General features: G+C 49.9%; 3 protein-coding genes and 2 long non-coding RNA genes across 10 annotated transcripts in view; 4 read left to right on the forward strand and 1 right to left on the reverse strand.

Annotated features, from left to right (window-relative positions):
• Positions 1-749: 749 nt before the first annotated feature.
• Positions 750-12,787, forward strand: LOC123465221. Its single transcript, XR_006640355.1, has 2 exons — positions 750-1,509; positions 10,888-12,787. It is a non-coding gene; the product is annotated as an uncharacterized LOC123465221 (long non-coding RNA).
• Positions 12,788-13,247: 460 nt separating this feature from the next.
• On the forward strand, positions 13,248-19,195 carry LOC123465227. Its single transcript, XM_045163795.1, has 6 exons — positions 13,248-14,541; positions 15,479-15,592; positions 16,199-16,264; positions 17,412-17,429; positions 17,811-18,012; positions 18,260-19,195. The coding sequence occupies exons 3-6, from the start codon at positions 16,199-16,201 to the stop codon at positions 18,574-18,576; spliced, it is 603 nt and encodes a 200-aa protein (XP_045019730.1). The 5' UTR covers positions 13,248-14,541; positions 15,479-15,592; the 3' UTR covers positions 18,577-19,195.
• A 1,095-nt stretch (positions 19,196-20,290) lies between these two features.
• Positions 20,291-57,245, forward strand: AP3B2 (adaptor related protein complex 3 subunit beta 2). Its single transcript, XM_006073484.4, has 26 exons — positions 20,291-20,424; positions 29,716-29,791; positions 29,931-30,005; positions 30,288-30,383; positions 37,298-37,458; positions 37,704-37,770; positions 37,870-38,052; positions 38,179-38,462; positions 38,769-38,823; positions 39,164-39,235; positions 39,511-39,573; positions 39,961-40,093; positions 40,367-40,476; positions 41,604-41,780; positions 48,504-48,690; positions 49,933-50,051; positions 50,647-50,755; positions 51,124-51,247; positions 51,587-51,770; positions 51,914-51,974; positions 52,296-52,402; positions 52,592-52,820; positions 53,259-53,343; positions 53,548-53,645; positions 56,595-56,733; positions 56,836-57,245. The coding sequence occupies exons 1-26, from the start codon at positions 20,312-20,314 to the stop codon at positions 56,984-56,986; spliced, it is 3,258 nt and encodes a 1,085-aa protein (XP_006073546.1). The 5' UTR covers positions 20,291-20,311; the 3' UTR covers positions 56,987-57,245.
• An 8,172-nt stretch (positions 57,246-65,417) lies between these two features.
• Positions 65,418-67,050, reverse strand: LOC123330878. Its single transcript, XR_006547127.1, has 2 exons — positions 66,870-67,050; positions 65,418-65,865 (listed from the first exon to the last, which is right to left on the reverse strand). It is a non-coding gene; the product is annotated as an uncharacterized LOC123330878 (long non-coding RNA).
• A 434-nt stretch (positions 67,051-67,484) lies between these two features.
• Positions 67,485-69,566, forward strand: part of CPEB1 (cytoplasmic polyadenylation element binding protein 1) — a 119,923-nt gene continuing 117,841 nt past the window's right edge. For 4 of the 6 annotated variants that reach the window (XM_044933323.2, XM_006073474.4, XM_006073477.4 and 1 more), the window contains exons 1-2: positions 67,495-67,630; positions 67,876-68,085. In XM_044933323.2, the coding sequence (XP_044789258.1) occupies positions 67,948-68,085 (138 nt within the window). In that variant the 5' untranslated portion in view covers positions 67,495-67,630; positions 67,876-67,947. Of the gene's footprint in view, positions 67,631-67,875; positions 68,086-69,566 lie in introns of all 6 variants that reach the window. The other 2 variants (XM_044933321.1, XM_044933320.1) reach the window with 2 other exon arrangements.

Here is a 69,566-nt window from a genome sequence, read left to right on the forward strand (position 1 = left end):
AGAGAGAAAAAAACCTGCTTTAGATATACATATTTAAAGTCTGCTTTCAGGCTCAAATATATGTTTAGTTTTTTTTTTAGGTTTTTTTTTAATCTAGTATCTTGGACTTCCCACATGGCTCAGTGGTAAATAATCTGCCTGCCAATGCAGGAAACTTGGGTTCAATCCTTGGGTTGGAAAGATCCACTGGAGAAGGAAATGGCAAGCCATTCGGGTAGTCTTGCCCAGGAAATACCATGGATAGAGGAGCCTGGCGGGCTACAGTTCATGGGGCTGCAAAAGAGTCAGACACGACTGCACACTGAAAACAAGCAATCTTTTGGTATGTTTGAAATGGGAGGTTTCATTTCCACAAGAGTTCATTGTGCCATCTTCTCCCATAGTTGACCTCTCCACACTGCCACTCATGCCATCTGTATTTCTATGTCTAAAGTATATCCTTCAAAGTTCATTGAACTTCAGTGTGTGTCTTTTATCTCCATTTCCTGCATAACCTTGTTAAGATTTCATATACTGACTGATGACACTGAGGTCTAAATGTGCAGCCAGCCCCTTACACCATGTTTATAACTTCAAAGTTTACTTCACACAAACAGTTTAGCATATAGCTGGAAGTTTATTCTAATGAGTCACCAGGGGATTTGTGTGGAGTCATGGATTTGACTTTCCATTGGTAAAGATTATATTCCTTCTTTATATATTTCAGGTATCCTGGGAAAGGACTTTGTAGTGATGAAATAAAATCCATGTTTTATGGCCAGATGAGAGTAATTTAAATATAAAACGTTTCTTTGCCCACTTTGGCATTCTCCCTTCCCTTTAGTATTTGTTGTGCATCTACATTAACCAGACCTCCTAAGGAGAGAGTATTCCTTCTTAATCTTTAAGGGGTCACTGGCCCATAACCCACTGCTTGCTTTATTGTACATTTGGACTGTGTAAACTGTAAATGATACATCACGTGATGTATAACCCTTTGTCTCAAAAACTTACATAATTGTACTTTCTTATATAATTGAGTTTTCTGAAAAAATGTCTCTTCAGGCTGGCTGGAATAAAATTTTCCATTTCTTTCTGGGTTTGACTACTGATTTTTTTTTTTTTTCCATCGACAGTAGGTTCCTAAAACCCAGGTCCACTATCTCTTTGCTTTCCCTTTTTCCCTGCCAGAGACCACGCGGGCCTCTTCACACTCTACCTTTAGGCTGCCCAACTAGTTCTCAGTTATCAGGAGTGGATGGAGTCAGAGGCCCTACGAGGGCTTTTGCAGTGGAGGGGGAAAAGAGGTCTCTTCCTTGAAATGAGGAAGCCCTAGGGTGAGCACAAAAAGGCTTGAGTACAGGAAACAAAATTATCTCCATCCACGTTAGCTCTGGTCAGCCCTTTCAACAACAGCCAATTGGAAGACAGAGTTTCCAGGACTGGAAGCTCAAGAGCCAATCAGATCGCAGCCAGGCGGCCCTTGTCCTCTTAGGGGCTTACCTCAATTTCCTGCTGAAGAAGCTCCAGGTTAGTTCCAACGATGCTTATCTTGCTCCCTGGGCTTTTCTTTCTTCACATGCCTGTCTCCTTCTCTTTAAGCTGTAAGTTTTGAGCACCTCTGATACACCGCCCTTTCTTCCTCCGCTGAAACTCATAGAATTTCAGAGTCGTGAAAGAAACCTTAGCATCAAGGTCAAAGGTCTTGTTTTACAGATGGTCAGAAAAACAGTGTTATCTCTACTGCCTTACCTGCGTGAGCTTTGTAGAAACTCCCATCATTCGTTATCTGTAAATTTTCATCAGTTTTTGGGTCTCAGTGTAAGCTTCATGTGAGAGCAAGGGCGACATCTTGATGGGAAGAGATGATAACAGGTTTCCTGTATGACGAATAGAGGAGAAAACGCCGGGATGCTCCGTGTGTAATGGGTTTTCAATCATTTCAGGACATCTTTGTAAGGGCATCAGGGAGACAAGAGAAAGGAGACCCATTTTAACAACAGGTGCTGCCAGTACTCTGGAAGAGCATTCTTGGGTGAATCATTAAATGGTGTCCTCTGTGCCAGTGATGTTAAGTTAGGGATGTAGGATTTTGGGCAAGTGCCTGCACCTCCCGCACCTCACCTGGGCAATAATAATGGTGCAACAAACATAGGAGTATATATATCTTTTCTAATTAGCGTTTTCTTTTTCTTCAGGTAAACACCTGAAGGTGGAATTGCTAGATCATATGGTAGTTCTATTTTTAGGAACTTCCATACTGTTCTCCATAGTGCCTGCACCAGTTTATATTCCCACCAAGAGTGCATGAGGCTTCCCTTTTCTCCACATCCTCCCCAGCACTTGTATCTTGTCTTTTGGATAGCAGGCATGAAGTGGAATCTCTTTGTGGTCTTGATTTGCATTTCCCTGATGATTAGTAATGTCAAGCATCTTTTCATGTATCTGTTGGCCATCTGAATGTCGTCTTTGGAAGAATGTCTATTCAGGTCCTCTGCCCATTTTTTAAAGGTGTTATTTTTCTTTTGATGTGAGCTATATGAGTTCTTTGTAATTAACCCCCTACGAGATATACTATTTGCAAATATCTTCTCCCATTCCATTGATTTAGCACTAGCTTTAACTTTCAGGAGTTTTTGTTCTTTGTTACTCTTTCATAGCATCTGTTATTATTTTAAGTGTGCAGTTTTCTCACTCTGTGTGTGTATGTGCGTGTGTGTGCACATATGGATGCATGTTCTCTCCTGTTCCCTGAAGTAACTGTTTTACTTTATGTTGAAAGCTTCTTCAACTGTCTGGGGGAATCTTGACTGTGTATATTTAAGAATGAGGTGGATGTGAGCTCTCTGTACTGGGTAAGACTTGTCACTGGGCCAAGATGATGGGACAGGAATGGTGATATTCTGAATGGAAGGATGCAGGATATTTTCTATGGAGCCAGAGAATTTATTTAATGAATAACATTTCAGTGTTTAATGTGTATAAACATCTTGGGAAGTTCTACATGTTGTTCCTCCTGTCACACCCTCACTCTTGAAGTAGGTACTTGACTGTAAGGCATGCTGGTAGGAGGGAGAGACCACTATTTTCATATGTGGATTCTTGACCCTGTATCACCCTTCTGGACTCAGTGGTTCCTGATACTTCCTAGTCCTGCATCCTTCCAGTGTTCTGTAGGGTGAATTGACTTCTTCCTTGGCTATGTCTCTCACCCTCTACAGTTCCTTCTGCTTTTCCTTACCAAGTATCTCCTGCATCAACTTTCTATGTCCCATAATTTTTAATTTCTCACTGATGGTTCTTATCCCATTCTTCTGTTTAGATCTGTATGGCTGTTTTTATTTCTTAAGTGTTATTTTAACAAGATCTTAAGAGAGTGAGATGATAAATCAATGTTTTCAGTCTCCCAAATATAACCAGACAATTCTATATCACTGCTTTATAATTCTTACCATTAAAAACAACTAAAAGGCCATCATGAATTAACTGGTTTATTCATGCAAGAAATACTAGGATTCATTAAAAATGATGTGACTGCATTTTGGCATCAATAACTAGGCAAGATGAGTATGGGAAAAAGGCAAATTACAAAGCACTGAGTTATAGAAATATAGATAACATACATGTGACTAAGGGGAGAGGGGAGCCCAGTTATAACAATGGTTAAATCTGAGAGGTAATAGCCAAAGTTATTTGTTTTTTTTAATTTCTTTAGACATCTCTGTATCTTCTGAACTTTAGAACAGTTCAGTTCAGTTCAGTTGCTCAGTCATGTCCGACTCTTTGGGACCCCATGGACTGCAGCACACCAGGCCTCCCTATCCATCACCAACTCCCAGAGCTTGCTCAAACTCATGTCCATCGAGTCGGTGATGCCATCCAACCATCTCATCCTCTGTTGTCCCCTTCTCCTCATGCCTTCAATCTTTCCCAGCATCAAGGTCTTTTCTAGTGAGTCAGTTCTTTGAATCAGGTGGCCAGAGTATTGGAGCTTCAGCTTCAGCATCTGTCCTTCCAATGAATATTCAGGACTGATTTCCTTTAGGATTGACTGGTTTGATCTCCTTGCAGTGCAAGGGACTCTCAAGAGTCTTCTCCAGCACCACAGTTTAAAAGCATCTATTCTTTGGCGCTCAGCCTTCTTTATGGGCCAACTCTCACATCCATACCTGACCACTGGAAAAACCATAGCATGTTTTTAATAACCAGAATATATGTAAGTCTAGTTTTGAAATAATGACTATCTGGGTACATACAGTCCTGTGTACATCTTGACTTCCTTAAGCTAGGTACCCATATTTAAGTTATTTGTTCAGGAGAACACATTCCTTGAAGTTTTTAATCCATCTTTTCAAATTTCCTTTGCAGAGAGGATGCAAGTACATATTTGCAGCAGTATTTGACAATAAACTTTCCCAGACCCATACCAGAGCCAAGGAATGATGGGTCCTTGGTACAAACTGGTATTTGTACACTTTCCAGAATTTTCCTTTGCTTTTAGCTCTTTTTATGTCAACTTTTTTTTTTTTTTTGGTCTGTCTGATCTATTTTCTTTTTAAAAATAATTTTGTTTATTTATTTATTTTTGGCTGTGCTGGGTCTTCATCATGCGCAGGATTTTTCTCTAGTTGCCGCGAGCAGGGGCTACTCTTTAGTTGCGGCGTGCGGGGTTCCCATTGCCTTGGTTTCTCATGTTGCGGAGCGTGGGTTCTAGGCGTGGGGGCTTGATAGTTGCGGTTCCCGGGCTCTAGCACAGGCTCAGTAGTTGTGCCGCACGGGCTTGGTTGCTCCACAACATGTGGAATCTTCCCAGACCAGGGATCAAGCCCATGTCTCTTGTATTGGCAGGCGAATTCTTTGCCACTGAGCCACCATGGAAGCCCTGGTCTACTTTCTTATGAGTAGTTATCAAAAGGACCACTTTAATATTTGGAGCCCTTCTCTACTGAGTCTGTAAAAATGTGACAACTAAAAGAAATTCCTGAACTCAGTTCATTAGATTTCAAAATGTTTTCCCCCTGGTTGAGGCAGTATAGAGAGGGAACTAGGAATTTGGGACGTGAAGTCAGATTGCCTGAGCTCTAATTATAGCTCTACAACAACTTAACCATCTGTTAAGGTGATCAATAAACTAAACTCATTCCCTCGTCTGTATAATAAGGAGTGTGAAAGTATCCATACAAGCATGTGACACAGTGCTGGTACATAACAGACTCTTGTTGTGTTCTTTAGTTTTGCTAAGTCGTGTCTGACTCTGCAACTCCATGGACTGTAGCCTGCCAGGCTCCTCTGTCAATGGGATTCTCCAGGCAAGAATACTGGAGTGGGTTGCCATTTCCTTCTCCAGGGGATCTTCTCAACCCAGGGATCGAACCAGTGTCTCCTGCATTGGCAGGCAGATTCTTTACCACTGAACCACAAGGGAAGCTCTTAAGTTATGTTTAGTTTTGTTTTCATTGTGACTGTTACAATGCCATGGCCTGAATTGTATTCGCCAAATTTATATATGAAGCCATAATCCCCCAATGTGATAGTATTTGGAGGTGGGACCATTGGGAAATAATAAAGTTTAAATGAGATCTTGAAAGTGGGACCCTTGTGGTGGGATTAGTGCCCTTATAAGAAGAGAAACCAAAGATTTCTCCCCCTACCCTGTTAGTGTGAGGAAATAGCAATGACAAGAAGACAGTCATCTAAAAGCCAGGACAAGAGCCCTCAGCAGGCCTCCACGGTGCTGATACCCTGATCTCAGACTTCTCACCATAAGTACTGAAAGAAAAACTCTCAAGCCAGAATTCTTTACCAATTCTATACCTTCTTTCAAAAAAAAAAAAAAAAGTGAAATACAGACGTTTTTAGACCTATTAAAGCTAAAAGAATTCATCAGCAGCAGACCCTCCCTGCAAGAAATATTAAAGGAAGCCATTCAGGCAGAGGGAAAATAGCACCAGATGGAAACCTTCATCTACTCAAAGAAATGAAGCACCTCGGCAATGATAACTACATGGATGGGTATATGTTTTCTCAAGCAGAACGACCTGTTCTTAGGAAGAGCTAGTCTGTCCTTATGACACCACAGAACTGAAACAGACTTAAGATACTGTTTTTCCAATTTCTTCCTGGGATTAGACATGGATTGTTTCCTCCTGTAGTACAACTTCCTGACTGAGAGAAGACGTTTGGAAAGTCATCTCTGTGACTTTAGCCAACAGCTTGTTGGTGATTATCCATTCCTTCACTAACTTGGAGTGTACAAAGCAGTAGGAGGCAAATTGTTTTCTTAATTTGCCTTCAGTGTTTCACCTCATTTGTTTCTGTGGTTATGAAATGAACAAATTCTCTCTTCACTCTGAGATACAAAATTTAGAACACTAGTTCACCAAAAGTTTTAAAAATAAAGGTGAACTTGTGATTTGTGGATTATATAAGTATCAGGATTAAAAGCAAAATTTTCTGCTTAAACTACCACTTAGAAGCAAATAAATTGTATACATGTACTATGAGTTCCTTTATTGATCCCATGATTGTCTTTTTCGAGATTTTCACAGGGTTCTCCATTTCAGCCTCACATATAGCTTTACTGCTTACTTTCCAAACTTCAGTGTGATCACTTCTCATCTATATGTGTCTTCATTGTATGTTTGAAACATTGAATGTTTCATTTAGGATTACGTGCAGATAAAAACTCATTATCTTTTGAGGAGATCACATTATGACAATGATCCATGATAAAACAGTATTTTAGAGGAAAGATGGTTCTCTTTTGTTACAGCCTGTTTATTGGTTGGGCAACCAACCATTTAGCATTCCACTGGAGGCAGGAGCCAGCCGTGGGGCAGGGAGAGTGACATAATCCAGAGCAAGGGATAGATAGGTGCTCTCTGCTTTTCCTAGGCTGTGGGAGGGGTCAATTGGTGAAACACCACCGTCTTATCCAGATGCTATGAGAGAAGCCCCACCTGGCCACTGGGAAAGTTAGGAATGATTATGAAAGACAAAAACCACATTGGTGGTGATCTTCCTGATTTGAAGATCTCTAAATGTATTCTCACGGGATGACCTTGAATAAAGATGAGAGAAGGAGCTTTGTGTGTACTAAAACAGAAGTGAAACCTCATAAAGATGTATGTTCTGTTCTCTCAGTAGCCTGTCAGCCAAGCAAACCAGTTCCTCTTTTACTCGTGGGGTGAACTGTCAGAACATCGGGGGTCTGGTCTTGATTGTGCCTTTTGAACCTTGAAAAAGACCCCTTAAAATCGTTCTCTCTAAAATGCTTACCTGTCCTTGCATTGACAGCATCAAGTCATTAATGATACAGCATTTTGAAAGAGTATAAAGTGAACATGAGTAAAGAAGTAGAGTGGAAGAAACCTTAAATTTCAACTTGTTTCATTTAGGAAGGGAGATTTAATTAGGACAACCCAGTTAAGAGGATTCAATCTGTCTTTTATGTCCCCATCTTTTTATTCTGACTGCCACTGCCTCAGTTCACAGTCATCTCTTAATTATTCTTTTGTTCTCACCCAGCCACCCCAAAAACCTACTTCTCCATTATCCTTCAAACTGGCCACTAGTTATTTTCTAAAACTTATCTCCACTCAGATTCTCTCCACGATATTTAAGGTCTCTTGCAATGTACTTTTCAGGGTTGTTTTAAACGTTAACTTTGTAATGTCTCACACATAGAATTCAGTGTATCTGGTGTAGTGAAATAATAACAACAACAACAGTAGCTGTAGGCTAAAAATTCATTTAAATTCATCTCCTAGACTGAGGACCATCAGTTTCAGTATCTAAAAGAGAATACCTGCAGAAAAATCATTCTCATAAATCCAGAGAAATCACGCTCTTGAAGGCAGCCTAGTGGATGGGGCAGAAGTCAAGACACATGTTTGTTTCCCTCCTCTGTCTCCATGAAGTATGGATACAGTCCCAGACTGCAACATCCAAGAGAGGTGGGACCCCATGTTTTATTTGTTTTGCCTTCTACTTTTTCTTCGCCTACTGTGTTAGTGAGTGGTTCCCTGATGTCTCAGCAGATAAAGAATCCCCCTGCAATGCATGAGCCACAAGTAGCATCCCTGGGTTGGGAGGATCCCCTGGAGGAGGGCATGGCAACCCACTCCAGGATTCTTGCCTGGAGAATCCCATGGACAGAGGAGCCTGGCAGACTATGGTCCATGGGGTTGCAGAAGAGTCAGACATGACTGAGCACACACACACACACACACACACACACACACACACTGTACTAGTGAAGGAAAAGCAGACCATCTCACCTCAAAATATGCCACTTTGGTATAGTGATGATGTTGAATTAAAGGCGAGAGGAAATAGCAGGTATAAGAACACTCTGACTCTCCTTTTCTTTCTGAAAGCTGGAGCTAAAAGTCCCACATGAGAAGTACTTTCCCTGTACCAGGAGGAAGGAAGACATTCTCACCACCAGAGGTGGGGAATCTGGGGCGGAGAAATCTATACAGGCAAACTTTGTTAAACCAACCCTTATCTTCTTAGTTACTTCTTGAATAGGAAGAATTCACTTTTTCCCTGTGTGAGTCTCCTTAACTCTCACACTAGTACCACATTCACAAAACTTCTGACATCAGATTGTGTGGAGTTTTGCCCACACCAAGCAATTTTGTGAAACCAGCTGCATGTCCTACAATTTGACTCAGTTTTGACACTGTCTAACTGGAGACAGCATCAGATCCCACAGATTAAGGGCTCAGCCCCACAAGACTGCCCCCCATGTCAGCGGTCAACCTCAAGTACTAGGTCCCCAGGTTTCCTACAATTTCTGTCTGACTTGCCTATAAATTGGAGCTTCCCATGTCCTCCCCTGACTCCACCTTGGATTCAATTAATTTTTATAATGGTTCATAAAACTCAGGAAAACAGTTTACTTACTGTTGTGAAAAATTAATAAACAGAAACCTCAACTAAGTAGAGTTGGGAAACCAGAAGGGGGAGCTCTCATGTCCTGTAACGGTTGTTCAGTTGCTAAGTTGTGTCCGACTCTTTGCAACCCCATGGACGGCAGCACACCCGACTGGTCCTGTAATGGTATCTAAGCCTAATAGAAAGAAATCAGGCTCTTCCTTCCTGGAAAGCACTCAGCCAATGAAAAACCCTGGACTCTGCTTGCTCTAGCCCTCTGAACTTCCTTTTCTTCACAATAAAAGCATTCTCCTTCCCTTGCCTGATGGGGACGTGCATGTGGCTCTACCAGGGTTGCAGACCTTGGATTGCCGTTCTCTGCTGATCCCAGATAAACTCATCTTTGCCTGAGAAATACCTGGCAGTCTGTTTGTTTCAAGTCATCACCATGTATCACTTTGTTAGGAAAGGATATGATGAAGGATACAGGTGAACATCCAAATGAAAGAGATGCAGGGCAAGGTATATGGGAAAGGGCTGGGAGCTTCCTTGCTCTTTCTGGGCACCATTATCTCAATACCTCCATGTGTTCACCAACCTATAAGTTCTGTGAACTCGATACTTTTGGAATTTTTAGGGAGGCTGCATCATGGGTCAGTAAGTATGATGTATCATTAACTCCATTGCTAGTCCCCCTCCCCTCCCTGAAGAATAGGAGGTGAGGCTGAAAATTTCAAGCTTTTCCTTTAGGGCCCTCCCCCATCTATCCAGCATGGGATGGCTAAACCTCATGCGAAAAGCCACAGAACTTCTTGGCTTAAGACATCAGTGGATAAATTTCAGAATGGAGCAGCTGGAAATTGAGGGTGGAGTATCCCAGAAAGAAGGTATCTACAGAGAGGGGAATCCCCTAAATCTGCATATAAAGTCCCTACAAGTCCTTGGATAACTCTTTACTGCAACCCACTAGGTGAGATTCCAAGGAGCCCAGTGGAAAGCAACAGCTGAAGGGGAGATATTTCAGCTTCTGTCAACTGCAAGGGAGATGAAATATGTAGTTTGATTTCAACAAACTTAAAGGGGCTTGGTGAATCCCTTTGGACTGCCCACTGAAATCGCATAGGGGCTATTCCTTACTAGACTATGGGCTGGGACTAAGGAATACACCCTAATAAAAATGGTGAAACTTAGACTCACCATAATAGAGGGTTGAACCAGAACTCCACAAGCTTGAAATCAAGTCCAAGCTATTAATTTGACAGCTTGCTAATATAAAAATCAGTATTCTTCAGGGGAAGATAAAAGAGTACAGAATCTGTACAATGTATCATCTCCAGTGTCCATTATACACATTTTTTAAATCCCAGACATGCAAAAAAAAAAAAAAACCCAAGGAAAACATAACTCAACATCATTAGAAAAACTAGACAATGACAGTGTATGCCCACACCACCCAAATGTGGGGGGCGGAAAAACCTTTAAGCATTTATTTTAAATATCCACAAAAAACTTTAAGCAAAAGATAGTAATAATGAACAGATAGATAATCTTAGAGAAAGGAAAATTATATTTAAAATAAAATTCTAAAACTGAAAATAAAACAATTAAATGAGTGAGCTTATTAACAGCAAGTCAAGATTGTCAGAAGAGTCAGTGAAATTAAAGAAATACAAAGAGACATCTCAGTCAAAAGATTGAGAATAAAGATTGAAAAAAAATGACATATCAAACAGCATTAAGGTGATGATATTAATTGGAGTTAAAAATGAGAGGAGAGGGAAAACAAGGCAGAAAAATGTCAAGAACTAATGGCAAAAAATCCCTGAATTTGGTAAAGACAAATATGTATGTATTCAAAAATCTCAAGGCAACACAATGAGTTATATATAAAGACAACCATTCCTAGATACAGTCGCAGTCACACTCCTAGAAATGAGTATGAAATCTGAATAGCAAAGATAAACAGTACATGCCATGCTTTAGTTATCTTTAATAACTTAATGATAGTTGTCTTTGACTTCTCACCAGAAACTATCAAGGTCAGATGACAGTGGCAGTGAATCTTCAAACTGCTGAAAGCAAAGATTCTACAGATTCTACATCCAACAGTGTGGACGACGGTGAAACACAGAATCTACATCCAACAGCGTGGACGACAGTGAAACACAGAATCTACATCCAACAGCGTGGACGACGGTGAAACACAGATTCTACATCCAACAGCGTGGACGACGGTGAAACACAGAATCTACATCCAACAGCGTGGACGACGGTGAAACACAGAATCTACATCCAACAGCGTGGACGACGGTGAAACACAGAATCTACATCCAACAGCGTGGACGACGGTGAAACACAGATTCTACATCCAACAGCGTGGACGACGGTGAAACACAGAATCCACATCCAACAGCGTGGACGACGGTGAAACACAGAATCCACATCCAACAGCGTGGACGACGGTGAAACACAGAATCCACATCCAACAGCGTGGACGACGGTGAAACACAGATTCTACATCCAACAGCGTGGACGACGGTGAAACACAGAATCCACATCCAACAGCGTGGACGACGGTGAAACACAGATTCCACATCCAACAGCGTGGACGACGGTGAAACACAGATTCCACATCCAACAGCGTGGACGACGGTGAAACACAGATTCCACATCCAACAGCGTGGACGACGGTGAAACACAGAATCCACATCCAACAGCGTGGACGACGGTGAAACACAGATTCCACATCCAACAGCGTGGACGACGGTGAAACACAGAATCCACATCCAACAGCGTGGACGACGGTGAAACACAGATTCCACATCCAACAGCGTGGACGACGGTGAAACACAGATTCCACATCCAACAGCGTGGACGACGGTGAAACACAGAATCTACATCCAACAGCGTGGACGACGGTGAAACACAGATTCTACATCCAACAGCGTGGACGACGGTGAAACACAGATTCTACATCCAACAGCGTGGACGACGGTGAAATACAGATTCTACATCCAACAGTGTGGACGATGGTGAAACACAGATTCTACATCCAACAGTGTGGACGACGGTGAAACACAGAATCTACATCCAATAGTGTGGACGACGGTGAAATACAGATTCTACATCCAATAGTGTGGACAACGGTGAAATACAGTTACTCTCAGATAAAAGAATGCATCTAATCCAATAGTGTGAACGACGGTGAAACACAGAATCTACATCCAATAGTGTGGACAACGGTGAAATACAGTTACTCTCAGATAAAAGAATGCATCTAATCCAAGAGTGTGAACGACGGTGAAATACAGAATCTACATCCAATAGTGTGGACAACGGTGAAATACAGTTACTCTCAGATAAAAGAATGCATCTAATCCAATAGTGTGAACGACGGTGAAATACAGAATCTACATCCAATAGTGTGAACGACGGTGAAATACAGTTACTCTCAGATAAAAGAATGCATCTAAGAGAGTTCATCACCAGAAGATGTGCACCACAAGAAATGCTGAAGGAAATTCTTCAGGCCAAAGGGAAATGATACCAGGGAAAATCTTAGACTTTCAAGAATGAATGAAGAGGATCAGAAATGGTGAATATCTGGGTAAATATGAAAGACTTTTCTTCCTGCTTTCTTTAAAATACAGGACAGTTTAAAGCAAAAGTTTTGGCATTAGCTTGTGGAGTTTATAATGTGTGTAGATATGATGCATATAACAAATAGAGGATTGTAGTAAATGGACCTTTTTGGTTACAAGGTTTCTACATTTTATATAAAATCATACAATATCATCACTAAGTAGACTGTGGAAATTTAAATAGTTACACTGTAATACTGGAGAAACTACTAAAATATTAATATATAGAGAGAGGTACAGCTGTCAATACATAAAATTAAATTCTTTAAAAAAAAAGTTGAATATTCCCAAAGAAGTCAGGAAAGGGAGAAGAAAGGAACAAATATCAGAAGGGAAAAAAAACAAATACTATATCAAAATCCAACCATATCAATTATTACATTAAATATCTATGGACTAAATGGTTTGATTTTAAAGGCAGAGATTGCCAAAATAAATAAAAAAGCAAGACTTAACTATGTTCTGTCTAGGAGAGATGCACCTTAAAAAAGATACAGATCAAAAGTGAATGATAAAAGATAAAACTGCAAATAGTGAGCATAACATCATAGAAAGTGCAAGTGGTTCAGTGGTGTCTGACTCTCTGCTGTATAGTCCATGGAATTCTCCAGGCCAGAATACTGGAGTGGTAGCCTTTTCCTTCTCCAAGGGATCTTCCCAACCCAGGGATCAAACCCAGGTCTCCTGCATTGCAGGCAGATTCTTTACCAGCTGAGCCACCAGGGAAGTCTGAGAATACTGGAGTGAGTAGCCTATCCCTTCTCCAGCGGATCTTCCCCACCCAGGAATTGAACTGGGGTCTCCTGCATTGCTGGCGGATTCTTTACCAACTGAGCTACTAGGGAAGCCCCATCAGATAAAATAGACCTCAGAGCAAAATTTATTAGCAGAGAAAGGAGCGACATGCATAACTGATCATGTGTGTTAGTTCTTCAGTCGTGTCTGACTCTTTGAGACCCCATAGACTGTAGCCTGCCAGGCTCCTCTGTCCATGGGATTCTCCAGGTAAGAATACTGGAGTAGGTTGCCATTTCCACCTTCAGGGGATCTTCCTGACTCAGGGATCAAACCTGGGTCTCCCACATTGCAGGCAGACTCTTTAGAGTCTGAGCCACGAGAGAAGCCCATGAATAACCATGAGGGGTCAATTCATCAGAAAGACATAAGGATAATCAAATATCAAATATCTAATAATAGAATTTTAACATCCACTAGGCAAAATTTGACAGAATTGAAGGGAGAAATGGACAGTTCACAATCATAGTTGAAAGTTTTATTCAGTTCAGTTCAGTTCAGTTGCTCAGTCATGTCCAACTCTTTGCGACCCCGTGAATCGCAGCACGCCAGGCCTCCCTGTCCATCACCAACTTCCGGAGTTCACCCAAACTCATGTGCATCGAGTCGGTGATGCCATCCAGCCATCTCATCCTCTGTTTTATTATCCCTCTATTAATTAATTGAAAATCTACACAAGAAGTCAGTAAAGACACAGACTAACTGAGCAACATTGTCAATCACCTTGACCTAACTAATATTTACAGAATACTATACCCTAAATGTACAATGAACATTTTCAAGTGCACATAGTATATTCACCAATATAGACCATATGTTAGTCAATAAAACCAAATATCAACAAATTAAAAGGAACTGAAATCTGTATGGAGTTTGTTCTCGGGCATTTGGGTACCCTGGAGGCCAGTAAGGGAAGAAGGGTAGGTCCAGAGAGCAGGTACAAATGGCAGTGCCAGCGGAAGCGGGTGCGGGTGGGGGCTGAACAGGAGCGGGGAAGAAAGGTGGGTGGGGGCACCAGTTACCCACTCCAGGCTCCAGCCTTTCAGTTTCTGGCTGCTGCCTGTTCCCAGAGCTGCCAGGAGTGGGGAGGGCTGCCATTAGATTGGCGCAGATGGTGATGCTCAGAACGGGGCCCCAGGGCTTCCTGCTTGGCTCCTTTATCTGTCTCAGGGGCGGACAACTAGCCTTCCCTGCTCTGGCCACAAAAGGAGAGCACCTAGCAAGGAACAGAGGTGACTGCTGCAAGGTGAGCTGCTCGAGCTGGGGGCTAGGATTCCGGTGGGATCACTGGGCCAAGAGGGAGGGGATGACCAAAGGCTTTTAAGGGAAGGAAGGGGCAGCCCCAGGGTGTGCTGGGGGCTTAAGGAAGGGCCTGCTCTGCCCCATTGGGGAGCCTCTGGCTGGAGATGACTGGCTGAGAGCAGTGACCCCAGAAACTTGTTTCCCACAGAGGGACCTTTGTCCAGGGCTAGACCAAAGTGGGACAGGAGGGTCTAGAAATTCAGGCCAGACCACAGACACACTTCCAAGGGCTACCACAAGCCCTGTGCCCAGTGGTAGCACCCCACCAAGTTGAGGTCCTTCAGGGATCTCTGGGGGGAGGGCAGGGCCCAGGGCCCCAAGCTACCTGTCAGCCCCACACCCAGTTGCAGGGCCACTCTCACAACTGGTCCTCTGAAATTCTCCATCAGGGTGAGGGGAGAAAGAGCCCAGGTCCCCAGCGAGAAGCCCCAGTGTGGTGGGCAGCATTGCCAGGTCAGGTGCCCAGAGAGCGGGACAGTCTCTCCCCGGAGCGCTTGCTCTTTACTCCTTTTCTTACAAAGAAAATGGCAGCTTGGCTCAATGAAAGCCGAGGGGGAGGTCAGGAAGAACAGAGGGGGTCAGTAATTCCTGGTGGAGGGGTCTGGGGAAGGGGGTGCTTGTGTGCCAGCAGCGTGAGAGAGGCAGTCCTGTACAGGGGTTAAGGTCTTGGGCAATGGAACCAGACCCACCTGGGCTTGAATCCTCATTCCTCCACTTAACTAGTTTGGAACCTTGGCAACCTCTCCAAGCCTGTTTCCCTTTCTGTTAAATTAGAAAGATAACAACAGTACCCATTTCATGACATTACTGTTAGGGCTAAATGGGGTTTTAGCACAGAAACTTCATCACAAAGTTTCTGACAATAAACGTTATCATTACAGATGAAGCCCCATGCGTGGACCTAGATCCCCTACCTGAAGGGGCAGCTCCTCATCTGGAACCTGACTCAAGTCCAGGGGCCCAGCTGGTGGTGGCCAAAGTGCCTCCTCACCCAGGTTACCACTTGGGAACTTTTCAGAGGAGGAGGCAGGGGTAGGGCCCTGCTCCCCAGAGCCTTTCCAACTGGGCGACTTCCTGACGCTCTGGGGCAGGGGTCACAGGGAGGCAGCCAGACTCTGAGGGCCCATTGTTTTTCTCCACTGAGCTGAGAAAGACGCTTTCTCCCCACCCCTCCTCCCTTGATGCCCAACTCTGCATGCTCAGACGAAGACTGAAGATAAACAAACCCTGCCCAACTCGCCTTGTCTTGCTCACAAAGAGCTCTCAGTGCCTCACAATAGTCCTGTGATGCCCAGTCTTCCAGGCTTATTATCCCTAGTTCACAGATGAGGAAGTTGAGGCCCAGAGGGAGGAAGTGGCTTATCTGATGCCCCATACAGAGAAGGGGCACTGCCCAGACTCAGTCTCCCAGTCCTGTATCCAGTACTGCAGCAGACTCACGGGCACAGCAAATGCACAGCCATGCATCAACACACACACAGCCCCTCATGCAAAGGGCACAACCTGAGTGGGGAGAGGTGAGAGGCGCGGTGGTTTGGACCCTGACTCCTCAGGAACCAGGGGGTGACAGCTGTTTTTTGTTTTTTTTTCCCCCTCCCTAGATGAGCTTCATATCCCAGGTGACTGGAGCAGAGGTCCTCAGCTTGTCTGTCTTACCTTTTCTCCAGGTCAGATTTCTGCTGCCCTAGCAGGGGCCAGGACAGTCCACTCTTGCCCACAGCTATGATCTCTGCTTGGCCTGATGGGTATGGGGAGAGTGGGAAGCAAGAGAGGCTGCTGGTGGATTGCAGGAGAGTGTGACCAAAGAGTTGTTCACATGACTGGGTCCTCCCTGTGGTCTCCTGAGGTCAAGAAAGCTGGGAGAGAGGACCCCAAGGTCACCAGTCGTCCCAAGTTTTCCTGGGTTCCTGGGATGCCGGGTTTTCAATTTTAGAGCCTGGAAAGTCCCACACAAACTGCGATGAGTTGGTCCCCTGAGTCTTTCACAGCTCCCAGTTCAGGAAAATGAGATTCGCTCTGTAATACATAGAGGAGACGGAGACTATGGAGTGGGGCCAGGGGCGAAGGGGAAGGTCAGGGATGGGGGAGGCCGGCCCCACTTTCACCTCCTTTTCCAAGCTCTCTCTGAGACCAAAGCCTAGGCTCAATTTCAGCAGGCTATCCTCCCGAGTCCCCAAAGCCCTTTGTTCCTGGTAAAGATAGGAGAAACCTGCTCTAAATGTACTGCTCCCTTCCATATAGAGAAAAAGAAGGTACCAGGTGACTGATGTTTAGGTCGAAGGGCACAAGAAGGGGACCTACGTTAAGCTGTGTGCACTCCAGCAACATATATCGTGTGAACCTGGTTTTTTTTAATTGGAATATAATTGCTTTACAATGTGTTAGTTTCTGCTGTACAATGAAGTGAATCAGCTACAAATATACATATATCCCTCCCTCTTGAGCTTCACTGCCCCCCACCCCCTCCCCATCCCACCCTTATGAGTCATCACAGAGCACCGAGCTGATCTTCCTGTTTTATAGCAGGTTCCCACTAGCTTTCTGTTTTACACCTGATAGTGTAGCCAGGATGTGGAAACCACCTAAATGTCCAACAGATGAATGTGAACCTGTGTTTTGTCTTTTTTTTTTCCTTTTAATCCTGAAAATGCAGATACTGTGCCCATCTTGTGGGACTATATTAAGCATCAAATGAGCAGCTGCTTAGTAGATGTTGGTGGCTGAGGCTGTGGAGGGGTCTTTCTCTCCCAGACTTGGGAGGAGATGCCTGTCTTGGGTCCAGACTCACCCAGGTTTCTGTTTCTGTTTCTTTAGGACTTCAGCTCATCTCAGGTAGGCATGCTCCCTGTGTTGCCTTCAGGGAATGGAAATATAGATGAGTGGGAAAGGGGATCCTGATGAGGGGGTGGGAGTTGGTGGGGGGAATGGCAAGGCTGGAATTTGAGATGAGACGAAACAGTTCAGGAGGTCTCAATGGCTGGAAACTGAAGGATGGTTCAGGGCAGAACTTACCCATGATGCCCAGGCCTCTGAAGTTCCTCAGCACAGGGAGGCAGGTGTGGTGTAGGGAAGACATTCAGCTGGGGCTTAGCCCCAGACCAGGTCTCCCTGAGCCTTGGGTGGCCCACCTGACACAATGAACCATAGAAGGAACTGACTTCTCTTTCATCCCGGCCTGCAGTCATCTGTGGTCTGGTCCATGTTTCCTCCCAGGCTGTGACAGGGGCAGTCAGCACCATTAAGTTCTTCTTCTCTGAGGCTTTCCTGGGTCAGCACTTCGAGGCTGTGGAGTTAGAGGACAATGAACCTGAGCCGGGAGACCTCTTCCTATTCAGGCTGATGTCCCCAGCTGGACGCTGGTGTGGGGCCCACATTGGTGTGTACTGTGGCCACGGAGAGATCATCCACTTTGAGGGTGAGAGGACAGGCCCTGGACTTGGAATAGAGGCTGCCCATCAAGCCCGCTCCACCAGTGGGTAGGCCTCATAGGGACGAAGACTGCCACCCCCAGCTCATGGTGAAGGTCTCCGACGGAAGTCGCTTGGGCACCCAGGGCATGGGGGCCACGGGATCCTGGGAGATGGGGGTGTGGGTGGAAGCTTGGGGCTGGAGTCACAGGACCGAACCCAGCTCTGATCGCACTTGACCCGTGATCCTTGCAGGCAAGAACCCTCGTGGCCAGGGGCCGCACCAGTTTCTTGGCTCCTGCAAAGGCGTTGTATCCAAACAAGGGCAGCGCCCAATGCTGCACTCCTGCTTGCTTTGGCGGGTGCTGCATAAACGCGGTGGCATTGACTGCGTAGCGCTGGAGCGCCAAGTGCACGAAGCCATGGACACTGACCCGCCTCCCTATCACCCTATCTGCAGCAACTGCGTGCATTTTGCTCTGCAACTGCTGGGTCCAGGGCTCAACCTGGACCCTGTACAAGTAGTCCAGAGTCCCATGACTTCGGTGAGCACGGCCCAGCTACCCACATAGGACCCCACATCACCTCTAGAACCAATTAACAACTGTAGCTAAACTATGAGCTTCTGGACAGTTTGGGGCCTCTCTTCCGACCCAGGCCATGTTACTCAAATTGGAGATCCACTTTACTTTGGCATAACCGAAGCCCCCAGAAGCAAACTAGGCCTGCTCATTCATCAAGGTTCTACTCCTCAGAAATTCTTTTGGGCCCACTCCAGAAAGATCCACTCTCACAGATACCAGGCACATCTATTTACTTCAGCCTCCTTCAGCCAGGTTCTGTGGTGGTCCTGGTCAACCCCCATTCCCATTCTTCAGCCAGGTGCTGCAGTGGTCCTGATTAACTCTCATTCCCATTCTCCAATGGAACCTAGCTAAGCAGTCAAGCCCTACCTTTCCCGGCCCCTCCATTTCCACCGAGACCCTCCAATTCTGGTTCTGGAGACACCGGTAGCCTATAGATCAAGACTCAGTCCTATGGCCCCTTCCACATTCCTAATCCAAGCCTCACCTCCTGAAAAGTGAAAGTGTTAATTTCTCAGTCCTGTCAGACTCTTTGTGACCCCATGGACTGTAGCCCACCAGGCTCCTCTGTCCATGGGAGTCTCCAGGCAAGAATACTGGAGTGGGTTGCCATTCCCTTCTCCAGGGGATCTTCCTGACCCAAGGATCGAAGCCAGGTCTCTGCATTGTAGGCAGATTCTTTACTGTCTGAGCCACCAGGGAAGCCCAGGCAAAAGACTAACCCCCCCACCCTCACCACACTCACTCAACCTGATGCTCCAACTCAACTGGAACCCACCCCCTTCCCCCATCCCCATCACCACTTTCTCTCTAGATCCAGGCTGCCTTCCCTGGGGGGACCTTGGACCTTGAGGGAGGAGCTGGAGGCCTCATAGGATCCAAAAGTCCTGGCAGTCACACCATACCCTAACCCAACCTCCTCCCTTCCCCTTCTTTCCTAGGTTTCCATGGATGTGGACTTGACCGTGGACTAGCTGTGACCTCAGGCACTCCTAGTGGGCAAGGGGCTTCAGAAATGATCATTAAACTATTTTCCGAAGCCAAATTCGAGGTTCACCATTCCCTCTCTTCAGTCCCCATCTCTCTACATCTGCATCCTCGGCGCTCTTGGGCCAACCTTCCTTAAATTCCATCATCTCTAGGAAGCCGTCGTGCACAACTTTCTTCTACTCGCCCCTCACCCAAGACCCAGCCTTTCTTTCCACAGAGTGGGTGAGAATCCGCGTAGTATCTGGGATGAGTGAAGCTCCTAGAGACCGTCCTACCGAGACCGGGTGGTCAGGGATGAGTAATGGCGTTCTGCATCTCCAGACGGCTGTCCCAACATCAGTCCAGCAATTCCACCCCACCCCCGCACCCGACCTCCCCACCCCAGACCAGGAGGTGCATGATTACTTTCAAGGGTTGGCACCTTCCGTACTGGGGGGTGGAGGGATTTCCGACGTGTTGGGGCGGGGCCAGGCTTTGCGGCACCGCCCCTCCTGCTCCCTCCGCGGACACGCCCTCCGCTTCGCTGGAGCCGGTGCCTTTAAGAACTACAACGCGCTCTGCCCTGATTGATAAATCCGCGCGCCGCTGCCTCTGCCGCCGCAGATTGCGGCCTCTGCGGAGCCCGGGCAGCGCCGCCGATCTCGCCTGCCCGGCCTGCGCGCTCTTACTCGGTCCCTGCCGCATCCCGGCGGCGCCGCGTCCTCCCTAGCGAAGCCCTCTGCCCTGCCGCCCTATGTCGGCCGCCCCGGCCTACAACGAAGACAAAGGCGGCTCTGCCGGCCCCGGGGAGCCCGAGTATGGCCACGACCCGGCAAGCGGCGGCATTTTCTCCTCCGACTACAAGCGGTGAGGGAGCCGGGCGAGAGGGGGGCTGGGCCCGGTCCGGCCTGGGAACACGCGCTGCGGTACCATGGACAGCGCCCAGGCCCGTCCGCGGCGGCCCAGGTGGCGCGGACCGGAATCCTGCACGGCCCCCTCCGGCCGTGGACACAGACCCTCGCGACCCCTGTCCCCCCTGCGACCCTTGTCCCCCCTTCGCCCCCCGCCCCGCGAGGGGCCGGCCTGGGACCTGTGAGGGTGGGGGTGGAGACTGGTGGGGGATGGGCCGGCCAGCTCTGTTTCTGAAAGACCAATCCTCCCGGCCCAAGTGTTTCTCCTGTTGGTGGACTTGGATTACAGGGTCTCTGCCTTTTTTTCGCTTGTGGCTAATTGACTCCAAAAGAACGCGGGGAAGGGGTCAGATCTTCGAGCTTGAGCCTGGAGGCCTGTCCAGGAAGGCCCACCCTGGAATAGAGAGACTCAGAACCTCCCAGACCTAGCCGCTCCTACAAATCCATTTCCCCTTCTTCTGGTCCCCCTGTCCTCATCCCCATCTCTGGGGAACGTCTGGAGCTCCCACTCCTGCTCCCCACGTTGCCCCTATAATTCAACCCTACCTTAACTTCCTCCCCTTCCCTTCCACCTTTGGCTCATTCCATCCTTCATTTGTTTATTCGTAAATTCTGAAACAAGCGTTATTTAGGGCCTGCTGTGTCGAGTCTCCTTCTAGTCAGTGTGGATGCCGCTGTGAACGTGACACAGCCTCCTCCTCAAGCCCCTCTAGAGCGGGGCACAGGGAAGAGCCTGTGAGTGACAGTGCAGTGTGGTGGAGCTCTCAGAGGGGTGAGAGGAGCTGGTCCCTGGGCCTGGAGAGAAGGGAGTGGGGGAGAGCCAAGGATGTTTCAGGAAGAACAAAGAGCAAGGTGTGGAGGTGAACGAGAGCCAGATCACAGGTTTTGTATGTGCTAATACGGTGTGGCCAGAATCTCTGTCCAAGCCACTGGCATGGCCAGAACTGAAGGTAGAGAGATGCCAAGGTGGAGGGAGGGGGGTTTCTAAGCAGGCAGTAGCAGATTTGCATTTTAGAAGGGTCCCAGGCTGGATTGCGGAGAAGAGATCGGAGGTGTGCCGGATTCAGCAGAAGACAGGTGAAGAGGTGTTGAAGTTGGATGGGTGGACATGATGGTGGCCTAGGCTATGGGTGATGTCCAGGACTTGGGGGGGCTCTTGAGATGGTAGAAGCCACAGACTTGATGATTACCTGGGGGGAAGGTAGTAGGAAGGGGCTGAGAGAAGATGAGGATAATCTCAGGTTACCAATTCTTGTATTAGTTAGATGGTGATGCCAGACAGGGTAATTGGAAATAAAGATATTACAAGCAAATTTGTGGAAAATAATGTTGAGCCTGGCTTTTGAGATGCTGAGATTGTAAACTCTGAGATAGAGTCTAGTAGGTAGCTGGATGTTAGGATTTGGATTCCAAGAGATTATTAGTACACACACACACACAAACACACACACACACACACGTGCGTGTCCATCCATCAAAGCCACAGAAGGAAGTGAAGATAGCCAGATAAGCTAAGGAGCATTTATAAAATGAATTCAGACAAAGCACAGGTAAGAACCCTGAAGACATAGAATAAGAGTGACCAGAGAGCAGGGGGAAAGTGTTTCAGAATAACTGAGAATAAGTAAGCCAAAGGCACCAGGAATAAAATGTTGTTTCAAGAAGGAAGCTGTCAGCAGTGCCAATGCCCTCTGAGGTCAATTCAAACAAGGAAAGAAATCGTGCCCACTGGTTTGACAAACAGCAGGTCTACCCCTTCCTGCTCCACTCCCCATCTCCGGCCCTGAGAGACTAGTTCTGGCAAAGTCAAAAGAGGAGGGGCTAAGTTCATTTTCTCCAGCATTCTTTGATGAACAATTTTAAACATACAGAAAATTTGAGTGAATAATACAATGAATATATGTATACCCTCCACCTAGATTCAATTCAGTCATTGTTGCCATTCTGTGGTATTTGCTTTATCTAACCATCTATCTATAAATATTTTTGGCTGACCCATTTAAGTTGTAGACATCATGGCCACTGAGCCCTAAATTCTAATCAGCATCTGAAGCCAGATTAAAAGTGAATAGGAGAGTGAAGAGGAGGTAAATGAATAAAACACAGTGAATGGGAATTTTGCTTTTGAGAAGTATGACTATAGGGCCTTCCTTGGTGGTCCAATGATTAAGAATCTGCCTTGCAATGCAGGGGATGCAGGTTCGATCCCTGGTCTGGGAACTAAGATTCCACTTACTGCAAGGCAACTAAGCCCATGAATCACAACTAGAGAGCCTGTGCACTGCAACTAAGATCAGCCAAATGAATGAACAAATATATATATTTTTTATAAAGGGGAAAGGGAAAGAGTTGCCAGAGGAGAACATCAGTTCAAGAATGTCTTTATTTTTGTTGTTATTTTTATTTGTCTATTATTAGTCTGGGAGAGCCCAGAGCAAGTTTAACTGCCTTTGGGAAGGAGCCAGTAGTGTGGCAGAGGCTGGAAGGAATTGAAGGAGGCATCGATCCCTGACTGATGGGAGGGGAGGCTTCCAGAGCCGGGTGGGAGAACTGGCCTGGCCTCAAGGAGGACCAGCTCTGCCCAGAGGGAAGAGGAGGGGAAAGAGTAGATGGAGATGTTTGAGAGCTGTGGAGATTTTGATCTAAAGCCTTTATTGTCTGTGAGAGACAAGTAGTGAAGCTGCTAGGGCAAGGATGGTGGGAATCTGAGGAGCACCAAATACAGCAAATAAAGCCAACCACTCCTGGCGGGGTAGCGGTCTTGGGGACAAGAGGGCCAAGGATGTAATTGAAGAGCAGCTGAAGGCGTGCACGTGAGGGGCCTCAGCTAGGCATGGAGGAAGTAGAGATAGGAGAATGCCAATAGGAAGGAAAACATCAAGGACTTGGCCATGGAAAGACAGGTGAGGATCAAGACGGTGGGGATCAGAGTGGGAAGGGGGTGAACACGATTGTTAAGGAGGAGGAGTTTTGAGGGGGCAGAGGTTCAGTTGTGGCCTGAGGGGGAAGTGAGAGATGCCTCACCTGTGTCTGGATCCGCTCTCCTGCCTGCCAGTCCCCTGCCTGCAGACCGGGACTTGGCTCTGTCCCTAGCCCCTGCCCTCCTCCACCACGTGAGTCCTTGTCTCTGAGCAGCAAAGAGGAAACCAGAGCCTCCCTCCTGCCAGTGTCCGGTTTCTGAGTTTCGGGGCGGGCCCTCTGGTGACAGGGACAGGTACCCCCAGCTCCCCGGTCAGCTCAGTCTCATTTCGAAGCAGGATCTGGTGCCCTGATGCAGCGATTCCTGCAGCTCCCAGGGGCAGCAATGAGGCCAGGGGGCAGAGAGGCCGATCAGGAGGCTGCCAGCCCTGTGCTGGCCCCCGAAGGCGGGCCCCCACCCTGGTACCAGGCCCTGCAGCCAGAGGAGCTTCGGTGGCTGCAAGCCCCAGAAGAAGACACGACCCCAGAAGAGTCCCTGGAAGGACCTTGCCCAGAGCCTGGCCAGGGCCAGGGCCAGAGCCAGAGCCAGCCATTACGGTACAGAGGAGCCCTCAGACTCTCTCCCCCAGGCAGATAGGAAGGCCAGGGATGGGAAGCTGTCTCTTCCAGCAGGAACCATTTAAGTCCCACCTCTTTAGCAGGAGGACTGGACTGGCATTTAGTGTGCAGGAGTGGGGCGGGCGTGGGAGATGTTATGGGGACTGAGAGTTTAAGTGGGGGGAAATGAGCCTAACTCCTAACTCCCTGGTAGCTCTGAGGAGAGGAGGACAGTAAAATATTTGAGGATGGAATAAAACTTCTGACCTTTTCCTCTCCCCAGGTCCTGGCTAGGTGAAGGTTCCTGATGAGGTTTGGAGACAGGATAAGAACAGGATAGTTTGACCACCATCTCACATCTAGTGGAGAAGGCAATGGCACCCCACTCCAGTACTCTTGCCTGGAAAATCCCATGGACAGAAGAGCCTGGTAGGCTGCAGTCCATGGGGTCGCTGAGTCGGACACGATTGAGCGACTTCACTGTCACTTTTCACTTTCATGCATTGGAGAAGGAAATGGCAACCCACTCCAGTGTTCTTGCCTGGAGAATCCCAGGGACGGGGGAGCCTGGTGGGCTGCCGTCTCTGGGGTTGCACAGAGTCGGAGACGACTGAAGCGACTTAGCAGCAGCAGCTCCCATCTAGTGGGTTGGAACTTGGATGGTGAGGGGAAGGGGGTTGTATATCACATGAAGTGAGTGTATCCAGCCTCAAATGCCAGGTTTTACCTTCCTCCCATCCCACCTGCTGGCCACAGTCACCCACAGAGTCCCTTAGGTCAGGCCAGGGCTCGGGTCACAGTGAGAGCCTTGTAAAGGGATCTGACTCCAGGAGATGAATGTTTCATGGCCTTGGAGTATTGCTATGTATCTCTCCCTTCCTCTCCATCTTGGGAACATTGGCTGGTGGGAGCGAAAGTGAGGGACCCAGGGTGGTCAGACCTCAGGTGGGGGCTGCTGTGTGCTAGTGAGCAGCTGACAGTCTTGCCTGTGCTCTGTCCCCACAGCCCCTCTCTTCCCTTGATTCCCCTCTCCTAGGGTCCTGGACCCTCCCAGGAGCCTGGAAGGTGGGTACTAGGCTGGGAGGGCAGGATCTGTGTGGGTGCCCAGCACCACCCTGGGTGTGGGCACTTGACATGGGCTTGTGGCATCTGTAGGGGCGGTGAGGACGCCTGGGTGTGAGGAAACCTGCTGCAGAGAATTCCTGAAGTTAAAGGGCCCCAGAGTCAGCTCCAACTGGTGCCTGTCTGACCCCTAAGGAGGTCAGAGGATCTGTGAGGCTGGATATATTTGATCTTAGAAGCCTAAATTTATCATCAGGAATCACACATAGGAGTCCACAGGCCATTTTGGCGAATGGGATTGGAGTGACGCAGTTTTGTCAAAAAGCTGTATGTGTGCGTGATGTGGGTGGTGTGTGTGTGTCTGTGGAGGGCCATGTGTGGGTGTGCATGTCTAGATGAGGGTGTGGGGAGGTAGAGAGGGCTTGTGGTGGGTGTATGTCTGTGGGTGTCTGTAGGCCTTTGCAGGTGAGTCATGTGGGTCCACAGGTGTGTGGGTTTATGTGCTGAGTGTTTCTGTGGGAAGTGTATGTGTGGTATATGTGTCTTTGTATGTTTCTTGGGGATTATGGGTGTGTCTGCAGGGGGTTTGTTGAGTGTGTGTGGGCTTATGTAAGAACTGTATATATCTGAGGGATGTAAGTGTGTCTTTGGGGGTATGAGTATGTCTCTGGGGTGTAGGTGTGTCTGTGGGGATAGATGTGAGCGTATATTGGTGGTACCAGTGTTTGTTTGATGGGGCATTGGGGTGATGGGGATCTGCGGGGGTGAGCTGACTGTGTGGAGGTGTGTACAGAGGATCCTGGGGCGCGTGAGGTGCGTTTGTGTATTGGGGAAGGTGGTGCCCAGCTCTGTCATTCTCCCCACACCCTCTGTGCTGCCCAGGCCCGGCCAAATGGTCTGAACCTTTGTCTACACCCATCTGTCCTGAGTTCAACATGCCTAGGACTTGACCACCTGGTTTGTGTTTGGGAGAGGGACAAGGTGGTTGTCTTTTGACCCTCACTTGGCAATAGGCAGTAGAAAATGTCCTCTGGTTTGGGGGGACATCTTCCTGAATGGAAGATGTTCGTTCTGTTTTTTTTTTTAACTGAAGTATAGTTGATTTACAATGTTGTATTAGTTTCTGCTGTATAGCAAAATGATTTAGAGATACATACACACACAAACACACATACATATATTTTATTATTTTTTTTCATTTTCTTTTCCATTATGGTTGATTATAGGATATTGAATCTAGTTCCCTGTGCTATACAGTAGGGCCTTGTTGTTTATCTGTTTATATATAGTAGTTTGTATCTGCTAATCCCAAACTCCTAATTTATCCCTCCTCTACCCCCTTTCCCCACTGGTAACCGTAAATTTGTTTTCTATGTCTGTGAGTCTGTTTCTGTTTCATAGATAAGTTCATTTGTGTCATATTTTAAATTCCACATATAAATGATATCACATGGTATTTCTCTGACTTACTTCACTTAGTGTGATAACCTGGTTCATCCATGTTACTGCAAATGGCATTATTTCATTCTTTTTTTTATGGCTGAGTGGTATTCCTGAATGGAGATGTTCTAGATCAATATGTGTGGGGCTGGACATCTCCAACCCTCATCCAACAGCTAGCAGGTCCTCTGTGTTCTGGAAATCATCATCTTTCTACTTTGCTTCCCATCAAAAATGTCTTCACGAGAGATACTTGTAAAATCCTGGGAACATCAGTTTCTTAGCACTCCTCCTGTCTTTTCTGATTTTATCTGTTAAGCATGCTCACATTTCTGCAAAACGCAGCCCTGTGACTAGGTGTCTGTTACGTCAGGTTCTTTCCTTGCTCTCAGCATTTATCACTTACTCATGTCTCAGCATCAGCACTAATCACACTTGCCTCTTTATGACTGCTAGCATGCTCTTCCCTCTCCTAAAATGGCTGCATCTATTTTCTGATTTTCTATTGCTTCTCGGTGTTTCACTTCCATGACTGACTTTGCACACACTGCTTTTTAATTCCTGCCGTTGGTAATACCTCTCCTGGCAGGGTTCTCCTGCCTGGGTCAAAGCTGTGGTTTATCTGAGTATCATCTGGGAGGTCAGAGCATATACAGGTCTCCATTCACAACTGCTCATCATGTTTTGGAACTGCCTGGACAGTATGAGAGCATCTGTGGTCCCGTAGCTCTGTTAGCTGTGTAGAGACACATTTTTCCATGAGCTGATTTCGCATTTCTCTGCTTGCTTCTTTGGCCATCAGCCGCTGGGCCTCTGAGTATGCTTGGGCAGGTTGCTCACTGCTCAAGGGCACATGGCCAAGGAATGCCAGACCACGCTCCACTCACCGACTGGGGAGCAGCAGGTCAGGGCTGTGTCTACCTGGAGGGGCAAGGGGATGGCAGGTGGGCAGCCCTGACAGTGAATCCTGAATATAGACCCTAAGCTTATATCAATGCTTTATTTTTAATATTAAACTTGTATTCACCATATCCCAAATATTTTCCTTTCTGTTGCTATTGTGGGCTGAATTGTGTTCTCATATGTTGAAGCCCTAACCCCCAGTACCTCAGAATGTGACTGTGTTTGGAGACAGTCTTTTAAGAGGTGATTAAGTGAAAAGGAGGTCATTAGGGCGGGTCCCAATCCAATACGATTCACTTGTTATGAGAAGAGGAAACACAAAGGGAAGACCATGTAAAGATAAGGGAAGACAGTCATCTGCAAGTCAAGAAGACAGGCCTCAGATGAAACCAGCCGTGCTGACACCTTGATCTCAGCCTTCTAGCCTCCTGAATTGCAAGAAAATAGGCTGAGCTGGTTAAGCCACCCAGTCACTCTGTGGTACTGTTACAGCAGCCCTAGTGAACAAATACAGTTTTGCCTTGTTTTTTTTTTCTTAAATTTATACACAAGAGTTAAAAAAAAAAAAAAAAAACCTAGCATCTTATTACTGATAATTTTATGACCTCGAAAATTAAAATTTCCCCCTCTTCCATACATTAAAATAATTTTTTAAAATGATTCATCTACTTTCGTCTGTGGTGGGGTCTTTGTTGCAGGACGCAGTCTTTCTCTGGTTGCGGCGAGTGGGGGGCTATTTTTCATTGTCGTGTACAGGCTTCTCATTGTGGCTTCACTTGTGGAGCATAGGCTCTGGACTCACAGGCTTCAGTAGGTGCAGCTCATGGGCTCTAGAGTGCGGGCTCTGTAGTTCTGGCACATGAGCTTAGCTGCTCTGAGGCATGTGGGATCTTCCTAGACCAGGGATCGAACCCACGTCCTTTGCACTGCAAAGTGGATTCTTAACCACTGGACCACCAGGGAAACCCAACATAATTTAACTATTAAACAAATGTGGGATTTATTTTGGCGTGAAATACATGTACAAGTTAAATTCTTTGCTACATAGCAGTTGTCCCAACAGCATTTGTTTAAGGGGAGGCATAAGTTTCTTTCTCCGATTGGTGTTAATTGTTCCTAATTTATCAACTTAGATCCATTTGTGAAATTTTTAATCTGGCACCACACAGCTTTTATCATGGTCATTTGTTTTGTGTTTTGAATTCTGGTTAGGTGAACTGTCTGTCATTGTTCCTTTTTTCTCATTTCCATCCCCCTTTGCCCCCAAATTCTCTGGAGTTCTTACCTATTGATTTTTGTTTCTGGGTGAATTTTGCAGTCACTTCAGGAAGTCTGACCAAAGGTCTCCCTTGAAATTTCAATGGCCATTGCATGACATTTAGATACTGGCTTGGAGACTAACATTATTCCTCTCCACCAAGTGCAAGGGGTTATTTATTTACATTGTCATTTACCCGGGACTTCCACGGCAGTGCAGTAGTTAAGACTTAGCCTGCCAATGCAGGGAGTATGGATTTGATCCCTGACTGGGGAGCTAAGATTTTACTTGCCTCTCAGCTGAAAACCAAACCTTAAGAGAGAGAAGCAATATTGCAGATGTTCCTTGGCTTGCAGATGAGTCACTCCAGTTCTCTGTATTCACAGTATTCTCTCTGCATCTCTCTCTTCATAGGGCCATCTTCTTAAAGCACACCAGACGTATTGAGTTAGAGACCCACCCTCCTCCAGTATTCAGTTCAGTTCAGTTCAGTCGCTCAGTTGTGTCCAACTCTTTACAACCCCATGAATCACAGCACGCCAGGCCTCCCTGTCCATCACCAACTCCCGGAGTTCACTCAGACTCACGTCCATCAAGTCGGTGATGCCATCCAGCCATCTCATCCTCTGTCATCCCCTTCTCCTCCTGCCCCCAATCCCTCCCAGCATCAGAGTCTTTTCCAATGAGTCAACTCTTTGCATGAGGTGGCCAAAGTACTGGAGTTTCAGCTTTAGCATCATTCCTTCCAAAGAAATCCCAGGGCTGATCTCCTTCAGAATGGGCCTCCAGTATTACCTCATTGTAATTACAGATGAAACAATTCTGTTTCCAAATAAGATTACATTCTGGGTACATTCTTTTTTGAGGGGATCACAGCTCAGCCCCGTAACATTGACTGACCCACATGCTTCTCCCCACCCCAAGTCCCCTGATCTGTATTTTACCACCTTCCCTTGTGGTTGAGTCCTGCCTTCCCTGCCCAGGTCCCTTCTTTCTGTCTGAATCCTACTGATTGATAGCCCTGTCCCCACCGTTGTGCCCTCAGCTGACCTTTTGTGTCCCCACCAGACACGATGACCTGAAGGCGATGCTGGACACCAACAAGGATTCCCTCAAGCTGGAGGCCATGAAGAGAATTGTGGCGGTGAGGGGGGTCAGAGGGGATCCCTTGGGGGAGGAGCTTGAGGATCCAAGGGCCCTCCTTGGCTGCTTGTGGACCTTCCCCCAATGAGTGCTGGCATCCTCCCTTCTCGTTCTCCCCCTACCCTGACCCCACCACCTAGATGATTGCCCGGGGAAAGAACGCCTCAGACCTGTTCCCCGCCGTGGTGAAGAATGTGGCCTGTAAGAACATAGAGGTGAGTGCTCCCAGGGAGGGGTCTCCCTTGTCCACCTCCAGGAGTAAACTGGAGCTAGTTGGGGATGAGAAAGGGGACATCCCAGTCCCTGGAGGTCCAATCTGCTCAGAATGTCCCTGGTCCAGGAAAAGACACCTCCCAGATGTCCCTGAACCAGATGTGGATCAGCATGATGGGGCCAGGGTACCCTGGATGCTTTCTCTGTGGAGCGCAGCCACTGGGGTGAGGACATCTCTCAGGGCAGGGGCACCAGTCCCTGCTGAGAAACCCCCTCTTCCCCAGGTGAAGAAGCTCGTCTACGTGTACCTGGTGCGCTACGCTGAGGAGCAGCAAGACCTAGCCCTGCTGTCTATCTCCACCTTCCAGCGTGGCCTGAAGGTCAGAGGTCTCCATTTGCCTCTCTGGGGTCTGGGCCTTGATGGGGCTGTATTGGAGGTGTAGACTTATTCACAACCTCAAAGTTGAGAGTTAGGTTTCATTAGGTGGGAGTTTTTAGGACTTCAAGCCTAGGAGGCAGCATCTAAGTAACTGACAGAACTGTTCCAAGGAGGCGAGGGGAGAAGTCAGGTTATATAGAAGTTTTGCAACAAAGGGCAGGTGGTCTATCATCAAAAGACAGTTGTTAATGAAAGAAAACCAGATAACCCAGGTTAAGGAGTTTGGTGATTTTCTGTGCATGGGAAGATACAAGAGTCTGGGCTCACTGAAATCATTCCATATGCAGCCCAGCTATCTGGGGCCAGTATCCTGTGTTCTCATATCCTGAGTTTCTCCAGGGCTCACCATGGGAAGTGGCTGCAGTCTGATGGCTGCTAGATGGCAGATGTTCTTTCTTGCTGAGTTCCCTCAGGGATCACCAGCTCACTGTCCGCGGTGGCTGCAATTGCTGATGACTGTGACATCCTTTGTTTACCGATAGGGCACGAAATAAATTCCATTTGTCAGAGGAGTGGGCCCAGGGAGAGGTCTGAGTGCAGGGGTTGGGGGGGGTCAGGCTCTGGAGGCCCTTTCCTACCTGCCTAAAGTCAGGAGAGTCAGAGGCGCCTGTGCTAATGGCTGCCTCAACTATGAATCACTTGAGCCCCTGACACTGGCCTTCACCCTACTGATGTAAAGGGATTGAGGCCCACAGCCAGGCAGAAGTCAGCCTTCTTAAGACAGAGTAACGTGTGGGGAGCCCGCTGACCTGGATTCCTCACCTCTGGGTGTCAGAGCCTTGGCACTGGCTGGCTCACCTGGTTTGAGTATCTGCTAGGAACAATGGCTTTGGAACCTTTTCACCTGAAACTGGGTGAGGAGGACAAAAGGGTTTATTGGGAACAAATGAGCTCCATGGAGAGGAAAACCACAAAGCTCACCAAGCTGCAGAGTGGCCTCAGACATGGAGACTGGGTTTGACAGTCTGCAGAGAGAACATAAAGACAAGACCATTGCATTTTCAATAAGGTTAGTACAGCCAATGATTCCTTGAAAGTAGGAACAAGTTGATTATTCTGTTTAGCACCAGAAGAAATAATTGGCTTGTCTTAGATGCCCCAGTGTATGTAAAATATCCACTTTTAAAGACCAAAATCGGGACTTCCCTGCTGGTCAAGTGATTAAGACTCTGCCTTCCCAATGCAGGGGACATGGGTTCAATCCCTGTACTGAAAACCAAGATCCTGCATGGCCTATGGCGTGGCCTCAAAATTAAAAAAAAAAAAATATATATATATATATATATGCATATATATATATATATATATATATATATTTTAAAGACCTGGATCACTTTTGTGGCAATAAAATGCCCTTTGAGGCAGGTAGAAAACTGAATCTCTTAAGGGAAGGGACAGTGGGAAGATTCAAGTCCTTTCGTATGCAGTGGAGGCTGACCCCTCACAAACACACGCACACATATTTAAACTGAATATTCTCATCTTTTGTATGTTAAATGCATGCATGATAGTCTCCACTGGGTGCTTTTGTGGTTTGGATAAGATATCTCCGGGTAAAGAAGTCAGCATCTCTGTCTTTCTAGTCTTTGTCCAATCAGACTCTCCAGCTCTGATAACAGCCATTAACTCCTCTAGTCTCTCCACATGCTTAGTTCTAATTCCTGTGAGAGGGACATTGAAAGGTCTGGCTTCTTTTCCTGTTCAGCTGATTCTGTAGGTTAGCTGAGCAGACTGAGAGTTGACTGCCCAAACTGGAGGTTCACCCCTGGTTCATTCTGCTCTGGCCAGCAGGAGGTGTTGGCAAAGTCTGCTCCTCTGAGGTGGGACAGAAAGCCTGGGCACTTGCATCTACCATTCTTTCATTCAGCAAATACTTGGGTATCTCTATGCCTCACACTGTGTCAGGCGTTTTTGTTGTTCGTTTGTTTTAAATTTTTTGGCTGCACCGCAAGGCATGGGGGATCTTAGTTCCCCCATCAAGGATAGAACCCTTGCCCCCTGCAGTGGAGACGAGGAGTGTTGACCACTGGACCACCAGGGAAGTCCTTGTGCTAGGTTATTTTTTATCAAGTGAAAACCATACGATCTCTCTCGCTTTCAGATTGGTTTAATCGGGATTAAAATCGTTTTATAAGAACCATTCTGAAAATTTTGCACAAATTTTTACATTGACCTGAAGTTTCTACATTCTACCCTTTTTAGAAAACCAGAGCTCATTTAGCTCAACTCAATGCAGTGATTTCTCTAGAATAATAGTCAGCAAACTTCTTCTGCATCCAGCAAGGTAATAGTAGTTTAGGCTGTGCAGACCGTCTAGTCTCAACCATCAACGACTCAACTTTGCCCTTGTATTTTAATCGTAGGAAAGCAGCGATGAATGAGTGTGCATGACTGGGTTTGAATTCATATTTTAGAAAATATTTGACTGTATCAGGTCTTAGTGGCAGCATATGGGATCTAGTTCCCTGACCAGGGATTGAACCCAGCCCCGCTGCATTGGGAGCTCAGAGTCTTAGCCACTGGACTACAAGGGAAGCCCCTGAATACATTTTTATTTATTAAAAAAGGCAGAAGACACATTTGGCTTGTGGACTGTAGTATGCCAACCTTTGCTCTAGAACATCTCTGACAGGTTATCTCCAGTGGTACAGACCTACTCCTTCATAAGGCAGTTCCATCTTAAGACAACTACCACTGTTTTTCATTTTTGTCTTTATTGAAGTATAGACAATTCACAATGTTAAATTAGTTTCAGGTATATAATACATTGATTCAACATTTTTGTGGCTAATACTCCATTTAAATGTATTTCAAAATATTAGCCACACTCCCTGTGCTGTACAATATATTCTTTTAGCTTTTTATTTTATACATAATAGTATAATACTTTGTACCTTTTAATTCTCTACCCCATCTTGCTTCTCCTCACCACCACCACCCCAACTCATAACAATTAGTTTGTTCTCTATGAGTTTCTGTTCTGTCATACTTATTCGTTTAATGAAAACATACCCAGAATATATACCCAAGAGTGATATTGCTGGATCATATGAAAGTTCTGTTTTAGCTTTCTGAGAAACCTCCACACTGTTCTCCACAGTGGCTGTGCTAATTTACATTCCCACCAAGAGTGTACAAGGCTTCCCTTTTTGCCACATCCTCACCAACACTTGTTATTTGTTGTCTTTCTAATGACAGCCATTCTGACAGATGTGAAGTGATTATAACTTTTTAAAAACCATTATACTGTGTTGAAATGTCTATTACCTTAATTTTTTAAAATTTATATCAGATCCACCAAAGGCATAAAGAATAGTATTCATATATGTGCATTTATTCTCTTACTACTTATTTATGTGTTCCTAGTACTCTTGCCTGGAAAATCCCATGGACGGAGGAGCCTGGTGGGCTGCTGTTTATGGGGTCGCACAGAGTTGGACACGACTGAGCAACTTCACTTTCACTTTTCACTTTCATGCATTGGAGAAGGCAATGGCACCCCACTCCAGTACTCTTGCCTGGAAAATCCCAGGGACAGAGGAGCCTGGTGGGCTGCAGTCCATGGGGTTGCTGGGAGTTGGACACGACTGAGTGACTTCACTTTCACTTTTCACTTTCATGCATTGGAGAAGGCAATGGCACCCCACTCCAGTACTCTTGCCTGGAAAATCCCAGGGACAGAGGAGCCTGGTGGGCTGCAGTCCATGGGGTTGCTGGGAGTTGGACACGACTGAGCGACTTCACTTTCACTTTTCACTTTCATACATTGGAGAAGGAAATGGCAACCCACTCCAGTGTTCCTGCCTGGAGAATCCCAGGGACGGGGGAGCCTAGTGAGCTGCTGTCTATGGGGTCGCACAGAGTCGGACACGACTAAAGCGACTTATTGAATTGAATTGAATTGAAATAATGTATAATACTGTTTTATAAACAGCATCTTATATGTGTTCCTCTAAAATTCACTTTCTTTTTATTATTATTACTGTTTAGGGGGCTCTTCTGCACAATAGTACCAACCTTTTCTGTCAGCCCAGACTGAGACTCTGTTTGCTTTGCAGCCGGCTAATGTTGTTGACTCAATTCTGACAAACCTCCAGTTGACAAGCAGTTAATCCAGGTGTCCCTATATCCTGTCTTTATGCAGTTGGTTCCTTGAATCTCTGTGAGGCCCTTCTGTATTACATTGTTTAGGTTTACCACAAGATCTAAGCCAGGGTGGATCTGAATCTTGGTTTTGTCCTCCTGGTTTTATGTCTTCCTCTAAGATGTTAATAAGCTATTCCAACCAGGGCAACAGACTAAATCCCATGTATCATGTTTCCAGGTTGACACTGATCTGCTAGTAAATCTTCCCCAAGTATTGCATTTTACCAAACTGTGGATCCACCTAACTGCAGTCAGCTGGTATTTTCCCATCTTGTTAGAAGGATCTCAACAGCAAAAAAAATTTCTTAACACCTTCTATGTGCAAAAGGCTGTGGTTATCTAGAGATAAAATAGACATGAATTCTGCTCTTAAAATGCCTATGTACTAAATGAAACAAAAGGCCTACATCAAAAATGGCAGTCTAGGAAATGCTATGAGAGACCCCCATGGTGCTTTGCTGATATCAAGATATATAGTATTAATATATGCCAGCCTAATTACTGTACTAAAAAGGAAAGGGGTTTATCTGGGGGAGGGGGTAACTTCCTGTTGAATCCATAATCATTTCCAAATGTTAAAAAAAAAGAAAATAGGTTTTAGCAGTGGATGTGATATGACTTGACTCTAAGAAAATACAGACTCCTGCTTTTAAAATAAGTGCTTTGAAGAACTTCCCTGGGGGTCCAGTGTTTAAGACTCCAGACTCTCAATGCAGGGGGTCTGAGTGCCGTCCCAATTGAGGGAGATCCCACATGCAGCAACGAAGATCCAGTGCAACCAAATAAACAAACAATAAAGTAAAATCATGACTCCATAAGATATTTTAAAAATAAATAAAGTGCTTTGAAACCACCTTTTCAAAAACCAGTTCTGGAATTTTAGCAAGGAGTACCATCATTTTCACCTGTAATTCTGTGGCTCTCCTCTTTCCCTATTTTAGAAACTCACAGTAGCACCTACTCTTTAGTATTCCAGGACCTCTTCCTTTGCCCACTGACCTTCAAGATGAACAGTAATTTACATCTGCTGCTGCTCTCATAATCTCACGATTACAGTACACTGTGTCTAAGGCTCTTCTCAGGTGTCTTGTTGTTCAGTTGCTCAGTCGTGTCCGACTCTTTGCTATCCCATAGGCTGTAGCTTGCCAGGCTTCCCTATCCTTCACCATCTCCCAGAGCTTGCTCAAACTTATGTCCATTGAGTCGGTGATGCCATCCAACCATCTCGTCCTCTGTCGTCCCATTCTCTTTCTGCTTTCAATCTTTCCCAGCATCAGGGTCTTTTCCTGTGAGTTGGCTCGTCTCATCAGGTGGCCAAGGTATTGGAGCTTCAGCTTCAGCATCAGTCCTTCCAGTGAATATTCAGGATTAATTTCCTTTAGCATTGACTGGTTTGATCCCCTTGCAGTGCAAGGGACTCTCAAGAGTCTTCTCCAACACCACAGTTCAAAAGCATCTATTCTTTGGTGCTCAGCCTTCTTTATGGTCCAACTCTCACATCCATACATGGCAACTGGAAAAACCATAGCTTTGACTATATGGACCTCTGTCAGTAAAGTAATGTCTCTGCTTTTTAATATGCCGTCTAGGTTTGTCATAGCTTTGTCATAAGTTTGTCAAATTTATGTCTAAGTTTGACATAGCTTTTGTCATAGCTTTTCTTCCAAGGAGCAACCGTCTTTTAATTTCATGGCTGCAGTCACCATCTGCAATGATTTTGGAGCCCAAGAAAATAAAGTCTCTCACTGTTTCCATTGTTTCCCCATCTATTTGCCATGAAGTAATGGGACTGGATGCCATGATCTTAGTTTTTTGAATGTTGAGTTTTAAGCCAGTTTTTTTTACTCTCCTCTTTCACCTTCATCAAGAGGCTCTTTAGTTCCTCTTTGCTTTCTGCCATAAGGGCGGTGGCATCTGTGTCTCTGAGGTTATTGATATTTCTCCTGGCACCTCTTGATTCCAGCCTGCGCTTCATCCAGCCCGGCATTTTGCATGATGTACTCTGTATACCAGTTAAATGAGCAGGGTGACAATACACAGCCTGACGTACTCCTTTCAGGTGTCTATAGGATGCAGTAGGCGCAAAGAGGAGGGGCTCACACACCTATTCTCTTTTAAACACGTGGAGGAAGGGGAAGAAGAGCAGCTTTTCAGAGTTTGCTGGGAGAGAAGACTGAAAGGGTGAACTTTAAAAAGAATATTTAGTTGTCTGTGCTGGGTCTTAGTTGCAGCATGCAGGATCTAATTCTCCAACCAGGGATCAAACCTGGGTCCCCTGAATTGAAAGCAGAGTCTTCACCTCTAGACCACCAGGGAAGTCCCTGAAAGGATGAACTCTTGGGAAGGGAGAGCAGGTTGCATTTGCTGGCAGTCTCCTCCACCATAAACACAAAGACACCCTCCTAGTCTGCATATACTTCTAAGAAACGAGGTGCTTCAAGAATTTTAGGCATTCTGAAAGTCTGTCGCTCTCCCTGAAAGTGAAGCAGCCCAATGCCACATCCCTCCAGATATCAGATTTCTGTTGCAGGGCCGAGTCAGTGCCCTCAGGCAGAGCTCCCCAGGCACCCGGCACCAGCACCTCATCATCTGGGCTCAAGACAGGAGACAAGGAAACAAGAACGGGTGGCAACCAGGGACAGTGAGTTTCCCTCCCATCAGGGTGCCCGCTGCCCTCCCATGGCTCTGCCTCTGCCACCTTTGCCCTAGGACCCCAACCAGCTGATTCGCGCCAGTGCCCTCCGCGTCCTGTCTAGCATCCGTGTGCCCATCATCGTGCCCATCATGATGCTGGCCATCAAGGAAGCTGCCTCAGATATGTCTCCCTATGTGCGGAAAACAGCTGCCCACGCCATCCCTAAGCTCTACAGGTATGCCCCAAGCCACTGCCCATCCCTGGCCTCAACCAGTTTTGAAGGCTGATTTTGTTATTTGTTGTTTTTAAGTCTTTAGGTGGTTTAAGACAGTTTGGGGAACAGACAGAGAAGGAGGACATTGGAAGCAGTGGCTCACACCTCTTGATCAATAGGGTTGGGGGGAGAGAGGGGAGCACATCTACAGCGGGTATTGGGAAGGCTGGAGAGGAGGGAGGGGCAAACAACAGTTTCTCCCTCAGTTTGGATTCTGACCAGAAGGACCAGCTGATAGAGGTCATCGAGAAGCTTCTGGCTGACAAGACCACGGTGTGTATATGGACACACAGAGGTGGGTGGTGGAAAGGTGCCAGGCCAACCCCTTCTGTCCTTCCCGTTAATGCGCTCATGCCTCTGTGGGTTCCCCAGCTGGTGGCGGGCAGTGTGGTGATGGCCTTCGAGGAGGTGTGCCCCGAGCGCATCGACCTGATCCACAAGAACTACAGGAAGCTCTGTAACCTGCTCATTGATGTGGAGGAGTGGGGCCAGGTGGTCATCATCAGCATGCTCACCCGCTATGCCCGCACGCAGTTCCTCAGCCCCACCCAGAACGTGAGTGGCCTGGACCCCCAGGCGCAACCGCGACCCGTGCCCTAGCAAAGTGGGTAGGAGGGCTTCCAGGAGGAGGTGTCCCCTGCCCCACCCGCCTGTTCCCCACCCCTCCCACCCCACCCCCAGGAATCTCTGCTGGAGGAGAACTCTGAGAAAGCCTTCTATGGCTCCGAGGAGGATGAGGCCAAGGGCCCGGGGTCTGAGGAGGCAGCCTCCACGGCGCTGCCCGCCCGGAAGCCCTACGTCATGGACCCTGACCACCGGCTGCTGCTGCGCAACACGAAGCCGCTCCTGCAGAGCCGCAGCGCCGCCGTGGTCATGGCCGTGGCGCAGCTTTACTTCCACCTGGCTCCCAAGGCAGAGGTGGGCGTCATCGCCAAGGCCCTCGTGCGCCTGCTGAGGAGCCACAGGTGCGTGCCCGCCCCGCCCACACCCCAACCCGCCCCACCCACGCCCCACCCACACCAACCACACCACGCCCACGGCCCAGCCACGCCTAGAAGGGGGCTGCCTCTCCGCTTCCCCCTACCTAGAGTGCGGCGCCCTCCACCCCAGCCCACCGGCCCCTCTACACTGACGCCAGTCCCACCCTCCTACCACCTTCCCCGATACCCGCCCTCTCCTCCCTCCTCTCGGGCCCACCTCCCTTCCCCGCCCGTGCCTCCTGGCCTGGCCCTGGCCTAGGGACCCGGTTCCTCTGCTATTCCTCTCCACAGTGAAGTGCAGTACGTGGTGCTCCAGAACGTGGCCACCATGTCCATCAAGCGCCGGGTGAGCACGTGACCCAGGCCTGCCCTCGCGGTCCGACGGGTGGCTCTGCGGGGCAGGGGCGCTGGGGAAGGCAGGATGGGATGATGCCTTGGCAGTGTGGAGCATGGGAGGGAGAGGCCGTAAATGCAGGTGGAGATGCAGGACCTGGACCCCCAGGGTAGAAGCCCTGATGAAGGAAGATAGGGTCGGAGCTGAGGGGGTGGGAAGAGCTGACAGTGGAAGAGAGTGCAGGGGCAAGAAGGACGCTGGGCCCTGGATGGGGGAGGGTCGCGGGGAGGGGTGCTCTGGAGGAGGAGCAGGGCTGTGGTGGCGCTCCCTGGGACCACCTCTCTCGTGCCAGGGTATGTTTGAGCCGTACCTGAAGAGCTTCTACATCAGATCCACTGACCCCACCCAGATCAAGATCCTGAAGGTGAGTGATGGACAGTCATGCCTGTGGCCTTAATGAAGGGTTAAGGAAAGCACAGAGGGACTTCCCTGGTGGTCCAGTGGTTAAGAATCTGCCTTGCAATGCAGGGGACACAGGTTTGAGCCCTGGTCAGGAAACTAAGATCCCACATGCCACAGGGCAACTAAGCCTGCTGTGCCACAACTAAGACCTGACGCACCCAAATGAATAAATATTAAAAACAAATGAAAGCACAAAAGCCCACTGGCACCCCCTGCCCCTTTTCTGCTTCCCTGCAGCTGGAAGTGTTGACGAACCTCGCCAATGAGACCAACATTCCTACTGTCCTCCGGGAATTCCAGGTACCGGCTAGGGACCAGCTTGTAGCCAGAGAGGCCCATGAGAGTTGCCCTGTAGCTCCTTATGCTCAGTGAGCATCATCTTGGTGGATTAAATCTTCTCTTTAGAACCCAAAATGGAGAAACTGTTATTTCATGTCCCTTCCCAATGCCTTCTGCAGGCTTTGGGTCAGGGAGTCACCCGGGACTGGATGAGGGTGTCATTCCTTTCCCCAGAGTTTAGTCTCTGGCATGATTGGTCACTGAATGAGGGGTAACAGCTTTCCAGAAGGTCACCCTCAAGCCTGCAGAGTCACTGCCGAGTCAAGTCTGAGGGATCACACCTTCTGGGGCTCACTCTGTTGTGGGGATCACACCTTCTGGGGCTCACTCTGTTGTGGCCTCCCGCAGACCTACATTCGCAGCATGGACAAGGACTTTGTGGCAGCCACCATCCAGGCCATTGGGCGCTGTGCAACTAACATAGGCCGAGTCCGCGACACCTGCCTCAACGGCCTGGTGCAGCTGCTGTCCAACCGTGATGGTCAGTGTTTGTATGTCTGCATGTCCAGCTCTGATGACTTGTGGGTGCTGCCTGCATGTCTGACTTATGGCCAGCAGGTATTCTCCTGTCTGGCCAGCGACAATTCATGTTCATCAGTCCATCAGCCTCAGTTTGTATCCTTGTACCCCTGCCTCTCTGAGGGAGAAGTACAGGAGGTTGAGGAGCGAAGCCAAGGGCCTGGGGGCATTGCAGGTGTGTCTGCCCATTGTGTGTGGCCATCTGACTGTCCTGGGCTCATTTCCTGTTCCACAGAGCTTGTGGTCGCAGAGTCAGTGGTGGTCATCAAGAAGCTGCTGCAAATGCAGCCAGCCCAGCATGGAGAGATCATCAAACACTTGGCGAAGCTCACAGACAACATCCAGGTGAGGGGGTGACCCCACTGGCTTCCCCAACCCAGGAACCTCCCCATGATCTTAAGACCCTATAATTAGGGACTTCCCTGGTGATCCAGTGGTTAAGAATCTGGCTTGCAAGGCAGGGGACCCGGGTTTGATCCCTGGTTGGGGAACTGAGGTCCCACATGCCAAGGGGCAACTAACTCCGTTCACCACAACTAATGAACCTGTGCCCTGCAACAAAAGATCCTACATGATGCAAATGAAGATCCCGCATGCCACAACTAAAGACCCAATGCAGCCAAATAAATGAATTAAAAAAAAAATCCTTTAATTAAACTGGCCTTAATAAAAATCAAAAAGAAAAAGAAGAAAATCAGGGGCTTCCCTAGTGGCTCAGACAGAAAAGAATCCACCTGCAATTCAGGTGACCCAGGTTCAACCCAGGTTCGATCCCTGGGTGGAGGAGATCCCCTGGAGAAGAGAATGGCTACCCACTCCAGTACTCTTGCCTGGAGAATTCTATGGACAGAGGAGCCTGGCAGGCTATAGACCATGGGGTCTCAAAGAGTCTGGACACAACTGAGTGATTAACACTTTCACTTTTTAAATAAAAAAGTCAACTTCCAAACCATTCTTACTGGCTTGGAAGGTCTTTGGGTGGGAGAAGGGGAAAGGCGAGACCATGTGACCCTGGTTTGCCTTCCCTTTGGGGACCCCTTGCTGAGCTCCAGCCTGGTCCACACTCATGTTTTCTCTAAAGCTCTGGCTCAAGGTGGCTGGTTGACATGCGTGTGTTTTTGTGTCGTGCTGCCAAGTTGAAACATTCAGACAAGGCATTCCTGAAGACTCAGGAAGGATAACATGGCATCCTTAGATAGAAAGCATCAAGGGTACAGTGGATCCTGAAAGCCAGTCTTTTATACCAAACTGTGACTGAACTTCCAAGGCTCTGTGCATGCTCTCGAAACCCTGGGGAAGAGGGGAGATGCTGCCTGAGAAATGCCCACCTAGTATTTTCTCTCCCACCACCTCCCACTCCCATTTCTAGAGAAGTGAGCGCAGATGGGAGGAGTGCTGGCTCCCTGGCAGGCCACATGCCCACCCACATTCCCACACGCACCCCAGTCCTGACTCCTCTCCCACCCACACAGGTGCCCATGGCCCGAGCCAGCATCCTGTGGCTCATCGGCGAGTACTGTGAGCACGTCCCCAGGATCGCACCAGATGTCCTGAGAAAGATGGCCAAATCCTTCACTGCCGAGGAGGACATCGTCAAGCTGCAGGTCATCAACCTGGCAGCCAAGCTCTACCTGACCAACTCAAAGCAGGTACTGATTGAGAGATGCCCCTCAAAGCCCTCTAGGACCCAGAAACGGCCCAGGTGGTGTTCTGTGGGTCCTCACCAGGTAGGCGTGAACTTGAGTACCTCTTTTTGTCAGTTTTTTCATTTTGTATTTTCATTAATGTTTATTGGAGTATAGTTGATATACAGTGTTGTGTTCGTTTCTGCTGTACAGCGCAGTGATTCAGTTATACATATATCAGCACCTCTTCTGAAGAGAGAGTTCAAGACAGGTGGCTGGTCTGCTCATGTAACCCAATGTTCCCCAGAGTCCACGACTACTCTGGTGGCCCAAGGGCCTCGTAGAGATGGTGGCCATGTTGAAGGGACTCTTCTGTGGGGCTATGACTTCCAGTCTGCCAGTGGGAGTGTCCCTACTTGCTGCCTTCGGGATGCTGGGGCCAGAGGGAGGGACCTGCAATGACAGGCCTTGATGGGAGACCACATGTCCCAGGAGATGTGGTCTGTCCTCCTCCCCCCAAAGCTTGGTGATGCTTCACCAGTCTATGCCAGCGATAAGAGGGCACAAGCCTGGATGGTACTGGTGGTCATTGTCATTCCCATGGTGAAATATTATGAGAGGCACTGTAGCCAAGAACACAGCTCAGCTAAGCTGGAGTATCAGGATATTAACAGCCTCTTGAGTGTCCAGCATCCTCTGAGATGGTCCCAGGAGACATTGCTATAAGTCAAGTGTAACTGCCAGAGCTCTTCAAGATGCTAGGACACCAGGCGCCATGATAGTTCCCACGCTCACTGCTCTGCTCAGTCAGGGGAGGCAGGGGTTGGCAAACCCCGCCCATAGTCCAAACCTGGCCTGCTGCCTGTTGTTGTAAATAAACTTCTACTGGGCTACAGCCACGTTCATTCATTTGCTTATCGTCTATGGATGTTGTAGCTGCAATAGAGTCCATATGGCCTGCAAATCCTAAAATAGGTCCTCGGCCTTTTGTAGAAATGATTTGGCAACCCTCAGAGCAAACAAAGCATGTGGGCCATCCCCTGGAGGTGGTGACATCTCTGCCGGCCGGAAGGTGGCCTCTCTGCCATCCCATGGAGTCTTTGGATGGTGGTGTTTGTGCATCTTCTGTGACCCACGGTAGACAGGGTGGGCCCAGGGCCTCCAGCTAGGGGGCAGGGCTGTCACATGTGGGGCCTCTTGTCAGGAGCTGGGATGGACCGTGGTCATGTGGAAGCTGTGAGGGGCTGGGTCTGTGGGTGTCAGTATTGTGGGAGAAGTAGATTGGAGACAAGTTAGAGGGAAAGGCACCACAGGGAAGCCTTGGAACAAATATCTCTGCACCTCCTTTATGCAAACAGGAGAAAAGAGCAGGTGGGAGGAAGGTCTGAAGAGATGAAGCAGGCTAGGTGGGTGGTTGCTGGGTAGAGGGGGTGTCTGAAAAGCTCAATACCACACCAGAGCCCTGAGCCCCAGCATAGTGATTCAGCATGTTTGCATAAGTGTGGGTGTGCCCACGTGGCTCTTCCCTAAGTTGTCCCTGTTAGCTTCTCGTGCATTTATTCATGACCATAATTAACATACATTTCGCAAGTGCCTACTGTGCCTGGCACTGAGCTATGTCCTTGGGTGATGACAACAAGCGAGGTGTTTACTGGCCTTCAAGTGCTCACAGCCAAGTAGAGGAAACAGCACAAAATGCAGAGCAGTAGGGGCTGCAGTCAATCTTCCCTGGTGGCTCAGATGGTAAAGAACCCACTTGGCAATGCCGGAGACACGAGTTCGATCCCTGGGTCAGGAAGAAAGCCTGGAGAAGGAAATGGCAACCCACTCCAGGATTCTTCCCTGGGAAATCCCATGGACAGAGGAGCCTGGCGGGCTACAGTCCATGGGGTCACAAAGAGTCGGACACAACTTAGTGACTAAACAACAACAAAGGGTATAGTCAGAGCTGGCACAGGGAGCCATGGGTACAGATGGCTTAGCCCCTCTCCTAGGCAGGACGGGGTCCTGGTCCCCATCAGGCCACTCTGAGTAGGCTGTTCAGACAGATGGACCCTCCACACACCCTTCATCCTAAGGCCAGTCCTTTAAGGCACAGGCTCCTTAGGATGGTTCTTGGACTCAGTAAAGAGAGCTTTCCTCCTTCCTACCCTCCCTGTCTTTCTCTTTTCTTCTTTCTCAGCCTGTGCTGAGAGTGGTGGAGAATAGGAATTCTCTGTACTCCAGGAGGGAAGTGTTTGCATGTGCCCATGGCCATCCTTGCAAAAGAGCAAGGATGCTCCCCTCTTCCCAGTAAGAGGGTGACATGCTCAACCTGCCACAAGGCCACAGCAATCCCAGCCACTGCCCCCTCCCCCACGTGCTGACCCCCACTGCATGCCAGACTCTGGCCCAGGCTGAGTTAAGGAGATGATGGATGAGCTCTGCCCTTCTGTGGCTGAGCAGATAACCAGAGGGTGTAACAGAAGACACACTGGCAGAGGTCTTGGGGTGGCAGGATTAGTGAAGGTGACCATTACAGCCACTTCGGGCAACTGCCTGCTTGAATGCTTTTGGCAGGTAGGTTTGCTTTTGTCTGCTCGATGAGATACCTGGGAGGAGGGTCTGCTTAGGTCATGGTGGGAGCTAAAATCTGGCTCCTAGAGTGAATGGAAGAGTCTGACAAGTTCTGCATTATTTTTTTTTAGTTAATAACTTCTTTGATATCATAAAAATAATGCATGTTCATCATATAATGTTTGGAAAATCCAGAGAAATATTATAAGTTAAATATTTAAATTAGCCATAGGTCTACCACTTAGAAAAAACCAGCATTGGTTTTATATTTTCTTAGGTTGCTTTTTTTTTTTTAATTTGGTTTCTAGATATAATCATCCAGAAATTGTATATTTGTGCCTTGTTCAGTACATTAATCTTTTCATTTCTATTTCCTCATAATGCCTTATATTTAGAAAGTTGTTTCCTTGTTCACATATCAATTAAAATTTTCATGCATAATTTCCTTCAGACTTTTTTTTTCTATTTTTAATCCATTATATTGGTTTTCTAGTGCTGTGTAATAAATTACCACAAACTTAGTAGGCCAAAAAAACATATTTACTTTCTGTTTCCATGGGTCAAGAATCCAGGTATGGCCTAGTTGGGTCTTGTATGTGTATGTGTGTGCATGCGCACACGGTTGGTCGTGTCCGACTCTTTTTGCAACCCCATGAACTGTAGTCCCCCAGGCTCCTCTGTCCATAGGATTCTCCAGGCAAGAATACTGGAGGGGCTTGCCATTTCCTCTTCCAGGGGATCGTCTCAACCCAGAGTTCAAACCCATATCTCTTACATCTCCTGCATTGATAGGTGGGTTCTTTATCACTAGCGCCACATGGGTTGGGTCTTATGCAAGGCTATAGTTACAGCTAAGGAACCGGTCAAGTTGGGGTTCTCATCTGGAGGCTGTGTTGGGCAAGCATTCATATCGTTTCGCATGCCCGATGGTAGGACTGAGGCCCTGGCTTCTCGCTGGTTGTCAGCTGGAGACCGTCCTCAGCTCCTTGCCACATGGTCTCCGAACATAGCTGCCTGCTTCTTCAGAGCCACAAAGGATAAAAGTGTCGAGAGCCAGTCTGCTAGCAAAACTGGAGTTGAACATAAGGAAACAGTCATGGGGTTATATGGTGCCCCTGGTCACTTCTGCCATATTCTGTTGGTCAGAATCACATTTTAGGTCACACCCACCCTCGGGAGGGGAGCAAGGCTGGGCTTCAGGAGGTGGGATTGTGGTAGAGGACCTGGGCATCTGTCCTCCGCATCCATCTAGAGCTTATTTTGGTGTAGCATGTCAGGTGTGAATGTATTTTAATTCCCTTTTTTTTTTGAAGAGCTAGTTTCCCTAGCATGATTTAACAGGTGTTTTCAAGATAACAGGTATGTTGGCATAGGTTCTTTTTAAAAAAAATAATTTTGCCTCTTTATTTATGGCTGTGTTGGATCTTTGTTGCTGTGAGGACTTTTCTCCAGTTGTGATGAGTGCTCTGGTTGCCATGCGCAGTCTTCTCCTTGTTGTGACTTTTATTGTTGCGGAACACAGGCTCTAGGCACACGAGCTCTAGTAGCTGCGGCTCCCAGGCCCTAGAGCACAGGTTCAGTAGTTGTGGCGCACGAGCTTACTTGCTCTGTGGCATGTAGGATCTTCCCAGACCAGGGATCAAACCCAAGACTCTTGCATTGGCAGGCAGATTCTTTACCACTGAGCCACTGGGGAAGTCCTGGCATAAATTCTTGAAAAGGCATCGATGTTCCCCACTTAAAATTCTCCCTGGCAGCTGGAACCCTTGGGTCCAACTGGGAGCTTTGCTCAGTTCTTCGTGCACTGGAGCTTGTGTCATAGGCCTTCTTAAACAGCCTATAATTCTTGTGCATACTGGCTAGGCAAGGCAGGTGTCCTGGGGCTGCAGACTGGATGTGATAACCCCTGGGGAAGGGTCCTTAGTACAGAGCAGGGTAATGAACTATAGGCAAATCCTGCAGTGTTGAAATGGAGGGACTAGCCCCTTCTTGGGTTGGTTGTTGATGGGCAGTTAAGGCTGTGGACAGATGGATTGAAACCTTGAACTCTTCTTTCCAGAATTAGGCAAGGACTTGAGGGGAGGGAGAGAGAGTCTATGATCGGCCAGCTGGGAAATCCATAGAGTTGGATCAGCAGCTGCTTGATAATAGTCAGTGTGGATAAGGACATCTGGTAGCCTTGGCACGCGGGGTGGTGTCTGGCCAAGGAGAGGCAGGTCCACAATGAAGTCCATTTTGATGGGGGCGTCCTAAGGGAGTGTGGGGTTTGGAATACTTACCTGTGACGGGAACAGTATTGCAGGCGGTGCTGTGCTGGAAGGGACTGAGCTGAACATGAGGCCGCCAAAGCCCCCGTTGTAGAAGGAGTGGAATCACAGCAGCTCTCGAGTTTTGTCACGGCAGCTGCTCTGATTCTGGGCCAGCATCTTGCTGATGGCCCTGCCAGATTACCTGGCTCAGCCGTGTCCAAGGCTGGATGCAACACCGTGTAACCAGAACGTCAGGAAGACCAGAGTCGGTTTGCTGGTCCCATCCCTCAGAATATCCCCAGATACTGTGGCCATGGTGACACGGGATGTATGTACTTGGTGGATTTTGATCGTCTTTGCCATAGGGATGGAGACCTGGATGAGGTCAGCCACAGAGCGTAGGCGGTGGGAGGGACAGGTAAATAGAGTGCCGGGTCCAGGCACTCTATTTACTCTTGGGCGGGTCCAGGCCTGGGTGCAGCACTAACTGGTTCCAGAACCCAGGAAATGTCACTTAGTGATTCTGATTTTCCTCTGGAAATGGGGGCAGTAGTGCCACCTCTCGGAAGGGTTGTGGAGATTCCATGAGGCAGTGAAAGGCCCCACTAGCACGGGGCACAAGAAGGCACTCCATAAATAGTGGCTACCACTGTCATTTTGTGAAGATAGGAGCAGGGCAGAAGTTGAGATATGGGGTCCTGGGCTCTAGCTCCCTTGACTACGGACTGTGAGCCCCATGTTTACTTCAGCAGACCCTAAAGTGGCTGCGGTTTGCTCCAACCTCATTAGCACCCCACTCTAGTACTCTTGCCTGGAAAATCCCATGGACGGAGGAGCCTGGAAGGCTGCAGTCCATGGGGTCACTAAGACTCGGACATGACTGGGCGACTTCACTTTCACTTTTCACTTTCATGCATTGGAGAAGGAGATGGCAACCCACTCCAGTGTTCTTGCCTGGAGAATCCCAGGGATGGGGGAGCCTGGTGGGCTGCCGTCTATGGGGTTGCACAGAGTCGGACACGAATGAAGCGACTTAGCAGCAGCAGCAGCAGCAGCGGGGGATTATGGCCTCTGAAACCCCTGGGCTGCCCAGATTCTAGTCTGTGGGTCCATGGGGTATGCGGACAGCCCCTGCCAAGGGGATTCCTCTGTGTCCCCCTTTCTCTTTTTGTCGTCTGGTTTCCCCTGGGTGATGGAGTCTAGGAATGGTGAGGTCTTGAAACCTGTTCCAGACCTCAGGGTGGAGAGGTTGGCTTAGTCTGGACTAGTGAGTTAAGAGTGGGCCGAAGGCAGTGGGGACCACAAACCTGAGGAAGAATGGCCTCCCCAGGGCTAAGAGGGTGGGTTCCAAAAGGGCAGCCTCTTGTCCTGTCCAAGGCAGTTGTCAATGTTGGGGTCAGGGGTCAGGGCTGGGGAGGTGAGGGAAAATGTAGGTCTGACACAACAGAGGAAAGTGAAAGTGTTTGTCTTCAGTCATGTCTGACCCTTGGCAATCCCATGGACTGTAGCCCACCAGGCTCCTCTGTCCATGGAATTCTCCAGGCAAGAATACTGGAGTGGTGGCCATTCCCTTCTCCAGGGGATCTTCCCAACCCAGGGATCGAACCCGGTTCTCCTGCATTGCAGGCAGATTCTTTACCATCTGAGCCACCAGGGAAGCCCTGACACAGTGACACAATGGTGGGGTTGGAGGGAAAGTTGGGTGGAGGCAGCAGTGCTTGGAGCTGTTGGCTTAAAGAATCTGGTTCTGGGACTTCCCTGGCGGTGCAGTGGTTAAGACTCGGTGCTTCCACTGCTGGGGCACAGGTTCGATCCATGGTTAGGGAATTAAGATCCTGAGTGTTACAGGACATGGCCAAAAAAAAAAAAAAAAAAATCTGGTTGGACACCTCCTGTGTCCCCACCCTCTGTGATGGCTGCTGACTCACCTCTTGTGTCCCAGACCAAGCTGCTGACCCAGTACGTGCTGAGCCTGGCCAAGTATGACCAGAACTACGATATCCGTGACCGAGCGCGCTTCACCCGGCAGCTCATTGTCCCTTCGGAGCAGGGCGGGGCTCTCAGCCGCCATGCCAAGAAGCTCTTCCTGGCACCCAAACCAGCTCCAGTCTTGGAGTCGTCCTTCAAAGGTGGGAGCTGAAATCAAGAGGAGCCTTCCTGGGAGAAGGGGAGAATTGGCCAGCACCCCAGGCCTGGCTCTTCCCCCTGAGGTCTCAGTCTCGGCCAGGCACCAGCCTTTGGTGGGCAGGACTCCTTTGCCCCTGGCTGGACCCTTTGCTCATCCTGTGGCGCCCCGGGCTTGCTCCTTCACCCATTTACCACCACCACTAGCATCATCTCACCTGGTCTCTGCCCTCTAAGGCAGGATGGGCTGCTGGCTCCTCAGCTCTCAGAGTCCTCTTTCCAACCACCTCCCTGAGCAGGCATATCTAGGAAGGCAGGAAGTAGAACTGCATACAAAGGAGGGGTGTATGTTGGTAAGGGTCCTGAGAAAGCGGTTTCCAGCATTGGCTGGGCTGTCATTGCAGATCAGCCCAGATCCCAGGCCCTCAGCCTTGCCTCATCTCTCAGGTGGGTCTCCCGTGACAAGGGCTCTGACAGCGAGGGGTGGGGGACCCAGCTGGCTCTCTGGACCCAGGAATCTCCTCCGGAGGGAGCTTCCTTCACCAAGCTTGGTTCTCCTACGTATCTTCTTGTTCTGCTTTGTCTCTGCCCTGGACCCCTGGAGTAAGGAGATTCAGAGCCATGGGGCAGATGGGAAAAGCCCCAGGGAGGAAGCGGGCGGTGCCCACTACAGGTCTCTGTGCTGCCCTCCTCTGGCTCTGACCCCGTCCCACTCCTGTGCAGACAGCTCAGCTCTCCCCACGCAGGCCAGAGCCTGACCAGACACAGCTCTTTGCCCTTGGTCCCAGCCTGGCCAGTCTCTTAGAGGCGATACCCTTGTCGCAAGCGGGCCTCCCTCCTGAGCCTGGCACTGCGGCCATATAGCCCTCACCCCACCCGCACCACGCCCTGGGAAAAGCCACGCCTGCATTTCTACTCCTCCTCTCCCCCATCTCAGCAGGCAGACCCCGGCAGACAGGCCTGCAGCAGCTCTGGGCCCAGTGCCCTCCCATCTCCTCTGAGCTCCCAGTTTCCCCCAACCCTCCCTGGCCCCTCAGCCCTGCTCTTGTCGGTCATACAACCTTCTTCCCAGCCTGTGGACCTGCCGATTTGGTCAGGGCTGAAGAGCCCTTAGGGGACACGACCACCCCTTCTTCCGTCTAGCTAGGATGTTCCTACCAGAATCATCACCCGGCCCCACCCAGGAAACAACCCCCAGGGCATTTCCTTACTGCCACTTCTGGCTTGACCTCTCACCCTGTCCTCAGACCGGGACCACTTCCAGCTGGGCTCCCTGTCCCACCTGCTCAACGCCAAGGCCACGGGCTACCAGGAGCTGCCAGACTGGCCAGAGGAAGCCCCGGACCCATCTGTGCGCAATGTGGAGGTCAGCAGGAGTGGGGTGGGCAGGGGTGTGCGGAGAGAGGTAGACAGCAGGGAGCCCTGGGGGTGTGCCTGGCCCTCCTGACACCCTCCCCACGTGCAGGAAGAAGACCTCTCCCTTATGGAGACCCACATGGGCCTGTTGGGCGAGTACACAGAGGTCCCCGCCCCGTGTGCTGTGCGGCCTGCCTGTGTGCAGTGCTCCCCCCAGCCTCTGCTGCCCCCTCTCCCCTGTGTGCTGTCTGCCGTGCCTGCCCCGAACTCTATCCCTTCCTTGTTGGCAGCCAGGCTCTGTGAGCACCACCCCCACCCTCCAGGGATAGTACCCCTGCCTGCCCCCCAATATTCCCTCTCAGGGCCAGGGCCAGGGCCAGGTGAAGGATAAGAGGGACTTTCCTGGTGCCTCAGATGGTAGAGTCTGCCTGCAATGCAGGAGACCCGGATTCAATTCCTGGGTCAGGAAGTTCTCCCGAAGAAGGAAATTGCAACCCACTCCAGTATTGCCTGGAGAATCCCATGGACAGAGGAGCCTGGCAGGCTATAGTCCATGGGGTCTCAAATAGACACGACTGAAGCGACTAACAACTCCTCATCTCTAGGTACCTGAATGGACCAAGTGCTCCAATAGGGAGAAGAGGAAGGAGAAGGAGAAACCCTTCTACTCAGACTCAGAGGGAGAGTCAGGCCCCACAGAGTCTGCAGACAGCGGTGAGGAGATGGGCAGGGCTGGGGCCTGTGTGTGCGTCTTGTGGCTCCCTGTCTGGTGCAAGCGTGTGCTGTTGTGTTATATGGTCATGGGTCCAAGGGAACGTGCACCAGTATGTGTGTTTATGCACCGGAGGGACTGACTGCATGTCCCAGACACGTGTGTGCTTGTGTAGGCCTCTATCCACATGGGTCCCTCTGTGTCCCAGCTGGTCTGGTTGCGTCTGGCTGGGAGCAGTTCAGGGTGTGGGCGGAGGGGGGTAGGGGGAAGAGGTGAGTTTGTTGCATCAGTGCAGAGTCTGAAGCTGAGCGCCCAGGGCTCCCCAGGAGGCCAGCTCAGAAGAGGGAAGCCTGAGACTGTCCCTCCACAGACCCCGAGTCCGAGAGTGAATCGGAAAGTAAGAGCAGCAGTGAAAGCGGCTCCGGGGAGTCCAGCAGCGAGTCTGACAATGAAGACCAGGAAGAGGATGAGGAGAAAGGGAGGAGCAGTGAGAGGTGAAATGACTGGGGGGTTTCAGGGTCTCCTTTGGGAAAGAAGGGCCAACACTCAGCCTTAGTCAGTCTCCTAAGAGCCCCCAAGCCACCTCCTGGGCTGCTGGGGCCTGCAGTCCTTCAGGGCTGCTCACGTGAGGGCTGCAGCCTGGGGAAGCACTCGGGAAAAGGGCCTGAGCTGGCGCAGGCTGGTCTGAACCTCTCACTGCAGCCCAGGTGTGGTGTCCTGTGGTCCGGGCTCCCCACCCTCACCCCCAGTTTTCAAGCTTTCCCTGCTCTTCTGTGAGGCAAGAAGGGGCCATCCAGGCTGGACCCAAGCCCTGTTTGCCCCCTCTCTTCCAGTGAACAGAGTGAGGAGGAAGGTAAGAAGAAGAAAATGAAGAAGAGGAAGAAGGTGTCAGAAGGGCAAGAAGGCGGCTTGTCCTCGGATGAGGGCAGCGATTCCAGCAGCAGCTCCTCAGAGTCTGAGATGACATCAGAGACCGAGGAGGAGCAGGTGGAACCTGCCTCCTGGAGGAAAAAAACAGTGAGAGCCTTGGGGTAGAAAGGGGGTTGGCTCATGGCCCAGGGCCCCCTCCACCCTCTGGGCCAGGCCCAGACGTCTCCTCACAACCCAGAATGGGCCAGGGTACTCCCCTTCCACACTCACACCCCATTTTTCTCTTCCAGCCTCCCAATAGCAAAAGTGCCCCTGCAGCCAAGGAGGTCTCCCTGCTTGACCTAGAGGACTGTGAGTTTGGGTAGAAGTCAGGGGGAAGGAGGCCTGGGGAGGATGATGTAGGAAGGTCCATGGCACCCTGGGCTACGTTCCCTGGGGCTTCAGGGTAATGGGAGCAGACCGAATATATTTGAGCCTGAGAGGGCAGCAGGTCAACCTTCCCAGGTACAGGGTTGAAGTCAAGGGTGGACATCTGTCTGGAGGCACCAGGTGCCACGTTTCGCTGTCCATGGTGCTGAACTGTCTGCTCCCTGGCCCTAGGCTCCATGGCCCTATCCAAGCCAATTCCACTTTGCCTCTCCTTTATCATCACATTCCTTGTATGCCCTACAGTCACCCCGGCCAGCGTCCAGCCTGTGTCCCCGCCCACAGTCGTGTCCACTAGCCTGGCTGCTGACCTGGAGGGTCTGACACTCACAGACTCCCCCCTGGTGCCCTCGGTGAGTGGGGTAGGCAGAAATACATCTCTGTGGTGTGTCCTACGGTATGGGTTTGTGCGAAGGGGGTGTGATGGAGTGGGTAACTCTGAGTCCCCGTTTCCGTGAGCACAGGCGGGGACGAGGCTGGGGCTGGCCCTTTTCTGGTGGATCATTTCCATCCTTCCCACCACCCTACCCGATCCCCGCCAGCTGCTGAGTCCCGTGTCAGGAGCTGGGAGACAGGAGCTGCTGCATCGCGTGGCTGGCGAGGGGCTGGCTGTGGACTACACCTTCAGCCGCCAGCCTTTCTCTGGGGACCCGCACATGGTGTCTGTGCACATCCACTTCTCCAACAGCTCAGACACCCCCATCAAGGGCCTACACTTGGGCACCCCCAAACTGCCTCCCGGCATCAGCATCCAGGAGTTCCCTGAAATCGGTGCGGAAGGGCCGTGCGTGGAGTGGTGGAGGAAGCTCCGGGGCAGGGACGGGGGTAGGGAGGTCCACGGGTCTGCCTGTGACTGCTGACAGTCCACTCTGCCCAGCCAGGGGCTAGGCTCTGGGAGTACAGAGATGGCATCTGCCACAATCCACACCCCGGTGGACAAGACAAACTAGGAAACAAGCAAGTCCATATCAGGACAGGAGGAGCTTGAGGCTTGACTGATTCAGTGCTGACTTCAGTGGGGTGAGGGCAGGTGGGGGTGGGTGTCTAGATTTCAGGAAGAAACCAGGAAGAGTCTCCAGCAGCCCAGAAAGCCAGGTTCCGTAGAAGGCGGTCAGCTGAGGCAGTGGAGGGGAGAAGGAGTCTGGGTTCCAGACCCATCAGGTGATGGGGTCTCCGTCTACCCCCTGCTCCTACCTCCCACTGCTGCAGAGTCCCTGGCACCTGGAGAGTCTGCCACTGTTGTCATGGGCATTAATTTCTGTGACTCAACCCAGGCGGCCAACTTCCAGCTATGGTATGTGTCCAGCTTGTGGAGGAGCGGGAGGGCGGCTGGAAAGAGGAGGGGTCAAAATAAACGGACTGGAGGTGGTGTTAGGTGGGGAGGCATCATGATCTGGAAGGCGTCCCAGGACCTTGGGCCTTACCTCCAGACACAGTGCGTGGTGAGGGGAGAGAAGCCGGCCTGACTCCCTCTCTCTGTCTCCTCCGGCCTTCCTAGCACCCAAACCCGACAGTTCTATGTCTCCATTCAGCCACCTGTTGGGGAGCTGATGGCCCCCGTGTTCCTGAGTGAGAATGAGTTCAAGAAGGAACAGGGTGAGTGCTCCCTGGGGGTGGGTGGGACGGGTGATCAGGACCCTCCTCCGGGGCTTATTCAGCTCCACTGTACAGACATGCTGTGGGAGCCTCAGCTGCTGCACACAGAGGGAGGCCTTGCCCCTTGTGACTCCAGCAAAGGCTTCCCAGACCCTCGGACACTTCAGTGAGACTTTGGAGAGAGTTGAGACGCAACCAGGCAGAAGATTCTAGGCCAGGATTCCAGCTTGGGGAAGCATTATGAGTAGGCGTTAATGAAAATTTACAGGAAGCAAGCAGGGGTGCAATTTGCCTTGGGGCCTAGGGATCCTTAGCACTGGGAAGAAGGGAAAACAAAGCTGAAAATATGTTCGGTCTAGTTTCTGGAAACTTTGAATACTGTGCTAAAAGATTTCCGTCCTAAAATTTCAGAGCTGAAAGGGGTCACAGAGGTTATTTGGTATCAACTCCATTAATAGAGGGGTAAGGAGTGCAAATTTCATTTTTCTAGCAGTAGAGGAATTATTGAAGTTTTTTGAGCAAAAGTGAAAGTGAAGTCGCTCAGTCGTGTCTGACTCTGAGACCCGTGGACTGTAGCCCACCAAGCTCCTCCGTCCATGGGATTCTCCAAGCAAGAATACTGGAGTGGGTTGCCATTTCCTTCTCCAAAGAAGGGGCCAGGTTCAGTCTTGGGCTTCAGAAAGCAAAATCTGGCAACATTTACAGTTAGGACTGGAATTGAGAGAATGTGCAGCAGGAAAAAGAGGCAGAACAGTATAAGTGGAAGGAATCATGGGGCTTCGTGAGTCCTGGATTTAAGTTCTGAACCTGCCGCTTGCTTGGTATGTGACCTTGGACTAAATCCTGTGACAAGTTATAAGGCTGTTGATGTAGATTTGATGAGAGATGGTGAGAACCAGGATTAGAGCCACAGCAAAAAAATGAAAGGCTGAGGTAGGGGAGAGGGACTCCATGGGCATTTGCCGAATGAAAGAGGAGACAGAGACGTGGAAGCTGTCTCTAGAATATCTGGCTTAGAGAGCAGGGAGAATGGCAGTGCTGTTCACCTCGACCAGGGGTTGGCCAGCTTTTTCTGTAATGGGCGGTAAAGTAAATGTTTTATTTATGTTAAACATTTTAATATTTATTTATTTGGCTGTGCTGGGTCTTAGTTGTAACATGCAGGATTTTTAGTTGCAGCATGTGAACTCTTGATTGTGGCATATGGGATCTGGTTCCCTGACCAGGGATTGAACCTAGCCCCCCTGCATTGGGAGGGCGAAGTCTTAGCCACTGGACCACCAGGGAAGTCCCAGAAAACATTTTAGGCTTTCTGGGTCATGTGGTCTCTGCTGCAATTTGCCTTTGTAACCCAGGAACAGCCATGGATAATACATGAATGAGTGTGGCTGTATTCCAATAAAACTCTATCTATGGACACAGACTTGAATTTCATGTACTTTACATGTGTCATGAAATATCTAGCCTTGATTTTTTTTTCCCCCAATGCTTAAAAAGTATTAAAAAAAAACAAAAGCCACATTGTGGACCGTGCAGGTGGTATATTGTATATGGCCTTCAGGCTCTAATTTGCCAAACCCCTAATCTAGAAGAAATAAGGATGGATCAGGCAAGGGAGAGGGGAAGATCTTGGATAGTTTTGGATGAGCTGCTTTTTGAAATATACGTGGGAAATTCAGGAGGAGGTGTTTCATACACAACTGAAAAATGTGGGTCTGTGCACAGGAAACACTTCTAGGCTGGAGTCAGGAGCAGAGAGGTGATAACTGAAGCTGTGACTATAAGTGAGATCACCCTGAGGGAGAGATGAATGGGGAGATAAGGAGGCCACAGACCTTTCTTGAGGAAAACTTGTATCCTTCAGGAGAAAAAGGAAGGGAGGGGAAAGAGAAGGAGCAGGGTGTAGGCAGGAGGAGGGATGAGGAGGTAGAAATGTGTCTTGGATAGTCTGCAGGCCAAGATGACCAGAGACCTTCAGGTCCAGCATATAGGAAACTGGTGCCAGCATCAGAGAGAGCGGGTTATCGCCAAAGGGGAGACCGAGGCCAACTGCAGTGGGTTTCGAGAGAGCGTTGAGGAAGTGAGTCCTCTTTGGAGGCCCTTGGAGGTCAACAGTGAAGGAGAAACAGTATTGGCATCATGGCATGTCTGGCTTCTAGGGAGGACTTAGGAATGAGGAGACTTGATGAGGAGAAACTAAAAGTACAGGACAAGAAAATGTCACTAGATAGGAATGGAGGGGATGAAAGAAACAGGAAGGGTGTGTCTGTTCTCCAAAGGAGAACAATGACGGGAGTAGCAGAGGGAGGAGAGAGGCTGGGGAGAAGGTGGGCAGGGCAGATGGAGGAGCTCATGTGGCTGGGGAGAGCACAGGAGTGCAGAGATGCCAGCCCTGTGGAGTGAGGGTTTCCAGGGATGCTCTGAAGGCCTGGGGACGTCATGAGCCTGGGCCATGGTTGGAGCTGTTGTCTTGTGTGAAATCAGGGGTCCACCCGTGAGGGCTGCTTGTGACCCCTGGACTTGGGCCTGTTTGGTGAGAACCCACAGCAGCTACCAGTGCAACGAGTCAGCCTCCAGGAGCTGGAGGAGAGTTGAACTTGGGTTGGAGGGCCAACCAGGAAAGACCAAAAGATGTGGGGGCCAGACGGAGGAAACCTCTGAGAACTGACTGGCCTCCAAAACCACTGGCCACTCCTAAGTAGCTGGTAGCCCAGATGTCTGACAGTAGGGAAGCACTAAGTCAGTCTCTGGTCTGCAGTATGGACAGACCCCGGGGTGGGGTGGGGAGAGGCTGACAAAATCTCCCTGGGGGAGGAAATGGCCCAAGAGGGAAGTAGCCCCTCCCCAAGACTGGTGAGGGAGCCCTGCATAGACCCTGGTGAGAATGCTCAGTGCAAGCCGAGGGGCACCCACCATGGCCTTCACCCTCACCATGACCTCTGCCCCCAGCAAAGCTGACAGGCATGAACGAGATCACAGAGAAGCTCACGCTGCCAGACACCTGTCGGAGTGACCACGTTGTGGTGCAGAAAGTGACGGCCACAGCCAACCTGGGTCGTGTCCCTTGTGGGACATCTGATGAGTACAGGTACTGACTGCCAGCAAGGGGGACGAGATGGGCTCTTGGGCCTGATTGGAAGGAGGGGCCCCGGGCCCCAGTGTTGAGCCCATTCCTCCACCCCTACCCCAGGTTTGCAGGGAGGACGCTGACCAGTGGCAGCCTGGTCCTGCTGACTCTGGACGCCCGGCCCACTGGAGCTGCCCAGCTGACGGTCAACAGCGAGAAGATGGTGATCGGCACCATGCTGGTGAAGGATGTGGTGCAGGCCCTGACCCAGTGATACCAAGGGCTGTGACCTGTGTGACCCCTTCTTGTCCCTCCCTCGTGATGTGTAGGCTATTAGCCTCTCTCTCTCTCTCTCCTCATTTCATATAGCATCCAGCGGGGGTCCTCTCTCTCTCTCTGGTCATTACCAGGCTCCCTTCTGGTCCCCCTCCCCAAGGGTTCCTTAGTGATCTGTGCAGAGGGATTCCATTCAGCCCTCCCAGCTTGGTGTAGCTATTTATGTGGCAAAAGGTCAATAAAATATCTTCTCCCTAGAGGCTGGCTCATCTTCCCTTTCTTCTGGGTTCTACCTAAGGGGGTGGACTGGGGGGCCAGCTCCCAAGATTGACAGTGTTTGACCCTTGTGAATTACCGCTACTGGCCTTCTAGGTTGAAGCCCCAAGATGACTGTCTTCAAGTCTCCACGCGTCTCTATGGAAGACACACCTGATCAGGATGGAGAGGCCAAGCTGGAGGAACTCCTTGGTCCTCTACAAGCCTCAGCAAAGATTCCTCTTCAACATCTGACCATCCCTTTTGGTTCCCCTCATGGGCCCTGGAGAAGGAGAACTCATAATGTGGGGAATTCCCAAACATAGGTGCAAGGTTCAAAGTATGTCAACTGCATCCTGATGGGCCTAAAGCCCCCAGTTTGCTGGGGAGATGACTCAAGGGGCGTCTTGGAGAGGGAAGAACAGGAGATGTAGAACAGTGCTTCATCAGATGGCCTGGGGGTCTTGTTAACGTACAGATTCAGATCTGTGGGTCTGGAGTGGGGCCTGAGAGTCTGCATTTCTAACGAGATCCCAGCAACCATGGCTGCTGCTCCACACACACACTAGAGGAATGAGGTATAGAGCCTCCACCCTGGGACAAGCCTTCCGGGGGTGGCCGTGGGGGTCAGGGCCTTTTCCTGGTGAGGAAAGAGCATGAGCAGGCAGTGGTTCCTAAATGGATAAAAGGGGTTCCATAAGCATGTGTTCTGCCAAAAACAAATAGAAAGCTTGTAATCAATAAGTTTAGGAATCACAGATTGAAACACAGTAAGGTAATTTCCCACAGGCCTTCTCAGAGCCTTTACTACGCTAATGTGTGTTGGGACTCCATTTGCTCTTGACCTCGGAATGCATTTGTCCCAGAACCCTTTCATGGACTGTGTTACAGGAAAAACACTCCGGTGACAGTTGGAGATGTAGGACCTCAGCCCTGATCCTCCATAACCAAGACTTCAGTCCTTTGACCACCCCATCCCCTAGCCCTGTCAGGGAAGAGGCCCTGAGCAGGTCTGTTTAGGGACAGACAGGGTGGAGCTGGTGTGGCCCTCTTCTCAGGGAAGGAGAACAAAGGCGGTGTCAGGGGACGGCCCTGCCCTTGCCTCTGGGGACTTGCCGGGCTCTGTGGCACCAGAGGGCAGCTGGGCTGCTACCTGTGTGAGAGCCTTGGGGCCCCAGAGTCCCCCTGAGATCACTGTTTTTGTCACTGCAGGTTCTGAGAGGGGACTGATCCACCATTCAGGGGTCACTCAAATGGTGGACTGGTTCTTGCTGTGTCTCTAAATCAGCACTGCCCGCAACAGGAGAAAGAACGTGGGGGCAATTTTCTAAGAAATCAGAACAAGGACCATCCGAGAATTCCTTACCAATCTGGACTTTGCAGTGCAGGCCCCCGAGTGGGTTCTGTAGGAACCAGAAGCACAGAAGGCATGTCCTCCGGAGCCCACAGCCCAGGTTCCCAGAACCTTGTGGAAAGGGAACCTGGGTCTCCAGCCCCTAAGTGAGAGTGCAGAGCCCAGGAACCTCAGTCACAGCCCTGTGCTGGTTCCTCTGGAGCAAATCCCAGGCTGTGGGGTTAGCAGCAGCAACCATTCCTGAGAAGATGGTTCTCGAGCATGAGACAGCCTCGGGAGAGGCAGGAGAGCTGGGCGTGAGCAGGGAGAGTCTGGGTCTGCAGCTGGTGAGGAGGAGGAGCCTCGCTGGGAAGGCTGGCACTAAGGAAGCAGGCAGAAGCAGCAATCTTCAACCTTTCAAGGAAAGCAAAAGGGCCCCATTCTGTTTTAGCGGATGGTCTGCAGGGATTAAATGTCGGTCAGAGGGGAAGGGTTTTGGGCTGCCCCGCCCTCAGCCCAACCTGTGTCTTCTAAAGCCGAACCTCCCATGGCCCTGCCATGTCGGCATCCCTGAGTGAGTGTCGGCAGGGATGAGCCTCCCTGGTGGACACAGATCAGACATGCAGGACCTGGAAGGGGCTCCCTTCTCCCCAGAATATTCTTCTTTCCAATCTCTGTCATATCCTGGATCATGTCACTGATTCAAATCTGCCACTGTGGCCACAGGCTTCCTTGATCTCACGTATCCCGTGACAGCGCTGAGGGGCAGCCAGAGAGCTGGGCCCAGGCCTAGGGGGTTCACATGGGGCCCAGGACGACAGAGAAACCTAGGAAGGGCTCTGTTGGCACTCAGGGAGGACTGGGGTGGGGGCAGAAATGGACAGAAGCCCAGGGATTGGCACCGAGGCAGAAGGTGCCCCCGGTGAGGGTCGGGTAGAGCATTAGTGAGGACCAGAAAGTCTGAGTGTGGTCTGAGCCAGAACACAGGCCTTGACAGGACAATGAACTCCATGAGGGGTTGAGAATGGGAACCCAGTCCAGGATGGCTTCAAAGCAGTGTCCTGGCAAATGGGTACAAGGAATGGGTGCGGTTTCTGGCCAGGCGGCTATAGCTGGCTAGCCACGATGTCTGGGGGACAGATTCATCTAGGGACCCTAAGGAAGTGTCTGCAACAAGGATCCCAGAGGGGGGCGGTGCTAGTTTTGCCCAGGTCTGAACTTACCCCGCCCCAGCCCCTATGCTAATTCAGCACCTTTTCCTGGGCATCTTGTGAGAGTCACCCCTTTGGCAGAGTCTTCAGATCAAAGGGAGGGGATGTTGGGTCTGTAACTCACTGTGCCAGGATTTCCCCTGGCTTTACTGGGCAAAGGAGACTTCTGACCAACCCCCCGCCCCCAAGGCCTGGCTCCTGGATAGCCAGGGTCCTCACTACTAGTTTCTTTTTTAAAATACTTATTTGGCTGAGTCAGCTCTTAGTTGCGGCACATGGTAACTTCTGTTGCCACACGCAGGCTCACTAGATGCCACTTGGCTTCTCTAGTTGTGGCGCATGCAGGGGTTTAGTTGCTCTGTGGCATGTGGAGTGTTGGTTCCCCAACCAGGAATCAAACCTGTGTCCCCTGCATTGCAAGGCAGATTCTTTACCACTGGACCACCAGGGAAGTCCCCCTCACCATCAGTTTCTTCCCCGCCTCCCCAGCCACATTCAGGTCCCTCTCTGTCACTCCCATTTCTACTGTGGCTACACATGAAGCAGGGTGGGGGTGGGGAAAGGCCCGCCTCAGGTACCTCCTTCCTCGTCAAGCATCTGAGCAGCCAGCAAGTGCTCGGCACTGTGGTGGCAAAGAGGTTGTGGGCTGATAACCACCCAGGACTGGGGTGTGAACCATGGAGGGACTGCTCAGCCCAGTAGATCCTATCTCATGCCACCAGCCTGCAACTGGCTGCAGAGCCTGCTGGACTGGGAGAGCCCCAGCTCAGGGGTGGGCCAGGAGAGCTGCTGAGGGAGGGTATGCACGGACCAGCATCCTCAAGGAGATGAGCTGGTCTTCCTTCTTCCACAGCCTGGTCAGTGTGGTCTCCCAGAGCCAAGAGAAGGATGGTGAGCCAGTGTCTGGAAGGGTGGGGCTCAGGACTGGGGTTTGAAATGTGCACCTTCCTGGATCTTTTACCTGATGGTGCTGGCTTGAACCTGTTTTCTTCTACCCTATTGTCTCCCCTCTCCCCCCATCCCACTAACCTGTCTACCAAGAAAGAGCACTTGGGGCCTGCATTGTTAATCCTGACCACCGGGAACCCCACCCTGATGGCCCCATGACTACCAAGGATGCTTGGGGGTCTCTGGGCCTTGGCATGGTGTGGAGGAAGGTGAGCGATGCTGGGGGTTACTTACCTGAATGGCACCTTCACCCTGAATGGCACCTTCACCCTGAATATCACTTCTTATCTGCTGCCAAGGACTCCCTAACTTTAGTCCCTTTTCAGATCTGCCCATGAGTCCACCTGAGTGGTACTTCCCAGTGGTACCTGGAGAATAAAGGTTACTAACAGCTCAGCAAAATGCTTCTGTCTGGGATCTTCCCAGACACGTGTCCCTGTCTTTGGGACTATGTAAAAAAAAACAAAAAACAACTTTATTCGTAGACTGAAAAACCCATGTAATTAGTATTCAGATCAAGAAACAGATAGCAGCATTGATATTTCGGTCAGAGATCAATTACAGAGTTCTGAAACGATTCTACCCCGGTCTGCAAATGGCAGTGGGATCCCAGAAGGCCAGTACAGACTTGTGTCCGGTAATGCCAACATGGTACCGTATGGGGCTCTCTGGGGTCCCTGTGGCAGGGGACGAGGTGTGTGGAAATAAGTGGGGGTTGTCTTGTTTTGGCTGAGGGAGAATGTGAGGAAACAGTTCTGAGGAAGGAGGAACTCGTGGGCAAGGTGACCTTGATGGAGGTCTTGACTTGCACCTGCAGAGGGCAGGCAGGGAGACGGTGAGGCATGGTCCTTCTCACTTGGACCAAGGCCAGACAGAGACCCTGTGCTCCGGGAAACCCCTCAACCTCAGTCTCCTCAGCTATAAAATGAGGGGGAGGGCCCCTCAGGTTCCTGTCTCTCCTTTCGTTGAGACCCTAGGCATCCTCTTACCCCTTTACAAGCATCTCAGGACAACCAGCACTCTCCTTCCACTGTGACCAACAAGTGAGCCAACCTCTGGTGATCTCTGCTTCCTGGCATTTGCCCCCTGGAGTCATCCCCTCCTGCATCTCATCACGGCTGGTGTGTGTAAACAACAGAATACTGTAGAAGCCAGAGTCTGTTATTTTGGAGATGAGCTTATGACACTCCCCTCACCTCCATCTTAGCAGCCCCCTGGAGCAGTCCCTGTAAGAAGGAACCAAGTGAATCTGGGGTGGGTGGAGTTGGGAGACAGATCCAGCTCCAGGCAAAGCTTCAAATGACTGCAGTTCTGGCTGAGAGCTTGACTGCAACCTCAGGAGACAGCCTGAGCCAGATAAGTCCGTCCTGGATCCCTGACTCTCAGAAATTGTGTGAGAATGAATATTTGTTGTTCTAACCAGCCTCACTTCTGGATAACTTAACAGCGTACATGAATAAAATCCAGCCCTTGACCCAGGTCCTAGGGTTTTGGAAACGTCCTCAGAGCAAGCCTGGGCTCCCAGCTCTGGCCTTTGGAGCAAATTTCTGCCACATTCAGTGTCAGTGGTGTGCTGGAGCCGGCTTGGGAGCATCCGCTGGTATCACACTGGCAGCTTGAAATCAGCCACTATCCAGGTGGGGATAGTGGGTAAAGAACCCGTTTGCCAATGCAGGAGACATAATGAGACACAGGTTCAATCCCTGGGTTGGGAAGATACTCTAGAGAAGGGTGTGACAGCCCATCGCAGTATTCTGGCCTAGAGAATCCTTTGGACAGAGGAGCCCGGCAGGCTACAGTTCATGGTGGTTGCAAAGAGTCGGACATGACTGAAGCGACTTAGCTGCACGCATGGTCTTTAGGCCACAGAAATTGGTGAATACTGCAAGTCACTCCCCTCCCTGTGGCCAACTGTCAACACTTACCAGCACACCTCTGCCCTGAACTGTCCCCATCCCTGTATCTCCTTAAACAATTATATTTCAAGTTTAAAAAGTAAAATAACCACCTGTGTCTGCTTACCCAGTTTAAGAACTAAAGCAATCAATTCAGCAGATACCCACTGGATTCCTCGTCTCACGAGCGCTTCCCTCCCCACCTGGAATAAATCACTGTTCTGAATGTTATTATGTTTATCAAGGCCATGCATTTTGGGGTACTTTTACTACATACAGATGTATTCTTAAACAATATATTGTACTTTGTGACTGTAATATACTGCCTGTTTAGAAATTTTATATAAATGGCATCGTAGAGTATGTATTCTTCTACATTCTGCTTTTTTTCATTCAATGTTGTGTATGAGTCATCCATGTTGATACGATTAGCTTTATTTCATTACTTTTACTTATATACAGTATTCCATTGTGTATGTTTCTGCATGCTCAGTTGTTGAGTGACGTCTGATTCTTTGCGACCCTATGGAGTGTAGCCCACCAGGCTCCTCTGTCCATGGAATTTTCCAAGTTGAGTACTGGAGTAGGTTGCCATTTTGTATGACTAGACCACAATTTATCAATCCATTCTCCTGTCGATAGGTATGTAAGGTATTTATTTTTGCAATTTTGAATAACACCTATCTGAACTTTTAACCTCAACTCCTGCCTCTTTAACATGTGGGCAAGTTTCTCTAACACGTTACCCCAGGAGTGGGATTCCTGGTGGTAGCGCATACACACCTGCAACTTAACATTGCCAAATTGCTTTCCAGGGTAGCTGTACTTCACATCAAGAATACTCATGGTATCATCATTCATAATAGTCCAATTCACATTGCCAATCACCAGGAGAATGGAGAAGCAAATATGGCATATGAATACAATGGAATACCACTTAGCAATAAAAGGGCTTAACTACTGCTACCTGCATCAACATGGATGAATCCTGTTCAATGAAAGAAGCTAAAAGTTTAGATGAAGTCCTAAAACAGGCAGAATGAATCTGTGAGAAAAGTGACTACAGGATTAGTTATCTCAAGGAGAAGGGGATGAAGTGGAAAGGGGCATGGTGGAACCCTGTGGGGTTCTGGAAGGAGTCCATGCCTTGGTGTGGGTAGTGGTTACCTGGGTGTATATGTAGGAAAAAAGCATCAAACTGGATACCAAAGACTGTACTCTGTGCACTCTGTATGTGGGTTAGCCCTCGATTTGAAAAATGTAGAAAATAAAACCTACAACCAAAGTGGCTGAACCAGTTTACACCCTGACTGGCAGTGAGTTTGCCGCTGGGAGAGTGAGCCTTCTCATTGCATCTGCCTGGGGAGTGTGGAATGGTATCCTTCTGTGTTCATTTGCATTTCCTTGGTTGTGGGTGAGTGTAGGCATCTTGAAACAGGTTTGTTGGACACTTGCGCTTCCACTCCTGTCAATGGCCCATTCCCATCGTCTATTTTTCTATTTGGCTCACTGTAGAAGTTCCCACATATTTTGGAAACCAGTCCTTTGTAGATCGTATATTGCGAATACCCTTCTCCAGTGTATGACTTTTCAAGTTTTAAACTTAAGAACCCAGAGGTTTTAATTCCAATGTGGTCAAAGTTATCAATTTTCCTTTATACCCTGTGCTTGTTCCACATTCACAAATTTTGTCTGTACTCCAGTGTAATAAAAATATTTTCCTAATATTGTTTTCTAAAAAAATTTCCTGGCGACTGAACAACAAAAAATTTCCAAGTAATGCTGTATACATTTGCTTTTTTAGCCCACTTAAAATTTCCATTTGTGTATGATGAAAGGTGGGGCTGATCTAGTTTCTTTTATTCCACTTAAAAGGGCATGAAAAAAAACTCAAAAAAAAAAGTGGTTTCTTTTGCACAGAGCTTGGCAAAAGCTGAGTAGACACTATATGCTTACTTTACCTTGTGGTCTTGAATTCCTAAAGGAATCTCCCTTCTGATCTTTTCCAGCCAGGAAAGTTATTTTCTCCCTGCAGTCTCTTTTCTTCTTTTAGCTCTCTGCCTGCTGTGGAGGCACCAAACACCTGAGCATATAAAAGAATACCAGGTTCCCTCCTGGTGCATGCATTTAAAACTTAGTCCAGCCAATTACAGTTACACTCAAAACCTGTGTTATAAATCTGGGGCTTGACTGCAGAGATGGTGCCAGGCATAGCTGGGCTCAAAGGCTATTTGTTGACTAGGAGAATGGATAATGCTGCCTGTTTGTTCCTGCTACTTCAGTGACCAGCTGCGGGGACTTGACCAAGTCATGTAATACCTCCACCTCTGCCTCTTTCCGCACCCGGCCCTGTGTACTGCAGGCATCTAGTCAGGGGTACTGTTCTTCCTGTATAACCTGCAAGCCTGGCCAAGTCAGAGCAGGCAGCCAGGACTCACCAAACGCATGAGTGTATGTGCATGCACCCACCCCTTCCTTCATTGCCTACATTGTGCTCTGGGGTCAGTCAGAAGGTAGTACACATGTAAGGGTGCTGGACATTTTGTTCTTATCTGGTTAAAGCTTTAGACTCTGAAGCCAGAAGACTGCCTGGGTTTGAGTCCTCACTTTTCTACTTCTAACTGGGAGTCCTTAAGCTAGTTACTTCTCTGAGCTTGAGTTTCCTTGTCTGCAAATGGGTTAAATGGGTTAATGCAGCTGAAACACTTAGAACTGTGCCAAGCACAGGCCAAGTACTCAGTCAAGTACAAGGTCAACTATATTCTCATTATTACTGCAACAGAAAGTTTTAAGAAGAGGGATTTTATGCAGCACAAATTTCTGTTCCAAGACACCTGAAAGATGCCTTCCTTTCCTACAGCTGGGAGTTTTAAAATATGAAAGAGCTCCCAGGTACTGTTGCCTTGGGCACTATTCCAGTTTCCGGTTCTTCTCTTGCTCAGCTTTGGGTCAGGGAAGAGAAAGCATGAGCTGCATGAGGCCCCTGGATAGGCTAGGCTTGATTCTTTGAATTAATGACCAAATTTAAAATTAAGACGATTGCACATTAAAACCCCCCCCCCCAAAACACAAAAACTGCTTCTCCAGCTTGTCTTGAAAGATTTGGCTGGGCTGAGATGTCATTCCTGCACAGCATCCATCAGCTAATCCTCCTTAGATGTAACTGGGGCCTTCCTGGTGCTGCCATACATCCTCAGTTGGCTCCTGTGCTGTAGGTATCCGGGTGTGGCACTCCCTGAGAAGACAAGCAAGATACATCACCTCAGATGAGTTGTTCTACGCTGTTTGTGAGCCAGGGTGGGACTTGTGGGTGGGTTGCTCGTAGAGAAGGAAGAGCTCCAGATAGGGCTGGTGTGGGAGGGTTCCAGGGAAACTAAACCAGGAGGCAGGGAATTCCTGGGCAGCTGAAATGGGGCATCTTCAGGAGGGAGGGGGAAACGCTCAAGCAGCTCCTCTGAAGGGGAAGAGAGAGTGGAGCAGTTTATGGCTAGGGGGTGCCAGGGTCCCGTTTTGCACTCCCCTGCCGCCATCACCTCTCTGCCCAGAACCTCAGCAACCCATGGGAGCTCCTGCACGGGGACATTCTACGGATGGAGACTGGCCAGCTCTCACTGTCACTCTGAGTCCTCCTGTGGACTTACTACTCCAGCGTCTGTTCCTACCCTTTCTCCCATTAATCCTCCTGCCACAAAAAGCTAGACCTTGACTCCCTCCCCTCATCCATTAGATCCAGGCCAGCCTCATCAGCCTGCCAGGAAGGCAGCAGACCTGTCTCCCCAACTGCCAGGAGGAACCTTAAGCAGAGTAAGTGCTTTATAAAATAGTATGATGGTGATGCTGAGGTAATATACGTGGAACACTTAGGCTCAACAACGCCCATCCCTTTTCTCCCTACCACAGTCGTTTATTTCTCCCCTTTCACTGTCAAACCTCTACGAAGTCTGCAGTAACATCTTAAAAGATATCTGATACTATCATTCTCCTGTTCACCATTTTTAATAGTTCCCAGATGTCTGCAAAATAAAGGCCCTTCACGAACTGGGCCCAGGCTTGCCTTCTGCGGTATCAGCACGCATTATCCTCTGCCCTGGTCAGGAGCCTCTCTGTTCTGCACTCCTTCTCAGCCTTCGCCTGCCCTTCTGCCTGGAACGCCACCTCCGTTTCCGTACCTGCCCGGGGTTTCAGCTTGGGGTCCGCTCCTACCCCAAAGACGCCCTCCCTGACCACAGTCTGACCCACCGCCGGGTCCCTCCTCCGCTCTCCAGGAAGTTTTCCTTTCGCAGTCTGGAAAGAGCGTCGGAAGCGGCTTCCCGGGGAACTACAGTCCAAAAGGGGATCCCTGATGTCCTTGGAACTTTCCGGAATCCCCTGACGCCAGCGCAGTCCACCCACGGTCCAGCACACGAAGCAGTCGATCTAGGTGAGCACGCCTGCTGGAACCGGGGAGTGGGGTTGGACAGGGGCGCGTCGCGCAGGCTGTCTCCAAGGAGGGGTTCTTTGGCAGAAAAGGAGCGTGGACACCGTAAAGACAGCTTTATTGACAAAGCGCGTTGCCGCCCCGTCGCAGGGGCTTGTAAATGGCGCTCTGTAAGGGATAAACTGAGGCCCTAAGAGATAAGGGACGTGATCAGGATCACTAGGTGAGTGGCATGCTCCACTTGGACCCCTGGACTCCTGGGGCGGGGGGCAGGGTGCGGGGTGCCGAGCGCGCCCCCAATTGGGCGCCCGGCTCTGGGTGGGCGGCTGAGCCCTCGGCCCGGCCTGCTGGAAGGGGCGGGGCCCCGGGCGGGGCCGACACAGGTGCTTCGCATCCGCCGTGGGGGGGGTGGGGGGAGCGGCTCGGCGGGGCTTTATAAGCGGCCGCGAGTGCGGCGCTGTGAGCGGCTCGCTGCAAAAATAGTGCCCACGTGTCTGCGCGTCCCCTCGCTGAGCCGGTCAGCCGCCCGCCGGCCGGTCCGTCCGTCCCGCAGGGCCACGCCATCCCCATGGCGTTTCCACTGGTAAGAGCGGCCCGCCGCCCGCCGGGGCGGGGCTGGGCGGGGCCGCGGTCAGGGCCGCGGTAGCTAACGGTCCGCGCGCAGCCTCGGCCGGTACCGCGGTCCCCTCCTCCCCCGCCCCCACCCGTGCGCGCGAGTCCCGGGCGGGGCGCGGGTCACGTGCCTGCGGGCGTGGGGCCTCGTGGAGGGGTGTGTAGCGAAGGAGGGGTAGGGAGCCTCCTCGTGACTCAGGGCCTTTGGGCTTAAAGGCGCCGCGGCCCTCCGGGGGCGGCCGGTGAGGCCTCCGAGCTGCGCTGCAGATTCCCGTCGGCCTCGAGTGTATGTCCAGACGGGAGCTGACCGGACGGAAGGGCGCCTCCGCGCCCGGAACTTTTCCTTCTCCCGCAGCCGTCGCACGTGAGAGCCGAAGCCACCGGCGCCGGGAGCTCACTTGCCTCGCCACGTCCCACTCGAGCCTCGTTCGTACCCAGTGGGCAGCGGGGGAGGGCGGGGCGGGGCCGCAGGCGACATAGGCCCTCACGCAGGGCCCCGGGTCACGGGAGACCGCCACGACGGCAGTGGGCGCGGCTCCTTTAAGGCGGAGGGATTAGGCCCCTCGTGCCTTCTGCACGTGCTTCCCCGGCCCAGGAGGTCACGTGGCTTCACACGTTCTGCTGGAGCTGGAATATTGGGGCAGGGTTGGCTAGGTGGGGTCCAGCACCAGTGGGTGGGGTGACCTCCACGTGAAGCCCGGCTTGGAGCCAGGGAGTCGCGCAGGTGAGCTGGGTCCAGGAGGCATAGGCATGGGTCTTGCAGGATATGGAGGCGCCCGTGGAGCCAAGCTAGGCCGCGCCAGACTCTTTTTTCCTAACCCGGGCTCTCTAGGTAGCGGAGAAGCGTGCAAGTGACCTTGGCCTTGTCATTCTTCCCTCAGCCCTGGACTGGGCCAGGTGCCCAGACTCGCGTGGGGGGCTTGGCGTGGGGCCCCGCCCTGGTCCCGGGTTTGCCTTAGGGGACAGCCGGATTGCTTGGCCTGGCCAGTCAGGGGTTAGGGAGGCCTTTGCCTGCCTGGAATCCCGGGGGGAGTGGGGACACAGACCCAGGAAAGTTTGCGTGGGTTGTACCACGTGGCCCCATTCTCTGGCTTTTTTCTCGTGTGGGTGGTGTTTACGGTCAAGGCGACCCTGACTTTCTTGCATCATCCCCCGAGGGTCCAGGCCAGGGTTCTTGTAAGTGGCTCAGTGCCACCCCGGGGACCTAGAAGTCCGAGCCAACCCTGGGGCTCAGGAGCTGGTCCTGGCGTGCATGGGTTAGTTTTTGGTGGCACTCAGCTTCCTGCAGGCCTTACCCCCGTTTGCACGGTGTTGCCCTTCGGAGGCGGGTGGGAAGCACGAGGACTTGGGACAGCAGCTTTCAGATCCCTGGGGTGGGGGTGGGGGTGGGGGGCTGGGACGCGGAGACCTGACACCCTCCCCCAGCCGCCCCGCAGGCCGGGCCGGGCTGTGCTTAGCGCTGCGTTTTGCTGGCAGCTGCCTCCCTTGGTCTCCCTGGCTACCGATCAGCCGCCTCGCTCTCTTGCTGGCACCTGAGTACGCGGCTGGCCAGCGTCATGTGCTGGTGAGGGGCGAGCAGGTTGGAGCTGAAGCCCCAGGTGCACTGCCCGCCTCGGGTCTGCCCCCCAGGTGACAGCGCTGCCATGTGCTAGCTGGCCGCGAGTGTCTCCTGAGGAGGGTGTGCACCCTTAACGCTCAAGTTGTGATTGAGCCTAGGGACCCACGCTGGGCTAAAAACAAAAATACATCCAAACAAGCGGAAGGAAACCTTGGAAACCTCGGGCTGGCGGTGGTTTCCCTGGTTGGTTGGTTTTGCTCGTAGGTGGAAGGGGAGTGGAAGGCAGTTCTGCTTCTGGAGCTCCGCGGAGCTCTGGGCTGTCGGCTTCCACCCCCCCACCCCCACCCCC

This window comes from Bubalus bubalis, chromosome 20 (genome assembly GCF_019923935.1).
Source record: "Bubalus bubalis isolate 160015118507 breed Murrah chromosome 20, NDDB_SH_1, whole genome shotgun sequence".
In the NCBI taxonomy this organism is placed as follows: domain Eukaryota; kingdom Metazoa; phylum Chordata; class Mammalia; order Artiodactyla; family Bovidae; genus Bubalus; species Bubalus bubalis.

Excerpts from the sequence above, each read along its gene's own strand:
- LOC123465227 (XM_045163795.1), top strand. The coding sequence starts at position 16,199 with ATGAGCTTCATATCCCAGGTGACTGGAGCAGAGGTCCTCAGCTTGTCT. Across the intron at positions 18,013-18,259 it reads AGAGATCATCCACTTTGAGG|GCAAGAACCCTCGTGGCCAG; the intron begins GTGAGAGGACAG and ends TGATCCTTGCAG.
- AP3B2 (XM_006073484.4), top strand. The coding sequence starts at position 20,312 with ATGTCGGCCGCCCCGGCCTACAACGAAGACAAAGGCGGCTCTGCCGGC. Across the intron at positions 50,756-51,123 it reads CACAGAGTCTGCAGACAGCG|ACCCCGAGTCCGAGAGTGAA; the intron begins GTGAGGAGATGG and ends GTCCCTCCACAG. Across the intron at positions 53,646-56,594 it reads TGAGTTCAAGAAGGAACAGG|CAAAGCTGACAGGCATGAAC; the intron begins GTGAGTGCTCCC and ends CTCTGCCCCCAG.